This window comes from Dysidea avara, chromosome 3 (assembly GCF_963678975.1).
Source record: "Dysidea avara chromosome 3, odDysAvar1.4, whole genome shotgun sequence".
In the NCBI taxonomy this organism is placed as follows: Eukaryota; Metazoa; Porifera; class Demospongiae; order Dictyoceratida; family Dysideidae; genus Dysidea; species Dysidea avara.
This window is the reverse complement of record NC_089274.1, coordinates 7,366,303-7,437,030: the sequence shown is the minus strand read 5'-3', so window position 1 is coordinate 7,437,030 and position 70,728 is coordinate 7,366,303. Positions and strand designations below refer to the sequence as shown.

The window sequence follows — 70,728 nt, the reverse complement described above, 5'->3', positions numbered from 1 at the left end:
TTGAATGTTACTATACATACTGACAGGATGGATTCTTACATGATATTTTACCACATTCCTTTTGTTGGTAAAAACAGCACATTTTATATTGAACGTGCAAGAATAATTATCTGATGAACTCAACATAAAATATCATTGGTTTTCTGTAAAGTGTCATTGATGAACACTGATGAACTCTACTTATTGGCTTAAGTTTCAGGTGATCGATTGATTGATTGATTGATTGATTGATTGATTGATTGATTGATTGATTGATTGATTGATTGTGTACTAGGATAGGCAGCTTGAGCTGATGTTATCTCAGGGAACTGAAGCATCGGATGCAAAATCTATGTATATATATATATACATGTTTATTAACTGTAGTGTAAAGTAAAACCATGACATAACAATCTGGTAGTGAACATATATTATGACTTCATGGGAAAATGTTATTTTTCCAATCACGGATGGTCTTGGGGAAAAAACTCTTCTGATAGTAGGTTGCTGTACTATATAGTGGAGTGGGTGGTGATAGCAGGTGTAATAAGGGGTGGTATATAGTGTTGTGGCATGTCAATGAATGTGGTTTTGTTTACAAGATTATAAAAAAACTTAGTTAGTCTGCCTTGTAGATGACATTGTTCTAGTGAAGGCCATTTCAGTACTGATATCATTTCAGATACACTTTACTTGTCAATTGATAGTCCTCCATAACCCATCTAGCTACTCTTCATCAAATTTTCATCAATCAAAATATTGTTGGTAAGGATCCCAAATTACTGCAGCATATAAAGTAGGTTCTTTAACTTCCTTGGTGTACTTGTGATAATTGTGTTCTCTACAGAGTAATTAGATTTCCTGAAGACCACCTTACCTTACAACGGGACTTAATACAGAGTTGGCAGATGAAGTTAATGACTACCTTGGTGTCAGGTTCCACAGTTCCATGACATACATGGTCCAATCATATCCAACTCAAAGTGAATAAAGCAACCAAAGTCCTAAACTGTGTATCTCATCTTTAACATACAGTAGAAACATAAGAGGCCCAAGAACAATGCCTTGGGACACTCCTGACAGGACTTAGATTTAGATCCTTCAACAGAAACTCTTTATGTTCTGGAGGTAAGCCATGTGGTAATCCATTTATGGGTGTTAGATATTGTATACCATAATGCATGGGTGAGTTTATGTAGCATTTTATTGTGCGCAACTGTATGAAACACTTAACAGCACTAAATTGACTAGATAATGAGAATCCATTGCTTTTGAAATGTCATCAATAAGAAACATGCCGGGTGTTACAGGAAAAACCATGTTGATTAGGCTTAATAACATTGTGGGTGTTTAAATGGTCCATGATCGAATGAAATATGATGTACTCCATACCTTTACAGCAGACAACAGTTAGTGACGTTGGTCGATAATTGGCAGGATTACTTTTGCTCCTTTTCTTGAATACTGGAATAAAGCCACTCAGATGGTAAGAAACCCAAATTAAGCGACTAAGTGAATATCCCTTGTAATACTGGAGCTACTTTTTCTGCACTATTTTGAGGGTATATCATCTGGGCCAGCGGCTTTTAGTAGGGTTTCAATGCCACTGGTGTTAAGTGTTAGGTTGGGCATACTGGCTGGAAGATATTACAGGAATATTGTTATCTTTTCTGGTGAACACTAAGAAAAACTGTCCTAGCTCCGAGTGCTTCCACTTTAGATGTCGGCATAGTTTTCAAGCTGTTTTAAACTTCAAGTGGTGCGACTGACTGGAAAGTTTTACAAGATCTCTTTACTAGTGACCAAAATTATTTGTAAAGGAATTATCAAACAAGTGTTGACAATAATTTTCATGCCTGATGTGCTTGCCTTAGAGATTTATTGTGTGAAGTCTTGTACTGGATCTAGTCAGAAGGGGATTGTATACATCTAGTAACCTTGTTGTATAATCTCTTTCATTTCCTCATTTGAGCTTTAATGTTTTTGTTCATCCATGACAGGTCTTTGTATGGGCTTATGATTTTATGGGGAACATGTAAATCAACTATGTGCAATAAAATGTTTTTAAAAGTCATTCTCAATTATTTTCAATGGAATATTGATAGGGATCTTCAACTTGAGAGAATAAAAATTATTGATTTCTTCTAAGATTCTATTGATGTTACTGAGTGCTGTGGTATTGATAAACTTTCCTCAGCTGTTTTGCTGTGGAGTACTTTGATTTTGAAGGTGACTGCTTCATGATCAGAACTATACTTGGCACATCATTGATTAGGTCAGGATGTGTAGTGAGAACTAAGTCTATAATATACGATTGTTCCTGGTCACTTGGGTAACAAATTGTTCTAGTCCGGCCAGAGTTATTAACTTCAATAAACATAGGTGGGGTTTGACTGTATACATTAATAGCAGGGAAGTTGAAGTCACCAGCAATGATGATGTCTGGATTATGAATAGATATTTGATCCAGGATATGTCACAATATATAAAAGCCATGTAGGAGTTGCAAACCCCAGAAGTTGACTTGGTGGCATAGCTACAAGTCCAGAATGTAAAGACTGCTTGGTCTTGCATACAGGGTACTATAGTTCCTTTAGCAGGGCCCGGGCACTCTTAGATACATCACTTTGCCAGGCATCATTCCATGTTAGCAACCAGCAGCTTCTCCAAATGGAACTCCTTCTATATCATTTTTGACAACAAGTGAACAAAGGAAAGTAACTGAAATACAATGAAACCTTGCTGAAATCATTATACTGCTCAAAACTGGAATGTTTTGCCCTACAAAAATGGCAGAACGGTTGCTATAGCTAAATGAGAGAATTCAGCAACTCGCAACTAAATAATTGTATCAGTTCTGAATGATTTTACCAGTGATTATCAACAACGACAAAACTTTTACCAGTTATGTATCAATATGAAATCTCTGACATACTCCATCAAATCTTGGCCTTGAAAAATCCAACTGTCAGTTTAACATTAGTTAACACTAGAGTGAATTACATTATCTTTTTCTCTGGAACTACTTTACTTGCTAAAGCTCAGCAATTGAAACACACACTATCTTTGAACAATGCCACAAGACATTCTCAGTCATTTCAATACAACTCCTCACCTATGGAATATGCCCTACCAATTATCAATCTCAATCAATTAGTGTATATTATCAGAAGACAGCTGAAACCTTTTATATTTACTCATTTTCTCACTAATTTTGATCCTAATATTTAGTCATGCAATCTACATTTTCTATGCCAATATTGAAGATGCTAATCCTGACAACTTTGATAACATAAGTAGAAACTTTAGTAGCTATTTGTTAAGTTGTGAGTAGATAGTTGTAATTGATTACAATTTGTAATTATATGTGTGTAGCTATGTACTGTAGTTGCAACTACTGCAAACATTTTGTGATCAAGCATGTCTCACATACCATGCAGCAGTGACTGGCTTAGGCTTTGCTATTCCCCCTCATGAATTTCTTCCCTCAGCTATTCCTTCATATGATGGCAGTACAGGCTGCTATGATGAGTGACAATTGTAACCACAGTCAATATAATTATTTATATTTTGAATGTGGCTACAATTAATATCTTTCATCGTAGGTAGCAGCCTGCTGTTACTGTGTGCTAATGATTAGCTGAACCAAGAGGGGGAGAGGGCAGGAGAGTGTCTAATGCATGTACCGTCATCAGTCACATCTTAGCCATGTTCATTTCAAAACCTATGAAGGTATCAAAGGGTATAAAGGGCTTCTGTCAAATATTGTGGTATTAGATCACTTTACCAGAAGCCATGGAATGCTGATTGGATAATAAATTAGCTATTACATCTCTACTGGAGATAGATCATCTTTTAGAAAAATGCTATTATTTGGCCTATACTTTGCCACAAGTCTGTGAAACCACTTTCATTAATACATTAGGTCACGATCAATCAGAGCCTTGTTCATTACTTGTATGGGTGCGCTCAGTCACATTATTGGCTTGTAACTAAGAGCCTCTTGTGTAATAACTAAGAGCCTCTTGTGTAATAACTAAGAGCCTCTTGTGTAATAATGAGATTGTATGCACTTATTTCTACAGGACAAATTGTCTATATGATCATCATCTGTGGGAATTCTGGGAAACAATTAAAATTATTGAAATTAGCTTGCTGTGTGAGTGAGAACTTTAATGCTGACTATCCATGCAGTGCCTAAATAATCATACCAGCTCATGGCAGCTGGAACAGAACCGGTCCCAGTAGTTATCTATGACTCCATCAATTTTGCAGACAACTCACTGCAATGCAAAGCCATGTTCACATCATTGTGTACTCAGATGTTTTATATCAGCCACTTGATAAGAATGCTTCATATGAAGAAGTTTCCGGATATTTGTTATACTTTGTTCAGAGACAAAAAAAGCCAGCCGGAACACTCAGCAAGCATGTCCAATACATTTCTATTGCTGAAAAAACTATTAAAAATGAAATTAATTATTCAATTATTGTGTACCCTACCCCATGTCTGTTTAGCAACTTTCCAGTTGTGATACATGTAGAGCAACTCACTGCAAGCATAATGATGCTACAAGAAACCCAATTTGTGGAAATTTTTGTGTATCCAAATGGACACAAAAAGTCACAAATTTTAGTCCTGAAACATATGAAATAGCTTTAGTTTTTGGGGGACTGCACCCCCCTAGACTCCCTGCTTCATACCTGGTGTATCCCCATCTTGGATCCACCCCTGTAGCTGTACATCTGCTGTCATTATTTTGATCTGTATATTTAGCCATCGAGTAGCTATCTGTGAGTTCTTCTTAAACTATGACTTTTGAAAAAAATTCAATATATATACAGGGGCGGATCTAGGATTTATAAAGGGGGGGGGCTAACTCAAGGTACTAATCTTTTGGGTAGAGGTGTGCAAAGCATGCTGGAACTAGGGGGTCTGGGGGAATGCCCCCCCCCCCCCCCCCCCCAGGAAAATTTTGAAAAATAGATGTAAAATACTGCAATTTAGAGACATTTCCACATAGAATTCATAATATTTTCTGCCTGTACATATTTTATATACTGCCTTTAGATTATAGGTATGGCTCTCTGAAGCATTTTGCTAATGGAAAAGTTTGGGTAGGTACAGACAACCAAGTACATGATGCACCCCTCTCACAACTGCACAACACTGAATAGGTGCATGTTAGAATAATAATGTTGAAAGTGGAAAATTTTGAAATTTGAACAATACAAGATTGAATCTGAGAGCATTTTCAATGAAAATTGTGCACCTGAATTAAGTATTGCCATACATATTAACTACACAAGTAGATGAATGAAGCCCTTTAAACAGACCAATGCACTTCATTGTATGTATAGGTGTAGGCAGATTTGGAAAAATTCCATAACAGAACCAACTGCATGTTTCCAGTGAATGTTCTATTAGAGTAGTTAGCTGACTGCTCTATTAGAGTATCTCGATCTTGTACACCTCCAATGCTGATCCGGGTCCTTGTTGCATAAACTTTAGCATAAATCCACTGATAATACCTTGGAAAGATGTTTATAAGGTGGTTTTATGAGTATTTGTATTATTAGTGATCATATAATTATGCTAAGACAAAATTTCATTATAACACTCAGCATATTGATCAAGTAAAGCCTAAATATGAGGGGGGGGGGGGGCTTCAGCTCCCAAAGCTCCCCCCCCTGGATCCGCCCCTGATATATGCATATATTGCTAACTTTTCTTACATTATAGCATTGCCACAGACCACACAGGACAGCCAGCTGACCAAGTCAATTGTAACAGTAAATTGCCTTGCCGATATAGGCCCCAGCAATATGAACAGTATAGCACTCAGTGACTACACAGTCATTAAGGCTTGATTTTTGTCAGTAGGACTGGATATTAATGTCTAATAAGTAAGAGGCTTATTCTTCACTCTAACATGTACAACAGTCTTGAAGTCATAATCTTCACCTATGGACTTTCAATTGTCATTCTGTTTGTACTTATTTGTATGATTACAATGTATGATTAGACTTTCAAAATGATATAAATTTGTCACAGTATGGGAACCAATGCGTGGTTTAGCACTCTCAATAATTCCTCAAGGTTTTAAGTGGTATATTACCACTATGCACTTGATGGGTTCATTTTTGATAGAGACGTTCTCTTCTATATCACAGCCAGTGAGCAATAAACTCAACTGCAAGTAGTGCCAGAGGCTAAAAAAGGTTAGTTATGGGCAAACGGCTATAAATTTTGGGTAGTTGAAAATGCTATTTGATCTAGTTATAAAATTCTGGCTGAAGTATATATGTAGCTAGTTACATCACTGAACAGTATTAAAGTCAAAATTAATTTATAGCCATTTTTGTTTATTCAGCATAAAAATGTCCATATGTTCTGTGAGTATAATTATTTCTATCCATAAAACAACCAAGCTGTAAAATAGGGTGTGGCCTTCAAAACACCTGCATCTTTTAAATAGTTGCAAAATTAAAAGTAATACAGAGTAGCTATGTAGTGTGTATAGCCAGCCATGCATGAATAAAAAAGAAAATACATTAAAGAGCATGTACGAGTGTAATACATTTCTCTCCCCCCTCCCCCCTCCCCCAACACACACACACACACACACACACACACACACACACACACACACACACACACACACACACACACACACACACACACACACACACACACACACATTTTTAGGACTAGTTGCAAAACAATTAGCCACACTTCAATTACAAGCCAGTTAAGTGCATGTATCAATTTCTTCTCTACTATTAGATAATACGTAAATACTATTATTGTTTATAGTGTTATTATGTTCTGTAGCTATAGCTCTTAGTAACACCATCCTGTTTACGTATAGCTATGCACTTCCTGCATGGCTTCTGTGAAATGTGAGCTCTTCTCTTACGTATACACAACCCACCAATCACCATCATCTCATTGGCTTCTTACTAACTACCATTACCATAGATATCTATGGTACATATGTATTATAGTCTGGCACTTGAGTTGCTTGTTTTCTTTTATAATTTTATTAAGCCTTAACAGCACATCTGTAGGACACCTGGCCCTACAACCTTATTTCAAATCCAAGTGTTGTTTGCAAGTATGTATATAAGCAATCCTCATAAATATATAAGCAATCCTCATAAATTATGTAGCAAATACACAAGAACAATCAGAAGAGAAAATTAGGGACCATCACAATAGAATGCGGATCATACCTGATTTGCAAATTTAATTCTTATTTTAGCCAGTATAAATGCATATATTCCTAACTCACTAAACCACCAGGGCTAAAGTATAGAGATTAAATTTGCACATCAGGTGTTGTTTCATCTCCTTTTATTGTAATGTTTTCTACTAGACTACAAAATTCCTCTTGGCAGTACTGTACATGACAAAAATCACTTTTGCTGAATATTATCCAGTGTTAAAATTAAGCAAAATGGAGGCTAAATATTGATTTTTTTTAAACTGCCAAAATCTGACTTTTGGTCTATCTGCACTCAAGGTAAACAATAGTGGATGTTATAATTATTATACTCAAAAGTTATCTCAGGGATCAGGAATTTGTCAAATAGAATTTGCAATCCCTACCTCTGCTGCAACAGTCACAAGGCTAGAGGCCAGTGCATGGCAACCATTTCACACCACAATAACAAACTTACTTGCATCATAACTATTGACACTTTACTGTTACATGTAGCTCTCATACCTACTACTTACACACTCAGTCTTGATACTGATAATTGCTGGTGGCATGTACCTTTTCTGAAGTGCAAGTCTGTGCATGCCTTCTGTGCTTTGTCTTTTGTTTATCTGTAACTACATGGTCATCTTCTTCATGAAAGAAAACCATAAACTTTCCGCATCAACAATTTAGATGAGTATATTTAGACACCACAAAACTGCTTTTTGAAACACTTAAGAGAAAGTAGATACCTGTAGCTGTACTTACAAAATAATTGCATGGTGACTATGGCCTTAAAGGATCATAACACGTTGCCAAAGCCTTATTGATCAGAGGTAAACAACCATGTGTGATCCTATAATGATTGAGCTGCAATCAGCTGCAGTTTTACTGTAGAAAACCAGAAAGGCTCAAGGCAACCATTCCCCTTAACCTATTACATAGCTCACTTGCAATAAGCAGTGTGATCAAGATACTCTAATAAAGCATCACAGCCACAAGCTATATATATAAGAGCATAGAGAGAAGGTTTCCTTGGACTCTGAAAGTTCCTATTGAAAGTCGTTTTTAAGCTTCACCTGCTGGCAGCACAAAAATATGAAAAGTAAAATATTACAACTCATTTTCTGAAGTGGATTTCAGAGGTAGAGTGAATGTGCAGATGAATATATTTAATTTGGTCAAACATCTGACCAAGAAGGTTCTTGAATGTTGAATGCAGTAGGAAACAATTGTGTGTATAATATTATGCATTTTATTGTTATGGCATACTTTTCCATGCACACCCAGGCCACTTGTGTGGATGTATTACCCCATCTATGATTATGCATGTCTGAGGACCCACCTCATCACTCACAGTAATGATAAATTTAACAATGATGGTTCTATCACAAAAAGCAATCTAAAGAATAAAGCAGAAAAGTATTATCAGGACACACTTGCAGCCAAGTATATGGTGCGGATGCTGCATGTGTGCATTTAAATGATGAAAATTACATTTTCACATACTCATAGCTCAAATGGAAATTTTCTGTGGAAACTCCTTTGGGATATATAGGACATCTCCTGTTTCAAATTTGATCCAAATCCACCCAACCATCACTGAGATATGTACCTTCAAAATTAAACTTATTTTCATCATATTTTCTTCTTAATGTTCTTTTAATTCTTCTTCTTTTTCAATTAGTTGCCATGTATAGAGAGTTCAGCTACAAAGTAGTCACCATTCAATCATGTAAAACTACTCTGTAGATAGTTCAGCTATACATAACACCCTGTACTGGCAAGGTTCAGTTGTGTACCAAAGAGAGGAGGAGAACAGTACTCAAAGTGGGGGGGAATCATGTGGGGTGGCTGTAAGTTACAAAGTGTTTCAAAGTAATTAACTACACCTTAGTGTACAAAACACACTAGCAAGAATAGGATACTCCTATAATATTATGGCAATGACTATTAGTACAATTAGATGCATCAGTAAATGAAGGCATTGCAGATAGACTCATTATATGTATAGATATTGTGTTAATGAAGACAAATTGAATTAATTGCACAAACTCGATTCCACTGAATGTTCTATTAGAGTAGTTAGGTGACTGCATATCGATCACATGCACTCGCAGCACTGATTCATGCAGTGCTCCATTCTTGCATAACCTTTAGCACAAATCCCAGACCCCTCCACTTCTGAAAGTGATGGGGCAGTTGCCCCCTCTGGTCCCCCCCTCTCATTTCTCCAACCCCTTTCATTTCTCCACCCCTGTTTATGCACACGATTGTGATGGCAACTGTGTAAGTCTCACACTATCACTCTATACCTATAGAAAAAATGGGTGTGCAGAGGAAACATGATATTCGCTGATGATCAGTCATATATATTAAATGGCATAACATTTACACAATGCGTGCACAGATAAGTTTGTTTCATAGTGTTCTCTCATTTTTTCCAGTACTTGTGTATACAGAGTACAAATTTAATCACTACATAACCATGCTAGTTTACTGCTAAGTACTTAAATAATAGTTGTGTGGTATCTTTCTTTGTAAATCAAATACTTGCACTCCTACTTGAGATTTTCACATGACTCATGTGCTCAACCTGTTGATAAAGTAGCAGTTCACATTTGTAGTCTTGTAGAGTATCATCACTATAAGTACCTTGTACTTGAGCCGTGGATTCCATCAATGAATCTTTGGCTTTCTCTCATCATACAAAATACTAGTTAAATCCATGAAAAGACCCTAAGAAGAAAACAATTCCATACTTATAGTTCTTGATGGTCCACACTGCATAAAAGGTTAACCGAAAGCATTAATAACACAAAGTTAATGCCAAAAGATGATTTGGTAGCATAAGCTTACATCCATTTTTTAGGCAAGACTCCAGAGAGCAATATAAGCCCTTGTTGAATTTTTTTAGAGAGATAATACTCCAATAGAACATTCTCCATGTAGCTATGAACAGATTCTTGGTAAAAAGGAACTCTATTTTGTAAAAAGATGATGTAGAATTTTGAATTTAAGAATTTCTACTAGTATGTCTCTGCATCAGTAACTCAGTTGCTACAGTAATAATGTAGGAAAACCCTAATTTAACATTCTGGATGTGCCTCAGGAACGTGCATGATCATGAAATTCATCTGTGAAGTTTCATACATAGGCAATGTCTGTCTACTGTAATTCTACATGGAAAAGCACTAAAAACAATATAAGTAACCATTGTAATCTAATGAAATATACAATGGAACCTGTTAATCATGCAGGACACTTGAAAATGAGGACACCTAGACACTTGGTAGTAGTCCCAAAATATCAGTTACTACAGTTAGCATGTGGAAAATCAGGACACCTTGATAATCAGGACACCGTGTCCTTAATACACAGGTTTCACTGTAAAACAATTTGCCAACTTCTGTGGTCAGAATGTGCTTGTATAAATGTTATAAAATGCTACTGTGAAAATATATAATTGTTCAGTCCTAGATCATTGGTATATAAACACTTTAAAGTCCAATAATTCATGTGTACAACATGCAGACGTATGTACATACATAATACGACTTCGAAAATAAATTATGACAGAGTAATTTTGTATTTATATCACGTGTATTAAAACGTCTTATAGATGTGTTCCTTGGGATGACTTTTAAACTTTTTGTGGTTTATTCAGTAATACTAGTGGATACCATTCATCAATCCATTCCTTGGGATGAGCCATCATCATCTCCCATTGGTTAACTTCACTCCCAACACTGTTCATCCTACTACCAGCCTGTGGTTTGGGTCCAAGTCTAACACCACCTACAAATTCATTAGTGTTACGATGTGGTTCCCATATAGTGATCTCCAGTACTCTATCATATGATAACTCCACATCTGTGATTTTGTCAAACTGGAACTTGGCATTGTAAAGTGAGTTCTCATCATTCTGAATAACTGTTGACTTGAACTTCTCGTATTTGCCCTTAGGCAGTAGAGTGCTGTAAAAAAAACAATACAGTAATGATAGTACAAGTACAGCACTGATGGGTAGCACTGATGGATCCCACATGGGACAAATATTTCCATTCCACATTCATAGTTACAGTTCTTTGAGTGTTGTGTGCATCCATGGTACTGTACAAACTGTGTAAATCTTAAAATTGGTTCATTGATATGTAATACAGTAGGACCTCACTTATCCGAATCCCAATTATCCAAACCCTCAATTATCGAAACAGTATAACTACTAGAGTATTTCGTCATTAGGTGAGTGTTCTATTAGAATATGTGTATGTTCTATTAGAGTAGTTGAACGCAACTCTGAATGGGCTTTTCATTTATCTGAACAAATTCACTTATCTGAACACTTCTATGATTGAACTGGCACACAGGTGTTTGGATAATAGAGGTCCTACTGTAGTTGTAACATGGGCATGAGGGCCTTGCCTGATATGTGTGCCTGTCTGCCTGAGAGCAGCAGCTCGAGGGCTGAGGGCATACATATCAGGCAAAAGCCAGATTGCCTCGTGTTACAGCTAATATGCAACACTCCCAATCCATAGCAGGCCCACATCAATTATCCAAGCCAATATGAATGCAACCACTGGATGTGTGAAAGATTTGATTATGGGTCAGCAGCTGGTACTTTCAGACTACGTTTGGCTATGATCAACAGACAAATCCTAGAGATATCATGGAGAATTTGGTTAAGTGAGTTTAATGCTTTAATCAGTGCTAATAAATCATTTATGGCATAATTATGGAGTTTATTAAAGGCCTATATGGGCAAGCTTGCTTGCAGAGTGGTTATTATGTGTAGAGTAATAATTTTGTGTAGCCAGTAATGGGGTGTGGTCTGTATTCAAAAGTATGCAAAAATGCTTGCTGTAGCACTAATTATTTGTTTAGTCACAACAATAACAAGTAGATTACAAAAAGGCCGTACCTATAGAAGTAACACCTACAGTATACATACAGAACAAAAACAAATACATAATAATTAAAAAACCATCAAAAAAACAGATAGCCCAATGTTTTTCAACTCATAGGATAGCGAGGATAACAAAAATGCTTTATGTCTGAGTGGTTTTCACACACACACACACACACACACACACACACACACACACACACACACACACACACACACACACACACACACACACACACACACACACACACACACACACACACACACACACACACACACACACACACACACACACACACACACACACACACACACACACACACACACACACACACACACACACACACAATAGCTATTAGCTATGCTGTAAAATTGGGTGTACAGGTTTTCTCCCTGACCACCTACACCTTGGACTGGGTATATCCCATCCCAAGCCAGATCCCCTGATTAATAGTGCCTACCTAACTCCCTAAGTGTCACATCATTGACAGTTTTATGAATTTTGTTCTTTATATCATACACTGTCTATAGCTAACAATACACACGAACAGCTACATGCATGCACTTTGCTAAAATCAGGTTCAAAAAGTTTTATACAAGTTTTATACAAGCTGCTAAGAATATGATGAAGGAATAAACTTTGTTATAGACTAACTCTGTTACTATCACAACATAAGAACACACAATTATTACTAACCAGACTACAAATGATCCATTATCATAACGTGTCTTTAACCTGCTAGCCTGCCTGATCCAAACTTTGAGTTTCCCTGACTTGTTAGTGTCAGGTACAAATTGTAACATCACTCTCACTTCTCCAATGTGTACTGGTGTATCAACCTGTAGCAACAGTATAATAGTAATACAGATATATCTGTGCTGCACACTGAGTGCCCAATAACAGGTGGCCGAACAATTCCAGAGTAATAGGACAATTTACAAAAAATAATTACTTAAAACTACTTGCAGCATAATATAAAATTCACCTAAATGGTACTAGCATAAATACCAATCAAGACTGTATTCACCTACCCTAATAAAGCAGTCACCCAAATGTAATGTGACTGCTCTATTGGAGTATTTGGTACACTTGTAGTTCCCATATGATATAGAACAACAACTTACCAGTTGTCTGCTGCTGTTATCAGAATCAGATCCACCACTAGGAAGAGTCTTACTAACAGCCTTGAAGGAGTTTTGTGATGTCACTTCCTGTTGTGATGTCACTCCCATGGGTAGTGGATCCATGTTGTGTCTCAGTGTGTGTAATTGTTCCACACATTTACCAGGGGTGTTGACAACACTCATCCAATGTGATAACTCATTTCCTGAACTATCCATGTAACTTAACTGCTTTTTGTGATTAGGACGTGGTCCCAACCTTAGACCACCAATGAAATCATAGTGTTTGGTGTTGTTTGTTGAATTCCACACTGTCAACTCAATCACTCTATTTTTACAAAGGTCTTCCAGCTTTAGGTGGTCAAACACAAATTGTTCATTCCATTCTGGATCACTACTATCCTTCAACACTTTGGTCTTGAACTTCTTTTTGTAGTCTGGTAGAAGATGACTACAGCAGGAAGATAAGGACAGTATATTTTACTCATTATAATTATAAACTACTCACTATACTAGTCAGTAAACTGTACTCACCATTTCACTACAGGGTTACAGGTCAATTCAGTTTGCAGCAGATTATGACCACTGATAATAGTGACCACAAGATCTCCCATCTGTTTTTTGTCATTGGTAATGTTGAACTGTAGTGACACCTTTAACTGTCCACAATCTGTTAACTGACTGGTATCATGGCTCTATATGGTAAAGCATCAAAGTTGGTATATTGTGATTGGTTAGTGCATGGTGTGTATTTATGTGTACATCTGTGTGTACGCCATCAGTGAATATAAACTTTCTTGCAATCATGCAACTAGGGGATTAGTCAGACATATACTTTATAACAACATTATTTCACTTTAGCAATCTCTTAAGTATATACAAGGTTGTACAGTTCATTGGGTGAGGTTGAAATAAGGACAATTCTGAAGTTGTTAGTGGGCCACACAGAGAAGGAGCATGTTTGTTATTGTTGTTGTCTGGACAACCACTTAAACACAACTTGGGCACAACTGATAAAAGTACAACTGTACAACACAGACGGTTGCTAAGTGATACACAAAATGAAAGTGACTTAAGTGAGGTATGTGCATGAGTTCGATAATGACCTCTGTGATACTGAAAATATCAGTTGGCTTCTGTTCGTATACATTGGGCACAAGATCTTGGGAATGTGTAATATATTCAATATAGTAATTCTTAATTTGGTCATACTGTAATGTTTAGAGCATTATTTTTTTGGCTCAAATTGTTTTGGTTTGTTAATCAAATATTAAGTCTATAAGTGTCTGTTATATTTTTAGTGGTAGAAGAAACAACTACTAACAATGTCACACAGCAACATTGATGCTTTATGGCAACTGAAGCACAAGAATTTGATCTTCCCACATGACTAAAATATCTGCTACATGCTGTGATCACAATTATGCAATTATTATGATATGTGATATGTTTACATTGAGCCATAATGGCACCAGCCTAAATTCCATGCAAATGGCCTGAATCCCATACAATGTAACACTTTGTTCCTGCATATATTTCTGAGAAAATCTTTCATGAGGAGAATTGAAATTATTCATAAAATATGTCTACTCATGTTCACACACTTAATGAATTATCACGAGTTGATGTCAGCATGTGTGTATAGCCATATTAGTGAGCATGTGTGGTCCTACAGTATACAGCATTGAAATTCTTCACCATAACTATGATCGTGATTACACTATGTAACAATCATTCATTATCTGTCATATCACTAGGGAACCGTAAAGTTTGCAAGTATAGCGAGTGAGAAACTTTAGCTAACAAAACATCAAAACTCATTTGAATACACATAGAGACCAGGTGGTGATTTGATACTGAGACAACTTGCATTCTATAGAAATACCAAAGGAATCCTGGATATGGTATTCCCATTCAACCTATATGCATAGCACTCACTAGTTCTTTCAGTCCATACCACTTATCAGAAGGATTGGACCAGTCAACTTTGTCCAATGGTAGCATAACCTCTCCCAAGAACATGTTGTGTCTCCAAAAGTCATTATGCCAAACCCCCACCTTGAGGGTGTGTTTGGACAGCTCCTGACGTTTGATTGGATACTGATAGTGTGACATCAAATAATATCTACTGGTAAACATCACCACATGTTCTACCTTAATAATTTCATTGAAGATGGGGTCAACTCCTTTCTTAACTGAAGTCTTCTTCTTAGTTGTCTTACTCCAATCAGGTAGTAGATAAGTTTTCACATAGCTATAGTAGCATGGGATGTGAGAGCATTACACAAGAGGGTTTTACATGCATTAGTATACATAGACCACCATGGATTACACTCTTTATAAAAGAAACAAGACATCAAACATAATAATACTTCATGACAGTGGAAGATTGTGTTGTGAATGCTGTTTAGTGCCATTAATAACATAGGTAGTAATGTATATTATATCATATATGGATTACTGAAGGCTACAATCTGTTTGTATTAACATGTAATGGCTGGCTCCCACACTGAGTCCTGTTAGAAGGTTATCAAATTATAAAGTGAATGTGTGCTATTATAATATCTGATGGTTTTGTTTAAACCACATGTTTTGTTTCTATGCCCAATTCTAAATGCATGGGATAAGTGGAGATTAGTCATGCATCATCAATCATCTAACTAATTCAACATTGACACCTCAGATCAACACCAATTATTCATTTTAAAGGATAAATTGTATAGCCATGCTAAATTTGTTCCAGTACCCTTTATTATATAGGCCTTCTTAATATATACAACACATTGTTTTATAGCATTTAAGCAACCTTTAACACCTGGCACACTGTAATCTCATGCTATAGGGACCATATGTTTGACACACCTCCTCTGGATGGAATATTTCTAAAGTCCCAAGATGTAAAGCACTTTTTGATAACCAATTCTGGTGGCTAAAGGTTTTCACAGCGCTACTGAATGTTTTGGCAACTGGTGCATGTAATGGAAGTGACAGTGTGCACACAAATACAGAGAATGGATCTGGAAAAACCAGCCTCTTTGTCCATGACAGCAGATTTGATTTTCTAACAATCAAATTGAGTGGTTTGTTTTTGCTGGCTGCTTTTCCCAAGCACAGTGGCAGCCATACGAGTGGTCCGGGTCTTAATGGAGCTCTGGCCAGCCTAGTAATGTCTACATATATGTAGTTGTACAGCTCTGTTGTGTTGAATGAACACCTGTGCTGTATATTCCTTATTTTAACTAGTTTTCAGTTTTGAGACCTGAATGGCCCATAATTTAGCACAATCCATCCATCTCTCATTTTGTAAAAAACAAACTCTCCCACCACTACCTCTTGGAGCTCACCTGATACAAGTGAGCTAAAAACTATCTAGAAACTTAGCTGTTGGAAACTTGTACAGTGAAAGCTCTGGAATGTAAGGAATTGGTGTAAAATGTGTGAAAAATTGGTACACGGACACCAAGCTATGATACACTAACCACATTTCTCAATATTTTAAAATAGGCAATAAGACCAGTTTTCCCAGACTATGTCACATACACTATTTTTATGATAATAGGTAGCATACGGGTTAGTGTGGTTCTCAGCAATCTTGTTGGGTGGAGTGAGTCCTCGGACCTTGTTGATTGACACTTTGAGGGTATTATCTGTGTCAGAATACGACACACCCATCTGGATCTCCCCAGTAACATCATCATGAGTATACATCACTGATCCACTGTAAATGCTTCTCATGTCTGACATGTTTGACTGAATACAGAAGGATAGTCAGTGATAACATTATATGGTGTGGCAGCACAATATCATTATATAAGTCATAGTTATATCCCATTTCAAGGGTGATATCATTCACAAGTCTGAGGCAAAGCTGAGGATGAGTGATATCATCTGAGTATATGGGATATAGCTATTTTATATCCCAGTGCATAGGAGTGCACAGCAGTTTATGGACATTGTGTGAGTTTCGTTGTAGTGGGTTCTAGTATCTGTTAGTGTGCTCAACTGAATTTAACCTCATAGCTACTATATAAACTGATGTTTTTACAGCAGCAGTCTCCAGAGGTAAGATTTGCCTTTGTCTGGGGTTGGTGGAGTGGAATAGTGCAGTGTGCAAGGGCTAAAAAGTGGAAAGACCAAGATAGAACGATGGAGCCAGAGGTTATGCATAGTAAGAAGTTGATTCTTCACCATACACCGATAGGACTGATCATCAGAGTGACTGAAAATAGACACAAACCATTTTTTGGCATTAATATAGCATAGTGCCACTGTGTAAATATAAGATTTAGCAGGTGTAAGTGCTATACTGGTGTGTTCATGGTTGATATGATGTCACAAACTAGTCTGAGTGACTCCACTAAAGGGTGATAAGTGACTTATTGCACAATAGCAGAGCTGCTTTATCCAACTGCATCATCATGGCACTATGACACTCCCATGAACTGGGATTAAATTACACAGATGAAAGTTGCAAAACTGGATGCAGCTACACAACCGGGTAAACCCTTGAATATCTAGGGGTCTAGATGTACAACATGCAGATCTCGGTTGTCTTGATATACTATTTAAGTGAATCACTTTAATATGACACATATCATGATACAAATCAAACCAGGAATGGAGCTAGGTTACCACCCACTATATATGATACTGCCAGCTACTAACATTCTACCTTATAAGGAAGAATCGTATAGCAAAGGAAGAAGGAATCAACCCAAACAAAGATGATCTTGATTGAACTTGAAGTTTGCCTGTCTATATAGTATTATTATAGTCCGCATATAAAGGAAAGTGAGTGGGGTAAGCCCGGCGTGCACACTACAATTGGAAGCTTGGTGTGCACTTGTTTAAAAATCAATAGCATATCAACCAGATCCTTTGGGACATGTGGTTATGCAACTGGACACATAACATGCAGCAGTGTAGAACATACATATTTACATATCTGCTGTATGTACTCACATTGAGACTGTCACTCTTGTACACTCTATCATCATTGTAGTCCTATATTAATCATATAGTATCATGATCATGATTGTATACTCAACATTCTTACAATTAAGCTTCTCAATGAAGCAGTAATATTGGCACGGTTCCTCAAGGTATTTTTCTTAGTTAAAGCTCTGAACTTGTCGTCATCCAATTCAAATGAAGTTTTCTCTTCACATTTTTGAGGAAGCATAAGATTAATAGTTTCTTCTCCATCATGGTTGCTACTGCAGGGGTATACCAGGATTGGTTTAGGTTGATTAGAGGTGTTCTTCTCTTGATCATCATTATCACTGGTCTCACTATCATCCTCAGAACTACTACTTGAGTCTCCATTGTCTGTAGTAATCTCAGTAACACCCTGGAACAATGTACGTATATTATACTGCAAACTAGAAGTACATGTGGTTACTGTATGCTGCTCATCCAGTGCATGTATAGCTAGCTATACTCATTAGACATTCTACACAGTATAGTACAGTTTTCCCACTATTCATGACCACATATAACACAAAGCAGCAAACGTACATCATCATAATCATCCAGGGTGTTAATAGGATTCACAGTAGCTACTGGTATGATTGGTTGTAAGAAAGATTGTGTAATGGCTATTACGTTGGGATTTTCTTTGAATATCAACTTCTTGGGTGATTGTGAAGGTGAATCTATTACAGGTTGCACTCCTATGCTTTGTTGTTTCTGTTGTTGTTGTTCTGCTTCATTTTCTTTTTGATTATGCTGACAATTTTGTTGACCAGTCTCTTGTTTATTACTGCTGTAAAAAGCTACAAATTTTGCAGCAGGTATGTGAATGTTTTGTTGTGGTTGCCGCTGTTCTTCTTCTGTATTACCATTATCTTTTTTTTCTTCACCTGTTTCTTGTTGAAACATTTCTGGGGTCTGGTAGTCCTGATCTGTTTCTTCTTTTGGTAGTAGGTAGTTTTGTTGTTTGTGATGAAATTGTTGTTCCATTTCACCATCTCTTGCATTGAAGGACACACACAATACATTAGAAGGATCAAGGGAGACGTCCAACATCTTCTCATTGATGTGCAACTTCCTATAAATGACAAATTAATGTTGTGGCAGATATTTTGTATTGTGGTATTGAGCTTACATTTATCAAATGCATAAAAAGTGAAACAGGAGACCAGCAACACTTAGTTAACTACACTGACTGAATCAAAATTTAGGAATATATTATGTACAGACTGCATAATAGCTAAGTAATAATTACCTTGGTAAACACTATAATAATAATATGCACATACATGCACATAAACAACATTAAGTTACTTAGCCTCAAGTTAGTAACAAAATACTATACCGGTAATAGTAGCTATAAGTGTATATAGCTTAATACATTTAGCTAGTTTGGTTTCTAGGTGTATAGCTGTGAGTTTTATATATTGAGTGCCTGGCATGCTATACTATATATATAATGCATCCAGACCTGTTGACTAAAACAATATGCAAGCTCTATTTGGAGCATGCCATACAGGCACTACAATTAATAAGTGCCATGCAAACTTCTACTCCAGAGCAGGCTGAGACTACAATATTATGTTATGCACCAGCAGGATAGGCCAAAGAGTGAGGGAGCTAGCCAATTATGGCAATGTAGCTACATAGGCAGTTTGAAAATCAGCATGTTTGCAGACCATTTTTGGGGGGTGGTATGCTATATAGTCCTTGCAAGTAGCTAATTTTTTAGACTGTATTAAATGTGACTGCATGGAGAGCCTGCATGGAGTAGACGACTGCTTTATTAGAGTAACAGGATATTTAATGCTCAGGCTTCAACATCATGGGGTGTAGTTGATCTGTTGATACTATACTGATAATTATAAGTAGCTATAGCTATAATTTCATTTTATTTAGCTTCTTTTTGTCTTGTCAGGGCTCCAATTATTATTACTTTTTTAATAACATTGTAACCCTGGGACTAGACTCCTGTCCCCTTGTAATTATATTGCACATGTAATTGTAAACCATGATGTTATCATCATTAAAGCTCAATCGGCCCGCTTAAGCATTGCTCCCGGCCTCTCCCGTTTCTATTGCCTTATACTGAGGGCTATAGCTATATACCAACATAGTGTCAGAGTGCATGCACACGATTACTGCATGACTTACTTCCGGACATTGCAAAGTTTGCATATCCACTGATAGTCGTCCAAGCAACAGATCCGGTCACGTTTACATATCCACTGGGAACAGGTTGGGCACATCTTCAGGGAGTCGAATATCTGGCCAAACAGGATGACACAGCGAGCGTAGAATGTCCTAACGTGATTTCTGCACGGCTTCAGCGTCAGGCTTGCGATATCATCACGTAGTTTCCTACAGGCAGTGCGAGAGGCATATCATAGCTACTCAGTCGACTGAATAAAATTATCATATTAGCTATACAGGAGGTCAATAAGGTTGACAGGACGGTGTAGTTTACTGAGTCTCGCGTAGCCAGACAGATCTTTTTATCTTTTGTGTGTGGGCGAGAAAAGAAAAAGAAATCGGTCTTGCTATGCGAGACTAACAGGATGGTCCAACACGTACTGGATACGCGTTTCTTCTTCCTTCTGAAGCTTGAGATCTTCTTCGATCACGGAAAGGATCGTTTCTTCCTCTTTTTGAGAGAGGAATGGCAACTGGACTATCCGAGACATGCCTTCTCATAATCATTAAATAGCTCCTCGTTGTTGCAACTAATGGCTACTTTCACCTCGAAGCTAGCCACTACGTGCCCACACGGGTATATATATATCCTAGTGACGGCGCGCGTTAATTAACACGGCATGATTCCTTATTATATTTAATTTCGGTGCTGACTATTGTGGCTTCCTGAGTTCTCTGAAACCATTTTGACTTTCTGCCATAGCTATATATAGCTCAGTACATGCGCTATAATTAATTTTTGACTCTGAGATGAGTCAAAATCAGGGATTTGTGGTTTATAGCTTACCACCCCAGCAATCCCTTCCTGTTTCATGGCTTTTGTCAGCGATCCCTTGAAATTTTCAATTTTTATTGTGTGTTTTTATTAATCCAGTAATGGATTTGTTTTATAAAAATATATATATATATATTTGATTTCTGTAGATACTGAGCATTTCTATTCTACATATATAGACTAATATTATTTATATGCAGTCAATGTTTATGCTGTCAAATTCAAGATACAGTCTAGAGGAATGTGATGACAACACTGGCAATTCTTACAAACTGCTATGATGAGCAATAATTGTAGCTATAACCACAGTCAATATACTGTACTGTGCATGGTTACAATTATCATTCATACATCATGGCAGCCTGTGAACAAGTACTGTATCAGTTAGCTTTGTTAATGGTCAATAGTTAATAATAGGGAAGAGAGTATATATCTAACACAGAGTCCATTAGTAATTGTTCCTGTATGACCACATTCATTTAAAGAAGCCATGCTATAATATGAATGGTGCATGTCCAAGGTGATTAAAAGGGCTTCTGTCAACATTCATTATGTTGATCTTATCATTGTTATTATAGCTTTATTACATACCGGTATCAAAGCTGAAAAGTGGTATGCAGTACCATGGTAACCAATTATGTGGTGGTATAAACTTAGTACATGCACTTAGTGTGGTATGTGGTAATGTGGTAGCTAAATAATGCACTTTAAGGGCTTGTTTTTGATGGACCAATACTGAGTTACACACAGAGTAAAAAATAAGTAGTGAATAGCTACTGTGGCAAATAGTGAAAATGGCCATTTTAGTGACCGTCACTAAGAATTTCCAGTGGTGTTCACTATTTGCCACAGTATTCACTACTTATTTTTTACTGTGCACTCTCTTTATGAACTTCTGGTTGTACTGTTGTTCTCACAATTGTACAACGGTCAAGCTATAATAAGGGTGCAACCTTCAAAACACTTGTGTTTATGAAGTTGCAAAATTAAAAGTAATGCAGAGTAGCTATGTAGCCGTGCAATAGAAACCAAAATAGCTATGTAGCCGTGCAATAGAAAACAAAAAGAGCATGCATGATGACAAGAATAATAATTACTAAGACAAATACATACCATTAAACTGATTTAAAATCATTGCACATTTTTCTACCCCCTACACACATGTGACATGTACACATACACACACTTTTAGCGCTATGGTTGTAAAAAAAAAAATTAGCCAGTGATCATGAGTGGTACATGGAGGTTGCAATTGATAGCTAAAAGTGCATGCATGTACTGTACATGTGTATATCAGTGTCTAGTCTACTATTTGCTAATACTCAATAGCGTTATTATGACTATACATTTCTGTGTAGCTCTTAACAACACTATCCTGTTTATGCATAGCTATGCATTTCCTGCATGCATGGCTTCTATGTGAGCTCATCTCTTATGTATACACAATCCATCACACCATCATCTCTTATAAACAGAATATTTCGTGTTATAGACTGGCACTTGAGTTGCTAAACCTCTCCATTTGGTTGCTTATTTTGTGGTATAAACTCTTTTGGGTATGATGTTTTTACTATTATAGAAAACTAACAAGTTGCTAATTGTGCTGTGTAGTGTAAAATTCTGAATAGTTTGATAAGAGTTGATTAAATTATGTATATTTGCAAGGGGCTGAAGGCAGGCTACAATACTATGCTTACTGTAGCACAACAGTGAAGGCTTCAAACTCCTCAAGCTTGTTTTTGGCCGGTGTCAGGGAGTTCTTAACATAGTGATGTTAATAAACTACATGTATACGTGTACCAATTACAAAGCAGTTACCACATAATGCCATTCTTCTCAACTCCAGCAGCAATGGGTGCTAACAAGCCACTAGAATGTTGTTTAGCCAATACAAGTGTTAACAGTTCACTACATACCTAAACTATGGTTATGACTGTATATACCACTACAATGAGCAATTATACAGGTGATAATTGTGGTATGTTGTTCTGTTTATTCACCCACAAGAAAGCTACTGAAGTCTGAGTGTGTGGTAGTACAATGCAATTATAAGGGTATATTGTTGATGCAGCCAGCTATACTTACAGTCTGGTAGGTTTTTAAGATGAAAAAGTGGACCATGTTGCGTGGTTATGTGTTACATCAGGGTGTATGCATGCTGAAAATTAGGGGTATTCCCCCTCCCAAGGAAAATTTATAAGAGAAAATTGTGTTTTCTTGGTTTCTGTAAAATAAACACTTTTCTGTCGCATGCCTGCTAGCATGACACCATCATGTGTCCTGATATAATTGTCCCATCATTGAATATGTTGCATCAGTTTGGGACCCCACACCTGGAATCTCTTCAGGCTTGAAAGTTCGGAAATAAGGTCTTCTGTAGGTACAATGTCCATTTAAGAGAATGGCATCTGGATTTTGCTGTAATGATTTCTCAAGTGTTACTAACATGTCGTCCTTTCTCTACCCCTATATTACAGTCTAGAAAAACCATAGCCTAATTAATAACATTTTAAATGGACATCAACACATTTTACCCACAGAAAACCTTATTTCCAAACTTTCAAGCATGAAGAGTGGCTAAACTAAATGATACATATAAAATTTTCTTTCCCCCTTTACTATAAAACAATCAACTCCTTAATACTAATTCTCCTAACATCTAGCATCTAAGCACTTGCTCTAACTGCCAACGTATACAATGGACAGTTTTGTGAACCCAGCTCTTAAAAGCACGTGTAAGTTTACTAAATCGAATGGTTTAGCTCAGCTCAGGTGTTTACTTGCAAAAATGTATGGAACTATTTTGACACTGATAGCTACTACACCATATAATTATATTAAATATTATAAATTTAAAAATGAAGTAGGAATCCAAGCGATAAAAAGTAGTGAAACAAGAGATGAACAATGGTAGCTATTACAGCATAGCTCAGTGGGAAATCCCTACTTTGGCATTGAACACAAAATTGTTATACCATGCCAAAGTAGGGATTTCCCACTGAGCTATACTGTAATAGCTACCATTGGTCATTTCTTGTTTCACTTTTTATCGCTTGGATTTCTACTTCATTTTTAAATTTATAATTGATAAAGCATACAACTAGCTATAAACATGTGACTGTCCTATTAGGGTGACTGCTGTATTAGAGTATCTCTAGTCAGCCTGCAAAGATGTGTGCTTTCCCCAAAAAGGGGTGTGATCATCGTGGTTTCGATCGATTCATGGTATTAGACTAGAGAATCTCGAATCCGAGCTCGAATCAACCTACCAACTTGAAGGTGTGTGGTCACAAATACAGCTCGTAAAAGGGGCGTGGTAATCGTGGTCTCGATCGATAATACGTAGAATAAAGAATGGGCGTGATGTCGTGGAGTACCGATACCTCCGTACAGTAGCGTAGTCCAAGCGCCTTAAAATGGTGACCATGCGCTGATTCGTTTGGGCTCTAGGCTTGCGACTGTGGTTAGTGAGACGAAATTTCGAGTTGACGATTTTTAAAAAATTCTATATCCGGCCGCCAGTAAGCATTTTCTTGTTTTTTTAACGCTACATTTGCTAGATGGACTAATATTATTCCGTAAGTGGTTTTGGCGGCGCGCGTCATTTCAGGGGATTCCGTAATTTTACAGTAGAATGCACTTGACGTAATGAGCAAAATGATAATCACTAGAGTACTTCTTAATGTTTTGCATTGAAGGAACCAAGTAAGTACATTATACACTTATTATTCATGCTGCTGTGTGTATATCTTTCTGAAATCTTTGTAGGAAACTATAAACATGAAACAAACGTATAAAACAAATCTGGTCAGTGAATGATCAATTTATTTGATCTATTTCTTTGTCTTCACTTTCCTTTGTTGTTGGTGGGTTAGACTTCTTGCTTCGATTGCACAAAGTAACACCAAAAAATATCCAAGCACAAAAGGCACACACAATAGCTAAAGCTCTGACACCAGTTATCATACTGAATAATCTAAGAGTCAGATTATTATTGTCGTATATGTAACACTTTCCCCTGTCCCCACACTGTTCTTGCCAGTACAAACAAGATGAGTCAAACACTGCACCAACCACGATAGGACCAGGAATGCTTCCTATCACTTTCATTAACAGTGACTGCAGTCCTAATGCTAATGTTCTCTGCTCATCTGAAATACACCTGTAGAAAGATACAATAATATTAAATTGGTACATAATTTAGGCATGGATTTCTATCCTACTCAAGTCATACAACAACAGCGTAGGTAATAAACCTCAGCAGTAAAATTTTAACCCCGAAAGTCTTTTTGACTTTAAGTAAACATCAAGTCATCAATTATTTCTTGTTATAGTCACACACTCCTTATGAACTCGACTGTTTCAAAGTGTGAAATATAATACTACAAACAAGTCACCCTGCAGAGAGTTTAACTATACAATATACAAGTCACCATGTAGAGAGTTCACTACAAACAAGTCGATTGCTGAACTCTCTAGGGTGACTTTTTTTGTGTAGTTAAACTCACTACAGGGTGATTTGTTTGGAACTAAACTATCTACAGGGTAGCTTGTAATGTAACTGAATAAACTCTGGTTGCTTGTAGAGTAGCTGAACTCATTATATGGAGACTTATAACAAGACTAAAATCTCTGCAGAGTTAACTTGTAATGTAACTACATTCCTACAGGGTGACTTTTTAACTAGGCTAAACAGAGTGACTTTTAATGTTGTTGAACATCATTCCTACAGGGTGGATATTTTTTTGTGGCTGAACTCTCTACAAGGGACTTATTTGTTGCTGAACTCTCTACATGGTGACTTACAGTGAACTTCTACATGGTGACTTACAATGTAGCTGAACTCTCTACAGGGTACCCTCTACCCTGTAGAGAGTTCAGCCACAAACAAGTCACCCTGTAGAGATATCAGCTTACTAAATGAAGGCAAAATACAATTTCTATTTTACTAAGGTGAATATGTTACAAACTTTTACAGGTTTTTGCTATTAAATTTGTCACCGTTGCAATTGATTTGTCTCTTTTGCAATAGAATTTGAAAAATTCGTTGCCTTTGCAATAAAACTTGTCACTGTGGTGTGTTTACCATAGAATTAAGTGTTATTGCATCACATTCACAGGAAATTGCATCATGACAAATTGTTCTAAAGGTGACAAGCTTGGATTTATTTATTTAAGGTTACGGTATACCGGAAGAACATGAAACTCGAAAAAAATGCATGCTTTTATATTGGCGTCTCTACCTTGGAATAACTTTGTACCACACCACTTTTCTTATAACTACTTTAAAGAACATTTATTTATCTATGCATGAGTCTAAGTTTCAATTGAATGGTGCATTCTCCTACAGGGTTATAGCACTATGAATTCACGGTTACAAATATGAGATTTGGCGTCAACTCCTGGCAAAGAAGATCGCTATCTGCCCAAACCTACTGCTCTAAAGGATAGAGTAGTTTGTGAAGTATACACCAGCGTTGAACTTACGCCAGAGACTGTTACCATAATGGCGATTTTCATGCAAACAACAAATCCGCTCACCAGAAGGGTCATGGAAAATGTTCGCCATAGACGCCGTTCCACTAGGCAGCCAGCTACTTCTAGTACTGGTTACTGAAGCCTTTCATGCACTACAATTCCGTACCAACTGTTTTGAAATACATGGAATAACGGAGAAGAGAACTGACGCAGAAGTGCTCAGGTAATGCGTTGTGGTTTGAAGACTCCAGTGAAAGCCACAAATCTTAACGTCACTGACCACCACATCCCTTGTTGCGTAACCATTGCGCGTAAATGAATAGCAGCTGCTAGACAGGCTAGATGATCCTCTTGCTCGATCCTCGCTTTCACACAGTTAAATACAGCCATCCTTACTGTGCAAATAAGTTACCATACAAAGCGAAAAGTTGCAACAAACTAATCAAATCTCTTTTGTATGAGATTCGTGGCAGTGCCCATAGAAATGGGTGAATTATTTGCAAAATCTATTGCCACTTGGATCAAACAGTGAATTACATTCATGGCTGAATGCAGCTGATCCTCTGTGTACTATATCATCCGAAATGACAAAATAAATTTAATATAAAAGCAAGGTGTTGAAAACATGGATATATATTATTAGCTATTTGATAACATGGGAAATAAGCAGAATCAACGACATCACCGCAACAATCATCGGCATGTCTTCTACAAAAAGAAGAATAGGTAGATTAGCATTGTTGTGTAACATTACCATTACCAATAGTATTTTACAGGGCACATACACAGACTCCGGTACATAGTGACCAACCTGTGAAGAGAAGCACTCCAGTTCAGCCAGCTGTTCAGCAATCAAATCCCCCAGCGCTGACACCAGCTAACTACGTTGAAGACACAGCACAATGTCGAATAATCAACCTACACTTACTAAATAAACACATTAAAGACATAGCACAACATATTGCAACATGTTCAACTTGCCTGGAAATGGCACAGTCAAAGGAAGATTCTGTTACAATTGGGCGTCTGTATTTAGCAGATCACGGATCAACGGATCACGTGATATGCATGCTCAACTCAATTTTGAGCACTGGGAAATATTTATACCCTAGTGTAACATACAGCATACTGTAGAATTTATATTTTATCCACAGGTAGGAAGCCTGAAGAGATTTCAATCGATACTATATAACCATAGATCCTTTACACAGATATAACTATAATAGTTAGAGCGCGCGCGTATTAAAAATTTAACACACGTACAGAGTAAGATTACTTTAATTTACCTTAAAACTGAATCACTGATGTATTCTTTAGACTAGTTCTGTATTGCAAAAACGAACGACAATAGATACATGCCAACATATTAGAAGCCTATTCACACGTGAGTGTGCTAGAAGCCTAATCACACGTGAGTACGCTATATTTAGAAGTACCACATGGCCCGTGTCAGTGCGCTATACTTAGAAGTACCACATGGCGAGTGATAATGAAAATATTCGTACTACAGCTGTTGATGTGGATTTGACATTATCAACGTGAGTTAATAAACTGCGTATTTCCATTATATCCTTGGATTTTTCATTTCGTTATAGCGATGAGTCGAGCGATGATGATCATCAACCGAAGCGGCCTAAAGTCTTGAAAAACACACTAAGGTACCGAGTTTGTTTCATTTCTTGGAATTGATGGATTAAAATTTTATAGTGATGATTTTAGTGCCTCAGACAGCGATGATGTCCAGGAAGAGCAGAAGCGGCCCAAGGTCTTACAAAGACACATATTAAGGTTCCTGGCTTGTTTGATAATATTTCATGACTTGAAATTGAATTTTCATAGTGATGAATCTAGCAATAGTGATGACGGCCTGGAAGAACAGAAGGATTGTGATGAAGTTAATAGTGTTGGGTAAGCATTGCTATACAACAATGGTGTTTATATGTGTGCATCGTTACAGGAAGAAGAAAGGACGTTTTTATCAGGAAAATAAATCACTTCCGGTGTTTGAGTGGAATGCACACACCTACAATGTGCATAAAATTGTTGATGCACTTCTGAATAATACAGCTTCTCTTGACACTGTTTGCTATTGCACTCCTACTGGTATTGAACACAATTGTACATTCCTGGTGAATCAAGCAAAATTGAAGTGTGCAGCCGATTTGAGAGCAGATGACAGTGGCTCATGGAAGAATAATGGAGTACGGTGTGTGATAGTTGCTGTTAGAGAGGGAAATATCAGTATTCTAGTTCGAGGCAAAGACGTCAAATCAGCCACTATGGTCCAGGGGCAATATCAACTTACTCGTACATATTTCATACATCATGCTTGTCCTGATTTCAGAAAAATCATATTTACGCTTTGTGGTAAGCCTTTTAAGCTGTCAATTTTTCATGTGAAATTTTAAATTTCTTTAGATCACAATGGGAAAACAATCAATTTGGCTATGGTGCAGTACTATTTTACTGGAAATGAACACCCTATATACAAGCCACCCCATGGTAATTCAAAGAGCAGTACACCATATAAGCGCACGCAACCTAGTACCATGGAACGAATGAAGGAATTGTCAGGTAAATTGGGTCCTGTGGCTACTGTTGAAGCAATTGATAAGGAAACTGGTGATATTGTTGGCCAGAAGTCCAGTGGTTCTCGTCTCAGAAACACTTAACAAGTTTGTAACATCAGAAGACAATTAAAAATGAAACAGGGGGGTGATTGTCAATTAGCAGAAGCCATGGAATTGTGCAAGACTGGTATGAGTGGGAGTGGTCAAGATTTTGTAAGATCTGTTCAAGCTGCACCGGAACCCATGTGTATACTAGCTACTGATCAACAATTAGGTGAGATGATGAGAAATTGTACTGATCCGACAGCATTTGTACCAATGGGAGTCGATCCCACATTCAAATTGGGAAAGTTTTTTGTTACCCCAATTGTTTTCCCATTACGGATGCTAGTAGCTAAAAGAACAGGAAAATCTCCCATTTATATGGGAGCAATGCTAGTCCACCAAAGCCAAAAATTTAGTAGTTTCCACTACTTTGTCTCCCAAATTATTGGGTTACGTCCTTCATTGAAGAATGTCAAAGCCATTGGCACTGATGGAGAAGGACCACTTTATGAGGCCTTTTGTGGAAGCTTTCCTAATGCCATTCACCTTTGCTGTTTCACACATTTCCAGCGTAATATTGAAGATAAACTAAAGCAACTTCAGTTTCCTTCACATGTCATAAAAGAAATAATCCATGATGTCATGGGAGTTCAAATAGGCTCAGACAAATATCAAGGGCTAGTTGATGCTGATAATGAGGCAGATTTCCGAGAGAAGCTTTCCTTGTTGAAACAAAGATGGGATACATTTGAAAGTTCACACCGCTGTGTTCCGCGTGGTAAATTATTTCAACCAGAGTTTTACAGTTGGTTTCAATCAGAGAAGGCCGATGTTGTTGTTAAATGTATGCTGCCGGATATTCGTAAAAAGGCTGGTTTGGGTAGAGAACCTGACCATTATTACACAAACATGTCTGAATCCCTGAATAATGTCCTAAAATGTCGCACTGAATATAAAGAGCAGGAATTTCGATCTTTTGTTGAGAAGATGTACGATTTTGTTCAATCTCAGGAAAGTCTTTTGTGAAAAGCAGTAATCAGAACTGATCGATGGCGCTTTCGAGAAGAATACAAGTATTTAGAAGTAGATTCAGACAAGTGGTTTGGAATGAGTGAGAAAGCCCAGAAGATACATCTGAAGAAGGTTTACTCTGAACCCTTAGGAATGAAAGTACATGAGGAGTTGCCAGAAGAGTTGACAGTAGAAGAGCAACCAGAAGAAAATCCACTTTCTGTGGACTACAAATCGCTTATTGACACTGCACGGATTCCTACTGGCAGTTTAAAGGACATCTGGCTAAAAGCAAAGAGACTTGTTGCTGTTCCTGGGTTGGTAGTGCCTGTTCCTGGTCAACCCACCTCTTCTCACAGGATGGTTGCAAGTGAACACAATAAACCGCATCATGTTGTATCCAAGCCTTCTAATCAGTTCACATGTAGTGGAATCTGTCCTCGTTTTTCCACATATAAGATTTGCCAACACATTGTGGCAGCTGCTGAAACAGCTTGCAAATTGGTCAAATTTTGTGAATGGTGGAAAAAGCAGTCAAACTCACCAGATATTGAATCACTGGCCATGTTGGGGTTGCCCAAGGGAGTGGCTGGGCAGAAAGGTAGTGTTCCTAAGCGTAGTCGAAGAGGGAGAACAAGGAGTAGCACAGTTACAGCACCCGTTAGCACTCATGATCGTACAACCTGTGTTACAAACATTCAGACAACAGTGGCAAATGATATGTACATGGGTTCTACTATGAATTTTGGTTTTAGTTCTTATCCATCAGCTTCTGTGTACCCAACTCATCACTACTTTCCTCAGTACTCTCCACATGGTTCTCAGTACCCTCCACATGGTTCTCATGATCAGTACGGTTCTCAGTACTCTCCACATGGCTCTCAGTACAGTTCTCAGTACTCTCCACATGGTTCACAACCCTACCTGTTAAAGTTTTTAACGAAACAAATCCGTATTTGTGCAGGTTGCAGGTTGAGCTATTGCCATGATCCAGATATACCACCCCCTCCCTACAATATCTGCATTGCACATGAAGAAACAAGACAAATTACAAATCCACATACAAATATCCCATTTTCCAAAAAAACAACAGTGCATTATCATGCCAACCCTGAGTGTATATGGATAAAAGATCCTTCGTTTTTCCCCCAATCATTACAGATTCCACCAGATGTGGATGCGAAACTTCAACCAGAACATCGAGATTTTCTGCGTCACTACTTTCAAGTTAACTGATGTTTGACTAGTTATATTTGTCCGGCAAGATTACTTTACAGACAAGTATAGTTATTTGATCAAACTTTTTCAACTTGTTATTATTTAATGACTGTTGAATTAAAATGTAGAATCTAACTGCCTCTATTATTTTGTAATTATTGTTAGCTCGGACAAGTAACTCAGAGAACTGTATGTTTCTGACTCCCTGTATTCGACTCTAGTAGGATTAGTGTGTTCTAAATATAGCACACTCACGTGTGAATAGGCTTCTAATATGTTGGCGTGTATCTATTGTCATTCGTTTTTGCAATACAGAACTAGTCTAAAGAATACATCAGTGATTCAGTTTTAAGGTGAATTAAAATAATCTTACTCTGTACGTGTGTTAAATTTTTAATACGCGCGCGCTCTAACTATTATAGTTATATCTGTGTAAAGGATCTATGGTTATATAGTATCGATTGAAATCTCTTCAGGCTTCCTACCTGTGGATAAAATATAAATTCTACAGTATGCTGTATGTTACACTAGGGTATAAATATTTCCCAGTGCTCAAAATCGAGTTGAGCATGCATATCACGTGATCCGCCGATCCGTGATCCGTTGATCCGTGATCCGCTAAATACAGACGCCCGTTACAATTGTAGGGGAAACACACAACAAAGGCTTGGCTTCAATGTTAGGCTGTCAGTTTGGTTGTGGAAAACAACTTGCATTTGCCACATCAACAAAATCTACTGGTTTGACAGGCAAAAAATACTGGACTAACAATTTAGCCGCAGTATGGGGGCAAATGGCTGTAGGCGGTGGCTTTAATACATTGGAAGAGACCATGTGTATCCTTGGTATCCCAGTAATGACCAAACGATCCTTCATCCACACTGAACGTGCAATTGGCAAGTGGTGGTGGTCCTTGTTAGAGGAGTCAATGGCATCTGCAGGGAGAGAGGAAAAACAAATAGCAATCATAAAAGGGCAATATCATGACAATATACCTGCTATAACTGTCATAGTTGACGGGGGGGTGGTGCAAACGGTCTCATAGGCACTCGTACAATGCATTATCAGGTGTTGGTGTTATTTTTGGGAAAGAGACCAAGAAGTTGCTCTTCATAGGGGTCAGAAATAAATTTTGCTCTGTTTGTGCCAAGGGAACTGACAAGGAACACGACTGTTTTAAAAATTGGGAAGGTGCATCCTCATCAATGGAATGTGACATTATAGTTGAGGGCTTTTGTAAATCTGAGGAACAGCATGGTCTTAGATACACTAATTTCATAGGAGATGGGGACAGTGCTGTTTTTTCCACATTGAAGAGAGAAGTTAAAAAATACGGATTTGCTATCACTAAAGAGGAGTGTGCAAACCATGCAGTGAAATGTTTCCGATCTGCAATGGAAAACTTAGTGAAGGACAAGCCACAATATAAGGGCAGAAACAAGCTAACTGAGGCCCAACGAAAGCGATTAGCTTCAGCAGTTCGATGCGCAATTGCTATGCGTAGTAAACAGGTAGCAAACAATGAAATGGATCGGAAGGAAGCAGCAAAACAACTACAGGAAGACATTTTAAATGCAGCACTGCACTGCTTTGGTAGCCATCATAAATGCAAGGCAGACTATTGCAAAACAGTACGTGCAATGCAGGCTTCAACAAGCACATCACAACCATCACACTTACCAGCAGAAGGTAGCACAAGTACAGCACTGTCTCATGATACATCAGTAGAAGATTCTTGTTCAGACACTTCACAGGACTCCAGTTCCTTTCTTAGCAGTCCTACAAACAGTGACTTTTCATTTCAGGACTCGTCAACATCTTCAACTTCCACAATAGAGCCTCCTACTGCAGTTACAACAGAAGATGACATGTTAAATACAATACTGCTGGACCAACAAACAGCTTGGGAGAACACAACAGCTGTCGAACAAACCGATGATAGTACTGCTGCACACCCTATTAGTTTAGATCCAGAAGTGCCACTTGACCAACAAATGATCTGTGATATTCAAAAGCTTGCTAGCAGGCTTGCAGCAAAGTCAGCCCAATTATTAGGTATGAAAGCATAGTCACACAAACTATGTCAATTATGTGTATTGCATTTCTCTTTACACAGGCAACTTTACTACCAACTTAGCGGAAGGCTATATGCATATTCGTAGCAAATTTGATGGAGGAAAGCAAGTAAACCGTTCCCAGAGTGGATCATGGGAAGGAAGATGTGCCGGGGCAGCATTACGAGTGAATGAAGGTCCAACATGGGGACCAACATGTTGGGAAAAAGCTACTAATACTGAACCTAGTGAGTGTTTCAAATCAACTTATGCTACCAAGGGCAAACAGGTAGCATCAGACTACAAGAGGAAAGCAAGTGATGATGCAAAGCTGAAACGAAAAAGACGTAAATTAGGTGACGATTCCCTCCAATCACACTTGGACTATTCTCGCTACGATAATAAGGGACCAAATGCCACTGAAATTCCATCAGATATATCACCAGCTAACCTAACCAACTTGATGATACAATACTACAGAGCAAATGTTCAGGTGACAGAGGCTTCAGCAGCACAAATCAACATTAACACTATGGGGCAGAGTAGTGGTGATAATGAACTCACATGGCGAGAAGAGAGGAGGAAACGGATCACAGCATCTAGTGTTGGCCAGATAGCTAAGTGCAGAACAACAACAAAAGTTACATCAACCATAAAACAATTGCTGTATTCCACATTTACTGGCAACAAAGCTACAAACTGGGGAATACTTCAGGAAGATGTTAGCCGGACTGAGTACCTCAAGATACAGCAAAAAGACTCACCTACCTTTACAATCACCAGCAGTGGCCTAGTCATTAGCATTGAAAATCCATGGCTGGCAGCAAGCCCTGATGGACTGGTCTTTGATCCCCAAGAAAATCCTCCAGAGGGATTGGTCGAGTTCAAAAACCCGTATTCAGTCAAGGACAAGACCCTAGAAGAAGCTGCCAGCAGCTCCAAGACATTCTGCCTAACCCTAACTAAGAGTGGCAAGCTCGAATTGAAAAGGGGTCATGACTACTATTTCCAAATCCAGTGTGCAATGTATTGCACAAAACGCAATTGGTGTGACCTAGTTGTGCTCACAAAAACAGTGCACATCCAGAGAATTCATGCAGACCCAAACTTTTCATCTAACATCATACCGAAGCTAAAAGACTTTTATTTCACAGCTGTACTACCAGAATTAGCATCACAGCAATCTAAAATACGAGAACCAGAAGAATGGGTAACAGATGACTGGAAGGAAACTTATTTACAATTGGACCCTTAGTAGTTACCACATATTATTTGCAAATTAATTTTTGTATGTTGCTAACATTATTTATCACATTAATTTTAATAATTTTTATGCCCTACATACAAATTGTATTATACCAACTTGACACATTCATTAAAACTTACGTGACAAAAGTTTAGTTTATACGTTTTATATAAGCGTCGATAAACTCCACTGTGTTATCACAGTTTAGCACTCAGGGATTCTTAATAATGCACTCCACAAAGATGGGAAAGACTAGTACCACGACTCTGATCAGTTCCTTGTGTGCCATGACAATAAGAGCCAGTGACACAGTCTTCTCTTGTATCAGCTTCTCTATAAATTCCATCACTCGCGCAATGATTACAAAACTGTAATAACGCGTTACATCACCTCCTACTTAATTAGTGCATATGAATACATTTTATGGTGAAGCACCCTGTGAAGTGAGCGCATTCTTGGCTTAACCAATGTTTCCGATATACCGTAACCTTACCTTACGGTTATGGTATACAGGAAATTCAGCTAATGGAAGCCATATGGGAAAGAAGCCATAATGTTACCACAAGAATTCATTTATTGCATCATGCGATTAGATTTACGCAATAACAATATGGCCACTATGCGTGTTACAGCGCGTGGCTTTGTAGTAAGAAGAAATTCGTTATTGTTTAGAGAGTAATAGTGAAGAAGACATTCACAGAAGTAAGTAGAGTGGCAAAGAATGTTTCTTTAAGACGATTCGCATCTTTCGCGCAAAGTTTTGGCGGCAAGGATAATTTGTGGTTTTAGTATGGTATCCTAAACGGTGAGTAGAGCACTTCTGCGTCAGTTTTCTTTAGTATACTAACGAGTTAGACCTCTGTATTTGTGCTGGCTTATGTAATATACGTAGGAGTAGTGACCTATCGTGTAAAGAAATGGCTTCTGTGGCTGTAGCGAATAGTACGGGCGATGTTTCACAACTCTGCGGGTTACAAGAAATTTATAATTGTTAATAGCTCTGTTGCGTTAATAGCTACGTAGTCTTCTGTGCTATTGGTCACTAACTAGTAGTCTGTGCTAACGTCCAGTGTTGCAATAGTGGCCTAATACTTGTTCTGTTTATTGCAAGTTGACGCCAAATAGTTACTTCGAAGGTGCTGGTAACTTGCGATGTAACTCAGCAAATAAAGAGTTCACTTATCTGAATTTATCGCTTATAGTAGGAGATACCTTGCTCTTTCAATTGCAATCAAACATCAGTGTGTAACATGTAAGGTCTGTGTGCTAGAACTGTAGTTTGTAGAGGATGCGTTTAATTGGATTTTAAATGACTTCCGGTATACCGTAACCTTAAAGGCTTTACAGCACAAGTGTTGAAGGTCTGCAGGACACCTGGTCCTACTACCTGTTTGAAGTTGGTTTTGGTGGTGGTATTCCAACCTGCTGAGCTTCATTTTGGCTCACATAGTAGCCTCCTTTGAGGTGCAACAAGATGATTCTTTGGGCCTTAATTTGTTGCAGTTCATTGATTTCATCAAACTGCATGATCTTGTCAAGTTACAGGATACTTCTTTTGTATCAAACAATAGGTAGTACTAGGGATTGCCCCAAAAGTGACATGTGCCACCTTTAAAATCATCTTTGAGACATCCTATGCAACAAAAATCACCTTTGCAGAATAATATTAGTCTATCTAACATCTACCAGCTTGATCACACTTGCAAGGCTGGAGGCCAATCATTATAACATGCCAATGTAAGGAGCTATGCTGTTGCTGTAATACCTCTAGTTTCAGTACTTTTCATTGCTTACATCCCTATTTCAGTTGGGCATTACTGGACTACTGAACTGGAACACTGGACTAGACTATTCAATGGACTGGACTATTGAACTGGAATACTAGACTGGACTACTGGACTGACATATTTTTGGTTTTTGCACATTCTATGGTTGGATTTATGGAGTTTTACTAGTAAGCGCCCTTAGGGCACCTGAAGCTCACTGAAGACGAGCAGCGGAATATGTGAAAACTGTATTCCGCTACTGTTCATTATGCCACTATACAGCACTTATTCCTTACCCTGGCGTGTGTGTGTAGTAATGCTGCATGCAGTGCAGGGAATGTGACAGCAATAGTTAACCAGTGATTAGAAAATATCCTTCGAGATATCCTTAGAGCAAGCTCGAGGAGCAAGGTAGTCTCGCTGCCAGACTTCTGTTTAAGTGCAGGGATTAAAGATTATAAGCGCCCATGCTCTAATTGGTAAGTCCCTGCACTGAACTAGCTACATGAGACTAGGTTGCTTTTCAAGCTTGCTCTAAGGATAGCAGTGGCGTAGCTAAGGTGGGTACTGGTAGGCACAGGTCCAACTAATCAGTTCCAGTGCCCTACCAACTCAGGCACTCACCATACGTAGCTAGCTATAGCTAAATTGTGTGATACGAGGTGCAATATGAAGCCTCCTACAGATACGTAACTAATAATAATTATTATACAAACAAAACATTCGTACAGCTAGTGTCCTACTAGAGATGACAAATTTTAGTTGCAAAATGCTACCAAATTGAATCCCAGCATGTAATTTTCAAAAAATTTCCTGGGGGGGGGGGGGGGGGGGGGGGCATATCCCCAGACGTCCTTAGCTGCAGCATGCTTTCTTATACACATACAATGGTGCCCAACCAATCCTTCTGGGCTAGCTACGTCACTGAAGGATATCTCAAAGGATATGCCTACTGGCAAGCTGATCACTAGTTAACTATTGATGTCACATTCCCTGCACTGCCTGCAGCATTACTACACACCAGGGTAAAGAATACGTGCTGTATAGTGGCATAATAAACACTATTGAAATTATCAAGAGACAGTTTTTGCATATTCCACTGTTCGTCTTCAGCATTTAGAAGTGGGCTGCAGGTGCCCTAAGGGTGCTAACTGGCATGACTCCATAAATCCAACTATAGAATGTGCAAAAACCAAACATATGTCAGTCCAGTAGTCCAGTTCACTGAATAGTAACAGCCATTTCAGTTTTAAATTAATAATTCTAGATCCTCCGTGCAAAAACTCCATGAAAATAAAAGTAACTGAAAACCAAAAGAGCAGCCAAGAATGTATGTTACTATAATTAAGCAAAGTTTTCAACCCTTATCATTGACTAATGTTCTACACTACATTTCTTTTTTGCGAAGTTAGTTGCACAGTGTAAAGGTAAAAGATGGCCGAAGTACTAGACAATTAAGAATGTAGCAAGACTGAATGTAGAACACGAGTCAATGCTAAGGGTCCAGTATTAAAACTTTGTTAGTTGTTTCAATATTCATTCTTGGTTCAGTTCTTTCAGCTGCCAGTTATTTTTACTTTCATGACAGCCAAGCTGTTTTTGCATGGTGAATTTTATGTGATTGCTTCATGAGTACGTAATCCAGATTCCGTTCCTCAAGATATAACTTGTTAATTGGACGGCAAACATCCCATTATCTTGCTAGTCAAAATAATGCACCAGTAACACTATATGTACAGAACTTGCAATCATTAGATACATTTAACTATAGTGATATGTGTCTATATGTCAGTGATTTAACCACATGTAATACATTCAGCACATATTATGCTAATAATAATTATAGTTTATACCAAAACAGCCAAGTTGTGAAAAAATGGCGTGGCCTCAAAAGCGCCAGGTGAAAAAAGTTGTCAAATCAAGGTGGCAACCAAGAAGTGGCTGATAATGTCAATCATTTTTAATGATGAGAGTAATGATTGGCATTACCATGTCTTTTTTTCTGTGACTGCACTCTTTCACAGCTTGGCTGTTTTTAATTACACATAACATACACCAATATACAAACCTCATAACAATAACTATGATGGGAATTTGAGTGATACTGAGTCCTGTTAGCATCAATGCATACGCAATCAGAAAGGGCAAAACCATCTTGCAGTCTTCATTACAATATCCTTCTTTCGCACGTGCTATGTCACCTGAACTGCATGTGCAATTTTCAAATCTCGGTTCCTATATACATAACATAATTCATATTATAAATGTCAGTATAGTTTAAAGGGACAGCATGGCACTTGTAAAGCTTTGATTATTTCAGGGGCTGATGATATAATGTAAATCTGTGGTAAGTAGACTGTCATGGAATATAACCAGCACCAATGTTATCACTCAGTAGTGACAAAGAGGACTTGAAATCAGCTTATAAATGATTTCTATATTAAAATTTGGTGTCTGAAAATGGCAGCAGTAATTGGCACTCTGCATGAAGAAGCTTGGAGTAGCAAGAAGGACATCTTGTAAGAGAAAACAATGATTACTCACAGTATAGCATTAGCACATCATTTGATTTTAAATGGCTCAGTTAGTGCCACACTGTCTGTTTAAGTCACACAGAGATTGCCAAATAACAAACACACAGAAAATTGGATCAGTAATGCAGCTATGTAGCCAGCTTCAATAACCAGTAAACTGATTGTAAATAATTGCTGATATTGGCACCATACTGTGTAATGGCAAAGTAGGAATTTTTTCCACATATACCGTACAACAACAAATATTGGCAAAACTAATATTTGGCAGTTTACTATAAAATTACAGTTGGCGAAAATTTAATTTGGCGAAATGCTCTCACTGAAAAATTGGCAGTACACGCGAGTGGTGAAAGGACGAAGTGTGTATGCTGTAGTGTACAATCCTTTTTGTGCTGAAATGTTATGGATTCAGTCACTGCATGCATCAGTCTGGCCTAGTCGCTTTCATGATTGAACCGGGTCCAAATCTGATCGGCTTTAAAGAATATCTGGATCCTGCTGCAGCCCAATTTGTTTCGTGGGCAATGTCCACTTATTAGGATCATTTGCTGTCTGTAGGCATACATAGAGCCTCACCCATTTATCATTGGCTGCGCCATTTATCAATGGCTGCATACGAATTCATATCTGTTGCTATCTGCAAGCTTATGCGGAGCCACGCCCACTAATCGAATGCACGGGTTCTAGTCTAGTTCATAAACCACAGCCATTTGCATGTTTGGAACCAATAAGGTGTGTTTATCCACGAAGTCACACTTGGTTTGTCGAAACCTGTTTGAACAACTGCTATCAAAAACTTGGACACAAGGTATGAAAATAATATTGGCAAAATTTAAATTTGGCAATTTAGTGACGAATCGCCAATTCGCCAAATTTACTTCACCGCCAATTTTAATTGATACAAGTACACAGAAAAATTTGTACTGCTGTGTAATGGGTTGAACATAGCCGACAAAGAAGCATAATGGATACTTCACTTATCAGATGATAATTGATATAGACTAACTGGGGCGCACAGCACCATTTCATTCTTTCGGTATGCGTGGATTGCAGAGGTGCTTTCGAACAGTTCTTGATTCGAAATGCTGCGTAACGCGTTGAACATAGTTGACAACGAAGCGTAATGGATACTTCACTTTTCAGGCGATAATTGGGGTGCGCGGCGCCATTTCAGATGTGGTATGCGTGAGTTCACCAGTCATAAAAAAAAGTTAACAAAGAAGTGCGCAGAAAAATTTGGAACTTTCAACTAGAGTAGGGACCGTAGCACATCGATAAAAAGTACTGAAACAAGCTGGAGTAGTGCATGATATTAAATCACAGTAAAACAATAAGAAGTGTTATATCCCTACTGTGCTCAAGATACCATAATGAAAATGCACAGTAGGAATATAACACTTCTTATTGTTTTACTGTGATTTAATATCATGCACTACTCCAGCTTGTTTCAGTACTTTTTATCGATGTGCTATGGTCCCTACTCTAGTTGAAAGTTCCAAATTTTTCTGCGCACTTCTTTGTTAACTTTTTTTTATGACTGGTGAACTCACGCATACCACATCTGAAATGACGCCGCGCACCCCAATTATCGCCTGAAAGGTGAAATATCCATTACGCTTCGTTGTCAACTATGTTCAACGCGTTACGCAGCATTTCGAATCAAGAACTGTTCGAAAGCACCTCTGCAATCCACGCATACCGAAAGAATGAAATGGTGCTGTGCGCCCCAGTTAGTCTATATCAATTATCATCTGATAAGTGAAGTATCCATTATGCTTCTTTGTCGGCTATGTTCAACCCATTACACAGCAGTACAAATCAAGAACTGTTTGAAAAGTACCTCTGCAATCCATGCATACCAAAAGAAAGAAATGGTGCTGCACACCCCAGTTATATCAATTATCATCTGAAAAGTAAAGTATCCATTACACTTCATTGTCAGCTTATGCTTAACCTGTTACACAACAATACGAATCAAAAACTGTTCGAAAAGCACCTCTGCAATTAAAATAGCCACTATGAAAAATACGGACGATTTCTGTTACGAAGGGAAGCCATCACGTGCTACCACCAAATCGACACTTTTCGCTGTCAGCAAAGATAAATCGGACACAAAGGAGGACACTGGTAAGTCCATGAAGAATGCATTGTATGTACTGCGGTATGCCAAAAGCACCTGTCGGGCCGAAGCGACGTTGAATAGTGAGAAAATCAAGCCCGTAGCCTTAGCCATTATCGAGTTACGCTTGTCTGAGGCATCAGTCAGTCAGTTACTCAGTCAGTCAGTAGAAAATTCCGTTAAATAAATATTTTTAAAAATTCTGTAGCAACTTGTTGAAAGCATTTCGGGTCGATCTGAAAACTTGTTTGGGCTTAGTTTTACCTAACCAATACTGCCTCATCATCATCAGGGAAAGCTGAGGCTGGTTTTCGAGTGATGTTATCCCGTGGGCCATGCCTATTCCTTTGTGGTCCCTACTATACAGTACTATCATACTGTATGATACGGTAGCTACCATTATTCATATCACTTCTTCTATTAGTAACTTCATTTTTAAACTAATAAGTTTATATGCACTATGGCATAGCTATGATATATGCAAGACAATGAAGACATGGCATTGAATCACACCCCTTAATCTATTGGATTGTTCAGCAGCGATATTGAGATACTCTAATAGAACAGTCACATTGACACTTGCTTTCTATAGCAAAATTGCAGCTAGTGCTGCTAGATCATTAAGGTGAGTGTTTGCCAAGCTCTGATCAATACGGGTGTAGCAGCGTGTTCTGATCGTTTAAGGGTGTGATCCCATGCGATAGTTTAACAAGTGCAACTACAATTATCTACTGTAATCATATAGTTTGCAACATATTATGCCTTGGTATGGTTTCCTTGAATGAAGAAGACGACCATGTAAAGTGCAGAAGGCAGACACTAGTCAGAACCAGAAAAGACACATGTTACCTGTGAGTTCATTATTGTGGAGTGAAATGGTTGCCAGGCACTGCTATGTTTGATCTCTAGCCTTGTGACTGTGGTCAGGTCAGGTCAGGTCAGGCATGCAGACCAAAAATTGGGTTTTGGTAACTTTAAAAAAATTCTATATCTGGCCATCTGTAGCACCTGTAAAGATCGAGATACTCTAATAGATGAATCGTATAAACTCTAATAAAACATTCAATGCAGCTGAAACAATTTGTTTTATTTTGACATGCCAGGTCACTACTATAGGAGACCATCCATGAAACATATGAAGACCATCCATTATGATTAAGTGCCTTACACTTGTCTATTAACTCTTTGCAATATAATTCATAGAAGAAATAACAAAATCTGCACCCTGATAACAAAGTAGCCATTTTTTTGCTAGCTGCATTATGCCAGTTTATAGCCTCACAAACAAAGAACAGTACACGTATGTAAAGCTCATTCCTGCTAACTTCAAAAGTTGGAGGTGCGGTGCTCGGACAAATTCTTACTGGATTCAAGAAGCCATTGCTGCTTTACTGTGAATCGTCGCTTTGCACTGCAAGTAAAACAAAACGCGAGGACAAAGCTAAGTCTGATAAGTATGTATTGTAGTTGGTGAAAAGGCATATCTCCGCCCGGGCAACATCAAATAGTGAACAACTTGAACATGTAGCATTTTGTTATGCTGTTCTGAAGACATCAGTTAGTAGTAATAATATTTAGTTTTAAAACATGCAGATTAAAATCAAGAAATACAGCAGTGAAGGGTTTAAAAACTAATAAGGTTTAGTATTCGGCTACAGCTAAATCCAGTAGTAGTACAAACAATAATTGTTATAAGATTGTTTGGAACAAAAAGGAGAACTGTATCTTGATAATTTGAAGTCTCCTCCACAGTATGGCAGGCACAATCAGCCAGCAGTGACACCAATGAAGGGAGGGGGTGCCAAAGAATAGTATCACCATATAGCTTGAAAAACAATAAATCAGGTAAGGTAACACTTATGGACTCTTACAGTATTGTATCATCTGGACAGGCTTTTGGCTTATTGAGGATGGCCAGTGTTGTAACATATTGTCAATGGTGGTATACTACGTCTACACATGCATAGTATGTTGCCACACATCTCGTGACACATGCAGCATGGCCCTTGTAACATGGCTACGTAGCATATGCCATATTGTTGCATGGAACCATGCACGGTCACTCATGGTAGTGTGAAGATATAGGTGGACTGTATCATACACCATTAGTCAGCAAATCTACTTGTGGTATTATGGTGCATTAACTCACTAGCTAAGGATTGTTGGCTGATAGTTTGACAGACTTTGACTTTGTAGTTGCATTAACTGTGTAGAGGTTACCATTAAAGAAACCGTGCAGTGTTACAGTATTTCATGTGGTAAGACTGACTGAGCCCCAGAAGATGCTATAGAAGAATGCACGAGTCGTTATAAAACTTTTAGGAAAAAGAGCAGCCTATCACATTATTATTCTTAGTAGTGAGCTTCATCTAGCAAGTGTCCTCTAACCCAAGAGCAGCATGCTGACTTCAGGTACAGCATTGAGATGGCTAATACCTGTTTAGGTCGTCTGCAAAATATAACAGACCAAATCACTGAGAGCAAAATAATTTCAATGAAAATTTTCTGATTCTACCACCTATATCGTTACTTCTATTAGTATACTTACATCTCTGTTGCCATGTAAATAGTACTTATCACAACCAGCTCGGCAGGGAGAGAAATAGGTGATCCCATCAGAACATACTGGTTCAAATATAGTTGATTTACAGTCACAATGACTGTTGCAAGTAGCATTAAGGGTCTGATCATCAAATAGTGTACTATATAGATCACAGAAATTGACATATACCATAATACATTCTACTACCTGTTGGGATAAGGAACTGTCACACCAGCTATGTTGTGTGTTGGACATCTCAGAAACAACGAACCCAAGAAAACAGCTGTTATTAGGTTAATCATTGCAACATACAAAGTCAGTTTTTTGATAGTTGGTTTCTTGAAGTATACCAGCAAAGCACCTACACACATAATCAATAAGCACTATGCATTTTATACAAACAGTTTACTAATCACCTATCATCATTCCAACTACATTGGTCAAAATAATACACACTCCAGTAGCTAAACTCCCTGTTGATGCACTCAGACCAAACAGTGCTTCCAAATACTTTGGAAAAAATGGTAAAAAGCCAACAGCAATGAATACCATAAGAGAATTTGACACTATAACAAGCAAATATGTTACATTGCCCAGTAAAATAAGTATCTGCTGTGGAAGTTCCTTAATGCTAAATTGAATGTTGAAATCTTCTTTCCTTAATCCTTCTTTCTTTGCTTGCTTAAGCCTTTCTTGCTGTATAGAATCGGTGTCAGAAAACTTCTTAGGAAAAAGAAAGAAAGGAATACTTATCAGCAAAGACACAACTCCAAACAGGATCATTGCTATCCACCAAGCACCAACCCAACCTGGGTCTGATTCTACAAGTGTGGTCTTTTTCCATGGGTCAACATAAATTTTCAGTAAAAATCCTCCAATTCCAAATCCCACAAGTGGTCCTAGCACTGCCATTGTGTAGAAGATACCAAGAAAAATGGAGACATATTTAGGATGAGTGATGTCATCGATGAAAGATGTTCCCACTGTAAACACTGGAGAACTTCCAGTTCCAATTAAAAACATTGCAAGAATAAAAATAAAATAGATGTGCTCTGATTTTTTGCCACAATCTGGAGAAAAGTCATTCTTGTCTCTACATGCTTCAAGTGACAGATTGGCATTTTTTCCAATATCATAATTACCAGCAATAAATTGTGGACTAGCAAACAACAGTGCTCCAATTCCTAGACAAAGTGTACCAGCTCCCAACCACCTGGGCTTGTGGCTCTTGGTAGCATAGTAACTGATGAAAATCACTGTCACCACTCCAATAAAATTAGAGGAACTTGATATCATTCCAAGTTGTAAGCTAGAAAACTTATAACGTGTTTCCAGTGATGATAACACAGATGGTATTAATCCTGTAAGTTGTAAACACATGAAGAACAGCATTGTGTATTGTCAGATTAAGCTAACTGATACCAAGAGTTCATAATAATATATACTGAGGAGAGTGTCATACTCTCCTCATATACCCCTGTAGAAGGATGTATCGTGAAGTTATGACGTAACGACAAGATGTTGTGGTTTGTGACGTATGGGCAGCCGTAAAAGTACAAGAATCGTTAGCACTATTTCACACTCGCGACACTCAGGATAGTCGTATTTGCGAATGGCCTAGCAAGAAACGCCTACGAAGCGGTCTTAACCCATGAAGGAACGATTGTAGTTCGGTGAGAAATGTTTAGAGCTGGAGTTAAGTTGGTTGCTAGTGACTTGTTAGGCACGCGTTCAATCGATACTATGTTCAACTAATGACATCATTAATTATACAAAGAAAAACGGGCAAACTCAGAAGTGCTATGTCATAACTTCACGATACGCCCTTCTACAGGGCTATATGAGAGTAGGACACTCTCCTCAGTACGTATATTATGAGCTCTTGCTGATACTAATAAAAATTATAAATTTAAAAATGAAGTAGGGATTTCCCACCGAGCTATGCTGTAATAGCTAGCTACCATCGTTCATCTCTTGTTTCACTACTTTTTTATTGCTTGGATCCCTACTTCATTTTAAAATTTATAATATACTAGTTTGTTTAGTTTTTTGTTAAAGCATACAGCTAGCTAGCTAGTTGTAAACATGACTGTTCTATTAGGGTGACTGCTGTATTAGAGTATCTTGAGTCAGCCTGTAAAGATGTGCACTTACCCAAAAAGGGCGTGGTTATCATGGTTTTGATTGATTATTAGAGTATATCTCGAGTCAGCCTACCAACTTGAAGGGTATGTGGTTACTGACTAGCCATTCTGTTATAAATGCAGCTAGCGTAAAATGGGTGTGGTCATCGTGGTTTCAATTGATAGATCAATAATGCATAGGATAAAGAATAGGCGTGATCTTGTGACCTATCGTGAAGATACAGGCATAGATACAGGTTGCTATCTAGTACTGGTGTCTCTGTACAGTAGCGTAGTCTAAGCGCCTTTGTGGTGTCTATTATGTTGCTTAACGAAAGTGTTGATATGGAAAATTAATGCCTCGATATGGTTTCGTTGGATGAAGAAGACAAGCAGCCTAATTCAGTGAAAATAAAAGAAAAGACAAAGCGCAGAGGGAACACACTCGTCGGAATCCCAAAAGACACATCCCACTGGTGAGTTTGTTATTGTGGCATAAAATGGTGGCTGTGCTGCTTTGTTTGGCCTCTAGGCTTGCGACTGTAGTCAGTCGGTCAGTCAGTCAGTCAGTCAGTGTCAGTCAGTCAGTCAGTCAGTCAGTCAGTCAGTCAGTCAGTCAGTCAGTCAGTCAGTCAGTCAGTCAGTCAGTCAGTCAGTCAGTCAGTCAGTCAGTCAGTCAGTCAGTCAGTCAGTCAGTCAGTCAGTCAGTCAGTCAGTCAGTCAGTCAGTCAGTCAGTCAGTCAGTCAGTCAGTCAGTCAGTCAGGCAGTCAGTCAGTCTAAAATTCAAGTTTTGGCAATTTTAAAAAATTCTATATCTGGCCACCTGTAAGTGTTTTGTTATATTTAATGCTGTATTATATATTATATGGACTAGTAGTACTGTTCCGTAAAGGTGTATTTTGTATTGTAAGATGTCTCTAGGATGATTTTCAAAGGTGGAATTTTGGGCAGCACGTGAAATTTTCACCTGTATCCCTACTTAAACGGTACTACAGTACCATTTGATAAAGATGACACCAAGTAAAATCACAGCTAGAGCTGGGTGTTATGAGATTTGGCAAAGCCGGTATGGTGCTATGTCACAGTATTAATACCTAACTACTAGTGTTGCACCGATAATCGGTTGAAGTATCGGTAACAGCCGATATTAGCTAATTTTACAAGTATCGGTGTCGGCTACGAAGCGGAAATAATTTGCTGATTAACCCAAACCCACAATCAATCGTTAATGACAGTAATGAACAGGTGAAAGTGAAGAAGGTGGTGAATGTAGTAGTAAGTGGTTTGCTGTAACTGTTTTGGCTTGTTTGTTTGCACAAGTATGGTTGCAAGGCTATAGTAGGCTGTGTACATTTATCAGCCGCCCACACAATTAGTTGATCACTCTTTACAAAGGGTCTGGAGTCCCACTAAAAACACTGTTTGATAAGCTGGCTTAGATGTTATATAACTACTTGGCTTCCTTTTCCATAAAAGGGGTTAGTGTAGAAAACAATGTAAAAGTCCACGCTCACGCAATTAATTACATTGATTACATTATCATTACAAATGCAGTTCATACACATAAACTTTAGGTGATTTTCTGCTCCTCCTTCCCTGTTCTGAAGAATTGAAGAATATCGGTAAATATCGGCATATCGGTTATAGGGATAGGCAAATAATCGGTATTGGTAAATGTGAAAAAATGCATATCGGTGCAACACTACTAACTACCACGGAATTCTTAAAAATTAAATAAAACAAAACACAACTTCCTATTGGAAAGTATGGTAGGAGGTTGATGAAGTTTTTAATGGAATTAAAAAGTTTTCTTTTACACTATAAAAGGTAGGATGATCCATTAATCAGCTGTCATCCAACTCTAAACAGCATGGTAGTATTTTTTAAACCTTTGAATCTGGTAAGCCTATATTTTGGCTTTGATGCATGCCTCTATACAAACTAAAATGTTGCAGGTATTGACAATAGACAACCACTACAATACTCTTGATAAAATGGCACCAAGCATCAATGAAGTTGGGTAAAATGCTTTTCATCCAGACTTGGGGTGAAATACATGAGTATTTGTATTTAGCTGTATTTAAATACTGTTTTTGAGTATTTGAAGTTTCAAACAACATGTATTAGTATTTGTACTTAAATACACTGTGTAAGAACTTAAAAATTTATTTGGTTGGAAGATGATCTCTTTGACTTATTGATACCTTAATCTGTAAAAATATATCAATATTAATTATTTTCTTTCAATTTCTTTGAATGGGAAGAGTTATGAAGAACTTACTTTCCTTTGAAGTTGAATAGTATATAAGCACAAGCATTCAAACCCTGTAACATAGCTCCATGTCATCAAAGAAGAGCAAGAAGTCTACTCTAATTGTTTTCAGGCATTATAATGTTAGTTGTTTTTCCATACACTTGAAATTTTATTAGAACAATATTAAAACAGAGGTGTGTACTATTGGGTGGTTGTGTAACGTGTAGTTCAGATCAAAGGATCAAAGTACAGAAGTATTTTAAAAGTATAACGCTTTTAAAAGTATTTGTACCGTATATGACCGTATAGAAGCTCGGGCGTTTATTTCCTATAAATCATTATCGACCCGGTGTTTAAATGAGACCGGCGTTAATTTGGGCCCGGGCATTTATTTCTTACTAGCCACTCGTTGAGAATGACAGGTGCCAGTACAAGTACCTATGAAATACGAAATCCACCCATTTGGACTCCTCTGCTGGGTGAAATATTGGAAGTCGGGCGGAAAGATGACAATGACCACAATAAATACGCTATGGCCATCACCAGAACAGAAGGCGTAGTCGAACAAGACAAGACATCATAAGACTGGTGACGAGACATCACTGTATAGTTAGCAGCTGACACGAGTTTAGAACCCCTTTCAGTGCATATCATTAACACCCCGGCGTTTAAATGAGCCCCGGCGTTTATTATGACAGTCCCTTAGCTGTACCCGGCGTATATTTGAGCCCCTGCGTGTATTTGAGCCCGGCTTTAATACGGTCATATACGGTATTTGAAATACATCCTGGGTATAAGTATTTGTATTTTGTATTTCATACTTTCAGAGTACTTGTATTTAAATACTTTTCAAAGAATTGGACCCCAAGCCTGCTTTCATCACACTACTTAGAAAACAACCTTTTTCATCAAATGTCCACCATGGCTATACACTGCTTCATTAAACAAGGAATATCTTCACCATACTTGGTGCTATGGCCTAAACTAAACACCTCATGCACTAAAAAATCTAGTGGCATACAATATAGATCACATGATCTTGTAATGGATGCCTGTATCATAAAAAAGCCGTCAAGTTTTGGCAAAGATGACGTCTGCTGTTCATCACTTTGTATCAAAAGTACACTTTATTGTTGTATAAAACTGTTTACATGTTATTAATTAGGTTTCATTTCATGTATAAGAATATCCCATTGTATGCTTTTACTAAATACATCTGCCTCCAGGTTAAAATGTTATGAAATCCCATACTGATCAGGCAGACAATTCAGGGCTAAAGCCCAGAGATTTTGAGGGATCAGATCATTCATGAACTATATTGGAGGTCAGCCATACGCACTACTTTTTATTGATCTGATATGATAAGTAAATTAGAAATTGTCGGCTTTCAATGTAATACAGCCAAGGGGTCTGGGGGTTTGTTCCCCAGGCAGCTAAGCCAGGTTCTCAAACAGTGCTTTGTTTGGGATTACAGATCCTTTGCAAAATGCGATCAACTAATTGCGGGGGTGGCCAATAAATATACACAGCCTGCTATAGCCTTGCAACCATACTTTTTGTAGACAAACCTAAACAGTTATAAAATAGTTACAACAAATAAATGTTTTACCACTGACCGTTACATCCGCACTTTCTTTACTGTCACATGTTTATTACCGTCTTTACTCATTGATTGTGGGTTTCAGTTAATCAGTTAATTATTCTGCTTCATTACTGATATATACTGGTATTTGTAAAATTAGCTAATATCATCTGCTACCAATAATTAGTACAACACTACAGGGCATATCTGGGTAGTACTGACACAGCTAAAGTGTCGTGAAGGTATGGTTCTGGTCACTATACTTTTCGTGAGAATGTGAAAATTTTCATGATCCTACAAATACAAGTACAATAAGTTTGATTCGGGATCACAGGCATATAAAGTAACGAAACAAAGAAGGTCGCCTAGATGCCTACATCTGCAGATACACTAGTGGACATTTAATCCCTACTTCACTGACAGTCTATACCCACGACTAAATTAGGGATCAAATGCAGACCTTCCTTATCTCACTACCTTTTATTCTATGAAGCTTAAATATAATTTTTCCTTGCACTTGCTTGTTTATTGTTTGTAACATATATTGACTGGTAAACCATGCAAACAGCATCAAACACGTGAATGGCACCATACTTAATGTTTTCATCTGAATGTGTCTCCCAACTATCAATTATGTGAATTCGCCATTACACTTCATTTTCAGCCATGCTGAGCCTGTTATACAGCACTACAAATGAAGAGCAGTCTCTGAAATCAATCCTGTCACTATGGAAAATGCAGAGGATTTCCATTTACAAATGCAGGGAAGCCATTGCATGCTTCTGCGAATTAACACCTTGGGCTATCAGCAAAGACAAATGGGACACAAAGGAGGACAAGGGTAGGTCCATGATTCGTACGCTGTGTGTACTGTGGTATGCCAAGGTACCTGTTGGGCTGAATCAACATCTAGTAATGAAAATGTCAAGCCCATAGCCTTACGAGTTACGCATCAGTCAGTTCTATCAAATAAAAAAATCAAAGTTTTGTAGCAACCTATTGGAAGTGTTTAGGGTAGTACTGAAGCACTACTGGGTTTGGTTGTACAATACTGTAATAGCACTATGAAGTATTGTGAAGTTTCTGGTCAATATTTTATTGTGCGAAAGTGCAGCCTCTATGATCCCTAATATACAGTACACTATTTTTGAGAATCATAAGAATTGCACGGAAAATTGGGCCTGACCAGTACTCACTGATTGAATAATCAAACTAAACAGACGCTTATAGGTCCACTGAAATAGAAAATTCACTTTTCATTTATAAATACATAGGTTGTTTGTATCATGTAATGTACAAAAACACCTTTTTACTAATTCATTTATGTTGCTATACTGAGATATTAAACCACAAGCCTAGTTATGTCACATAACCAGAAATACTGTTATTACACACTTTACAATAGGAAAGATAGACAAAGAGGTGAAAGTATAGTCTGCGTCCCTGGTAGTCTGATGTGCAAGTGGCAATAACTTAGTAGTATTCGAAGATTACTGGAATGTTCTGCTGGAAAACAATAGTGGAGTAGTTGCCTGTAGCTTGGCTTGTAGTACTTTGTGCTATCAAAGCTCATGCTTCATTATGCTCTCTGAAGTAAGATTAATTGGCTGGGTTAGGTTACAAAGCTGGGTTAACAATACCATGAAACAAACAATGGTATCACTGTTACACTTTCCTGAGTCGTTTCTCCGCCTGGCAGGAATAATATCTAGTAGCGCCATTGCAATTGTTTTTCCTCACATTTCTCTATCTCCATCCACTGTATTGGACCCTTAAATGTATTCACTAGAACATTCAAGAAATAAACTTAGACTTGTTTTGACCACTGTACTGTTGATTTACAGTCCCATGATCTTGAGCATTCTTCACAAAATCAGTATAAATTTACTAACTATCTTCTGTAGGCTTATTAATGGTTGTAGATTCATGCTTAAAGTCATTATGGTAGATACAACGTGAGACTAAATCGAATTTAGCTGTAGATGGACACTTATGTCGCTTTATGGCACCTCACATGTACTATGTTTCTTTGTCTGATGTGTTATGATGCAATATAATTGACTAACCACAATGTACTAAATCTGACTAAATCCCTATCCCACTGGTAGCAAGGATTGGTAATAACCAAAGTGTGTATATTTTAGGCCACTCCAGTAAAATTCATTGTTCCCATTTCCCGCCCGCATGCAAATTCTCTTCTCGCATGGTCATTCATTATTGCTGTCAACATTTTATTCATTATTTATCCTGTGATTACATATATAGCAATAACTAGTTATAGCATTCAGAAAGCCCATTTAGCTAGGTTTTCATTGTTCAGGTTCTTAGTTTAAATATATTTCTACTGTATTCTTACCTGTTAGTTATGAATTTCGAAAATTAGTGGAAATATCTATAATGAACAATGGATAATGAATGAACCGCTTGCCCACATGTTTTTTGAGGTTAATGAACTGGGAAACAAGTTTGGAGTGGCCTTACCATTTCAGTGGACCTTTATTATCCAGGGGGGCACAGCACAAATAGTATGTTCCACATGACACTGTAGGATACACAATGTATTCACATACCAGTTAAGATGCTTCCTTGTAGCAAGCAGTAGATACTTAGCATAATCATAACGCAGATCGGTTTTGCAAAGATCTGCAAACATCGTGGTCGAAATCCAAAAAATCCACAGCTTGTCTCAGCATCTTTGGTAGTCCTGATGGAAGATAAAAGGGGTAACACTTCGCTGTCCTCTCTTTGCTCGTTTTCCATAGCAGTAGAGTCCACTAGGATCCGTTAGAAGCGAGTAACTTATTCCAAGCGATCAGTAACAGTACTTAGGTTAAGGAGGAAATTCGACCTTAGGTAAACGTTCGGCCTTAAGTCGTGATCTCACCTCAATATTCATTCTTTTTAATGCCCGGTGGTTAGCACGTGTTCAATGATAGCTGGCTGCATGAAGGAGCACGTGGTCTGTATAGTAGGGTATACGTAGCTTAGCAAAGAAATTGTTACGAGGCGGATAAAAGCACCAATTTTTTTCTGAAGGTTTGTTGAAGCATTTTGACCATTTTCAGAAGGGGTGCCACGCCCCCATTATTTATTGATCACTACTTACAATTAAATACTCTAATAGAGCAGTCAACCACTAACAGATACATAGCTCCTTTTAAAAGCCGTAGCTAATAATTTATCTTACAAACACAGCTAAACTGCTATAACAGACCTTCAAATATTCCAGGGGAGTATGGCCCCAGACCCCAGAATGGCATCCACACCTGTTTATTATTCAAACATCACTGTGCAGTTTCATTTCCAAAGTTACCCTATCCCTGGCTTAAGAGTATGGGGATAAGGAAAGCAGTGCTTCCTTTGGTTTCTCTAAGTTGCTTATGCAGTGTACAGAAAGTTTAATCTTGACTTGTTTGTCCTTAAACTTGCAAGGACCATGACAATTTCAGCATAATAAGTGTACTGTACTATAATTATGTGAGATAATGATTTAGAAACCTATCATACTGGAAAGTAAGCATTTTAAAAGTACATGGATTAATAGTACTGCATGTTGCATGGTGAATCATAAGCTTTGACTCAACCACATGCCAGGACACTTCAGTCTGTTTTCTGCGCTGCTTTACAAGTAGCTCCTGTAGATTTGTTTGCTGAGCATACATCTTTCTTGAACCCTGAGTTGCCTTGCACGCTGTCTATTCATGTGGCACTCTATCAGTTCATCTAAAGTTATATGGTGGTAAAATAGCATTCTATGTTGTCATAACAGGGTGGACCAACTCCAGCAGGTTGTAATCAAATTACAGCACTATCCATGAGTCCATAAGAGGTCTCTTATTATGGACTCTTGATGACATGCAGTAGCTGAATGTACTAGAATGCTATTTTACCACCATATAACTTTAGATGAACTGATAGAGTGCCACATGAATAGACAGCGTGCAAGGCAACTCAGAGTTCAAGAAAGATGTATGCTCAGCAAACAAATCTACAGGAGCTACTTGTAAATCAGCGCAGAAAACAGACTGAAGTGTCCTGGCATGTGGTTGAGTCAAAGCTTATGATTCACCATGCAACATGCAGTACTATTAAACACTATGACCTATTCTAAAGTGACAGTGGCTCTGTGGTTTAATATGTCACAGTCATGCAGATATGTATACCCAATTATTTAAAATATGTTACAACAAGGTTTGCAGACCGATGCAAAGCAAATGCATGAAATGTGTGGTGAATCTCTCGCCTATAGCAAGCTTTGCTTTATCCAGGTACTTTCTGCACTAGCATTTTAAATGTTATTGTCCAGAGAAGCCAAGTTACAGGGCATGCTTCTTCTGACTCTTGACTTCAAGAGCTAGAATTACAACTTGACTGCAGCTTGGGACACTGCTTGAAGGTTCTTAGTTTACTAATTTGTTAAGCTGCTTTACTGTAGTTGTGCCCAGTTATACTGATAGTAAAATGTCAGTAACTTTAAGTATATGGAACATAATTGTTTTACTAAGTTTTAAACTCTCAGTAAACATCAGTGAATGCAGGTTTACTGAAAAGCTACTAAAATTCCAAACAATTAACTGTTCCATATACTGGGGATATACCACTCTAGTAAACTAAGAAACTTCAAGCAGTGGGAGTATTCCTTTACAAATACAGAATTCCTATTACTCCCTTATATGATTGGTCATGAGCAATTACTTTCTGATTATTTTCAAAGCACGGTATGCCATTGTTTCAGACCATTTGCTGCTCTACCATCAGATGTACCTCAGCAGTAAGTACACTTGGCCTTTCTGCACCCTCTCTTGCCTTGTAATTGTTCCAGTTGATAGGTGGTATATTTCTTCATAAATTTCCGTATTCCCACACAAGTAACCTTCATCTAACAGTAACTTTGCGATATAGTGGCAAGATTGTTTCCTGCAAAGAAGTGCTCCAAGATTCTCTGATGGGCATGCAATCATGAGAAAGTTCAACTCCTAGATGCTACAGCTTTCATTTTTGAATACAATTTGTCAGTTTAAAAACTGTAGTACATACAAGAACAACGCTGCATGTGAGCAGGTCAACTTAATGCTTACAAATGGTTATAACTCTAGAACAGTGTAAGCTATGGACCTTATGAATGCATCACTGTAGCATGTTGTTATCCAACAGTGTCTTAGAACCCTAACTATTAAAGCAGCCAGTAGCTATATAGGTTTTTGGAGCAAACATTTGAAGTAATTATGAGATCAAAAAGCTGAAGTTACTTTTGTGTTGGTGTATTTATGGCTACCAAGTAAGTATAGAGTGATATACAGTATAGTAGTACTGTATATTAGGGATCATGGAGGTTCTAAAATATCATCCAAAACCAATACCTTCCCAGTGCTTTGACAGTATTAGTTAGGTATAACCATGCCTTCAGTACAATCCTAAATGTTTCCAATAGATTGCTGTAATTTTTTTATTCAATAGAATTTTTCACTGAGTAACTGGATACCTACTTGATGCCTTCAGACAAGCGCAACTCAACGGCTAAGGCCATGGGCTTGTTTCATTGTTTAACGTTACTTTAGCCCAACAGGTGCCTTTTGGCATACCACAGTATGTACAATACACGCATCATGGACTTCCCATTTCACTTTCAAGTCAGCAATTGATAGTTGTGGCATTAATGCTGGCACCATTTTATCTTTTGATGTGGTATACATGGGTTCACCAGTCATAATAATGTAGTATTAGGAAAAATTAGAAATTTTAAGTTCACATAGAAAAAAGTGAGGAAACAAGGGAGGCTGCCTACACCTGCAGATATACTAGTGGACATGTAATCCCCTAATTCACTCATATATAGGCATAGACCTAAGTAGGGATTAAATGTCTACTAGTATATCTGCAAGTGTAGGCGACATACTTTGTTTCCCTATTTTTTCTATGATCCCTAATTGACTTTAAAAATTCCTAATTTTCCTTGTTGTATACATATCAATTTGTGCTACTGTATTATATATCTTTCTGAGGAAACCATAAATTGAAACAAATAATCTGATTAGTAAATGTTTAATTTATCTGTTCTACACTTTCCTCTTCTTCATCTTGCTTTAGTGGTACTGGGTCAGACTTCTTCTTGCTTCGATTGCACAAGGTAACACCAAAAAATATCCAAGCACAGAAGGAAAACACAATAGATGAAACTCTGACACCAGTTGTCATACTGAATAACCTAAGAGTCAGATTATGATTGTCGTATACATAACACTTTCCCCTGTCCCCACACTGTTCTTGCCAGTACATACAAGATGAGTCAAACACTGCACCAACCACAATAGGACCAGGAATGTTTCCTATAACTCTCATTAACACTGACTGCAGTCCTAATGCTAATGTTCTCTGCTCATCTGAAATACACCTGCAGAAAGATACAAAAATATTAAATTGGTACACATTTAAGGCTTGACTTAAGTCAGCAAAAAACAGAAAGTAGGCAATTATAGCTGTGAAAGTTAAACTTTAGAGGTGTTTTAGAGTTAACATCAAGTCATTAACTAGTTTCATGTTAGCTTTATTTTCCCTATGATAACTGTTTCAAAGAGCGGAACAGAAGTCAATAAAAACTTGGCCTTAGGACAGTATCTTACTCATGGTGGGACATACAACAAATTAAACAATATTAAACAGTGATGCACCATTATCATGCAATTTATATGTACTTCAATTTTTAATTTTTTTAAAAAAAATTGAAGTAGTGATCCAAGTGATTAAAAGTAGTTGTAACATGGAAATATGGGAAAATCCTTACATTGGCATGGGAGAATCTTTTATAATGTTTACAGTTTCAAGAGAATAACTTTCAGTGTTGATGACTAAGCACTTAATCTACGCCAGCTATGATAGTTTATCAATTCACAGGCTTTCAATGTAAACCATTGTTGACTGCTCTATTAGAGTATTTTAATATCACTACTTTATCAGGGGTATTTTGAATGACAGGATGACTTTTATCCAGCGCAGGTCTTTTTTTCTGTTTCTGCTTCCCATATTTCTATAATTCTACTTACCCCAATGGTTTTGTACTGGAACAAGCATGTTTTCATGCTGTAAACATGTTTGAGTGGCTAAATTGTCCATACTGAATATATGGGATATTTTAAAAGCACCATAACTGTCAATGTTGTAAAGTGTCATAACTGTCATACGTCACTTGCCCTCGGTCAAATCAAAGAACTTTTTGATAAAATGTTAATTTAAAGAGTTAGCTTTGCAGCACTACTAAATGTTTGGGCAGTTGACCCATAAAACAAGAATTATGAACTAAAAACAAGGCGCAAACTGACTAAAGTGTGATTATATTGCTACTCTACATTTCAACAAGCATACTGAAAATAAAGGTACACAAATACAAACTAAACCAAATCAGCCAAGCTGCAAAAAAGTGTAGTCATAAAAAAGCAGCCTAGTTATTAAAGGGTGATGGCTAAGAATGGCTGTGCATGTGTATTAACTTCTAAAACCTGTTGACTTTAACATATACCACTGCTTCAGTTGGTTGCTATCCTTTATTGTATCTTAGTCAGTTCTTCAACTCCATTTTTTGCAGCTTGGCTGTTCTATTATTTCAATTAGACAGCGACACAAACCTTATAACAATAACAGTAGTAGGAATTTGAATTATAGTGACTGCTGTTAGCATTAATCCAAAAGTGATCAGAAAGGGGAAAAGCATCTTACAGTGTTCATTACAATATCCTTCTTTTGCACGAGCTATGGCACCTGAACTGCATGTGCAATTTTCAAATCTCGGTTCCTATATATATACATATATTACAAATAAACACATGATTCATGTTATATGTAAATGTCAGTATGGTTTAAACGGACAATGTAAATCTGTGATTATTTCAGGGGCTGATGACATAATGTACATAAATCACAGTAATAATTGTAATCCTAGGAAAATCAATTATCATACAAAAATGGTGTCTCTATATAGAAGTCAGCACAAATATCGTCACTCTAATAAAAAGAGGAGTTGAAATCTGAACACATGTGAGCCTCACCAAGCTAGTGTCTACAAATTCAAGAACAGCATGCTGAGTGTTCAGATACAGCATCAAGATAACTGGTATGTATTTGCTGCAAACAAAATTCACTGGTTTCAAAGCTTATGTTGTCCACAAAAATATAACAGATAAAATTTATTGAGAACACAATTTTTGAACAAAAATTTCCTGATTTACAGTACGTATATTAGTAGTCATATTTCTATTTACTTACATCTCTGTTGCCATGTAAATAGTACTTATCACAACCAGCTCGGCAGGGAGAGAAATAGGTGATCCCATCAGAACACACTGGTTCAAATATAGTTGATTTACAGTCACAGTGACTGTTGCAAGTAGCATTAAGGGTCTGATCATCAAATAGTGTACTATATAGATCACAGAAATTGAAGTACGTACACAATACATTCTATTACCTGTTGGGATAAGGAACTGTCACACCAGCTATGTTGTGTGTTGGACATCTCAGAAAGAACGAACCCAAGAAAACAGCCGATATTAGGTTAATCATTGCAAAGTTCAAAGTCAGTTTCCTGATAGTTGGTTTCTTGAAGTGTACTAGCAGAGCACCTACACATTTATACATCTATAAAACTTATACATCCTTACACAAACAGTTTACCAATCATTATTCCAGCTACAGTAGTTGTGATACCAGTTGCTCCAGCAGCTAAACTCCCTGACGATGCACTCAGCTCAAACAGTGCTTCCATATACTTGGCAAAAAATGCTAAAAATCCAGTAGCTATGAATATCATAAGAGCATGTGATATTATGACAAATAAATACGTTATATTGCTCAGTAAAATAAGTATCTGCTGTGGAAGTTCCTTAATGCTAAATTGAACACTGAAATCTCCTTTCCTTAATCCTTCTTTCTTTGCTTGCTTTAGTCTTTCTTGCTGTATAAAATCAGTGTCAGAAAACTTCTTAGGAAAAAGAAAGAAAGGAATACTTATCAGCAAAGACACAACTCCAAACAGGATCATTGCTATCCACCAAGCACCAACCCAACCTGGGTCTGATTCTACAAGTGTAGTCTTTTTCCATGGGTCAACATAAACCTTTAGTAGAATTCCTCCAATTATAAATCCCACAGGTGGTCCTAGCACTGCCATTGTGAAGAAGACACCAAGAAAGATGGAGACATATTTAGGATGAGTGATGTCATCGATGAAAGATGTTCCCACTGTAAACACTGGAGCACCTCCAATTCCGATCAAAATCATTGCAAAAACAAACATAAAATAGATGTGGTCTGATTTATTATCACAATCTGGAGAAAAGTCATTCTTGTCTCTACATGCTTCAAGTGACAGATTGGCGTTTTTTCCAATATCATAAGTATCAGTAATAAATTGTGGACTAGCAAACAATAGTGTTCCAATTCCTAGGAAAAGTGCACCAGCTCCCAACCACCTGGGCTTGTGGCTCTCTGTAGCAAAGTAACTGATGAAAATCACTGTCACCACTCCAGTAAATTCGAAGGTACTTGATATCATTCCAAGTTGTATGCTAGAAAATTTATAACGTGTTTCCAGTGATGATAACACAGATGGTACCAATCCTGTAAAACATGAAGAACAGCATTGAAACTACATCAAGCAAAATCACAGCTACAGTGAATTAGATGACAGTTACAAGCATTTAAAAATTAAAGTAATACATTTATAATGTTATTGTGGACTCTTGGCTTTACTGAATACATTTACCTGCAGGTAAAAATCCCTGGAAAACAATTTGATGTTGTGCTACTTCTAAAATCCAGGGGCCATAATCAACAAACAAACCTAGCTGGAATTGATTAACAGTGTACTAAACTAATATGCTTTGCTTTGTTGCCACATGATCATTGTAATTTGTATTTTGTAATTGTTGTAATTCTGTAATTATGTTGCTAAGCACTGCTAAGGAGGCATAACTCGAACAAACCACCTTAACCCACTAATAGTGCATAGAAATATGTTTATAGTTTGTCTATAACATTTTCTTACACAAAGGCAAAGCCTTAATTTATTTTTGTCAGGTATGTATGGGTACACCCCTTTTTCAATTTGCTATACCTGGTAGCCTAGGAGGCCAGCTGCGTTGTTTTTTGGCTGTTTGACATCAGTAGAGCCCATTGGGTAAAGCCTTTACCGTGTCCTTATAAACTCACTTCACCTATATTTCAGACTGGCACGTATTAACCAAGTTTACCTGCCTGGAAGTTTAATACAGGCTCTATATGGCCTGTTTTTAGTGAACAAGAATAAGAATAAATTATGGAAAAAGATCATTACAATATCGGGGAAATTTGATATGGAATTGCCTGTATGCTACAGTATATGATACTATGACTGTTAGACAATTTAAATCCTTATTTTGTGCTTTGCAATTGCTTTGTTTTGTTGTAACTTGTAATGCGTATTCTTGTGTGTGTGTGTGTGTGCGTGTGTGTGTATGTGTGTGTGTGTGTGTGTATGTGTGTGTGTGTGTGTGCATGCATGTGTGTGTGAATTGTATGATAATGTCACAGGGCACAGCTGAAGAACAGTTGATGCTGTTTTCCCTGTATAAATAATTTTATTAAAAAGTTTTTCTCATGTGGGTGCAGAAAGACAAACAAATGTACATACATATATACACATACATACGCACATACAAACACACACTTTCAGGAAACAATTTTAGTAAACCAGGTGACCAGTTGTGGGCACGTGTCATCCTTTGTGTCCCATTCATCTTTGCTGATAGCGAAAAGTGTTGATTTGGCGATAGCATGTGATGGCTTCCCTTTGTAACAGAAAATGTCACTATTTTTCTTAGTAGCTACTCAGAGGTGCTTTGAACAGTTCTTGATTCATAATGCTGTGTAATGGGTTGAACATAGCTGACAATGAAGCATAATGGATACTTCACTTTTCAGATGTTTTCAGATGATAATTGAATTTCTTTCTTTTGATGCAGTGTGCATGGGTCACCAGTCAGTCAGTCACAATAATCTATTTTACAAAAAAGTTAAAAAACAAGTACACAAGGAATTCTTAACTAGAGTAAGGACCATAGCACATCAATAAAAAGTACTGAAACAAGGTGGAGTAGTGCATGATATTAAATTACAGTAAAACAATAAGAAGTGTTATACCCCTACTGTGCATGGTATCTTGAGCACAACAGGAACACAGCACTTCTTATTGTTTTACTGTGATTTAATACCGTGCACTACTCCACCTTGTTTCAGTACTATTTATCGATGTGCTATGGTCCCTACTCTAGTTGAAAATTCTGTGATGCACCAATGCAGATACTTTTTTTTTATCAGGATTGATCTTTTTTGGTGGTATTGTACTTCCATTAGCTATACTTTGATTGACTGATACCAAACTGACGCTACGTATGTATGACATCATTTGATTGCTTTTTAAGATACATCTTGTGTAATGAGTTGAATGGGACCATTGCAGATCACAGAAGAGCTTATATATATATATATATATCAAGACACACGGTAGTGTGTTGTGCGGCCCAAGAAGCTGGCGTGTAACACCCGTGAATATACTGACAGGAAGAAAGAAAATGCAATTTTCGCACCTCCGTAGCTCTGTGCTTCCTTGATGAAACAAGACGATTGTTGCTGTGGACATGCCCTCCAACTGCAGCACTCCACATTCCAAATTTGAGCAAAATCGCTTCACGCGTTCCCGAGATATGCGACTTCAAAAATTGGCTCAGTTTCTTCATTTTTTGTTGTTGTTTTTTTCTTCTTATTTTTCTTTTTCTTGTTGCACACTTACAAAAACTGCTATAAAACGCGAACACCACATCCGATTGCCTTGAAATTTGGCACACAGAAGGGGGATATAAAGGCGCATCTCGGTACCAACTTTGGCTGGAATACGATAAACAGGCAAAGAGTTATGAGCGATTATTCACGAAAAATAACACCAATATGTTGTCACGCCTACAGGGCAAACCGCGTATGGGAAGAAGCTGAAAATCGGTGGGTGAATAGGTTAACTATTGAACCTCAAACCTTTTGTGGTTTGAAAGAAATCGAGCTAAAAAACAGGAAGATACAACGAAAAAACCAACAGTGTGTAACAATTATGCAATCGAGATTAGCTAATAAAAAAAACGACTGCTTGCCATGCCTACCAGATAAACCGCTTGGGGTAATGCTTTGAAAATCGTTGTACAGATGGAGTAATCATCTTAGAAAGGCTCATCAATGGTGTAGAAGGTCAGACTTAAAGCCACAGAGTTATAACACGAAATCCAACTTGGTGCAGCAAGTGCGAGATCGAGATACTCTAATAGAGCAGTCATCCTAATAGAGCAGTCACCCTGAAGAGAATTCAAGAGATCAGCTAGAAACAAGAAACCTGTATAGAGATCAGCTACACACAAGTCACCCTGTAGAGAGATTAGCTAGAAGAAATTACCTTGTAGGGAGTTCATGCAACTATGGAAAGAGATAGTTCAGCTAGAAGAAATCACCTTGTAGAGTTCAGCTACAAAGAAACCACCATGTAGAGAGTTCAGCTACAAACAAATCGCCCTGTGGAGAGATCAATAGAAGAAGTTACCTTGCAGAGAGTTCAGCTACAAAGAAACCATCATTTAGAGAGTTCAGCTACAAACAAATCTCCCTGTAGAGAGCTTAGCTAGAAGAAGTTACCTTGTAGAGAGTTCAGCTACAAAGAAACCATCATGTAGAGAGTTCAGCTACAAACAAATCTCCCTGTAGAGAGATCAACTAGAAGAAGTTACCATGTAGAGAGTTCAGCTTCAAACAAATCACCCTGTAGAAAGATCAGCTAGAAGAAGTCACCTTGTAGAGAGTTCAGTTACAAAGAAACCATCATGTAGAGAGTTTAGCTACAAACAAATCTCCCTGTAGAGAGATCAGCTAGAAGAAGTTACCTTGTAGAGAGTTCAGCTTCAAACAAATCACCCTGTAGAAAGATCAGCTAGAAGAGGTCACCTTGTAGAGAGTTCAGTTACAAAGAAACCACTATGTAGAGAGCTCAGCTACAAACTAGTGACCTTGTGGAGACATCAGCTAGAAGAAGTTACCTTGTAGAGAATTCAGCTACAAAGAAACCATTCTTTAAAGAGCTCAGCTGCAAACAAATCACCTGTACAGAATTCAGCTACAAACAAATCACCCTGTAGAAAGATCAGCTAGAAAAAGTTACCTTGTAGAGAGTTCAGTTACAAAGAAACCACCATGTAGAGAATTCAGCTACAAACTAGTGACCCTGTTAAGACATCAGCTGGAAGAAGTTACCTTGTAGAGAGTTCAGCTACAAAGAAACCGTTATTTAAAGAGCTCAGCTGCAAACAAATCACCTATACAGAATTCAGCTACAAATAAATCACCATGTAGAGAGATCAGCTAGAAGAAGTTAACTTGTAGAGAGTTCAGCTACAAAGAAACCATCATTTAGAGAGTTCAGCTTCAAACAAATCACCTGTAGAGAGTTCAGCTACAAACAAATCTCCCTGTAGAGAGATCAGCCAGAAGAAGTTACCTTGTAGAGAGTTCAGCTACAAACATGCAAATCACCCTGTAGAAAGATCAGCTAGAAGAAGTCACCTTGTAGAAAGTTCAGTTACAAAGAAACCACTATGTAGAGAGTTCAGCTACAAACTAGTGACCTTGTAGAGACATCAGCTAGAAAAGTTACCTTGTAGAGAGTTCAGCTACAAAGAAACCAATCTGTAAAGAGCTCAGCTGAAAACAAATCACCTGTACAGAATTCAGCTACAAACAAATCACCCTGTAGAGAGGTCAGCTAGAAGAAATTACCTTGTAGATAGTTCAGCTACAAACAAATCACCCTGTAGAAAGATCAGTTAGAAGAAGTTACCTTGTAGAAAGTTCAGCTACAAAGAAACCATTTTGTAAAGAGCTCAGCTGCAAACAAATCACCTGAACAGAAGTCAGCTACGAACAAATCACCATGTAGAGAGATCAGCTAGAAGAAGTTACCTTGTAGATAGCTCAGCTACAAACAGATCTCCCTGTAGAGAGATCAGCTAGAAGAAATTACCTTGTAGAGAGTTCAGCTACAAACAAATCACCCTGTAGAAAGATCAGTTAGAAGAAGTTACCTTGTAGAGAGTTCAGCTACAAAGAAACCATTTTGTAAAGAGCTCAGCTACAAACAAATCACCTGTACAGAAGTCAGCTACGAACAAATCACCCTGTAGAGAGATCAGCTAGAAGAAGTTACCTTGTAGATAGTTCAGCTACAAACAGATCTCCCTGTAGAGAGATCAGCTAGAAGAAATTACCTTGTAGAGAGTTCAGCTACAAAGAAATCACCATGTAGAGAGTTCAGCTACAAACAAATCACCCTGTAGAGAGATCAGTTAGAAGAAGTTACCTTGTAGATAGTTCAGCTACAAACAGATCTCCCTGTAGAGAGATCAGCTAGAAGAGATTACCTTGTAGAGAGTTCAGCTACAAAGAAATTACCTTGTAGAGAGTTCAGCTACAAACAAATCACCCTGTAGAAAGATCAGTTAGAAGAAGTTACCTTGGAGAGAGTTCAGCTACAAAGAAACCATTCTGTAAAGAGCTCAGCTGCAAACAAATCACCTGTACAGAATTCAGCTACAAACAAACCACCCTGTAGAGAGATCAGCTAGAAGAAGTTACCTTGTAGATCGTTCAGCTACAAACAAATCACTCTGTAGAGAGATCAGCTAGAAGAAGTTACCTTGTAGAGAGTTCAGCTACAAAGAAACCACCATGTAGAGAGTTCAGCTGCAAAGAAATCACCCTGTATAAAATTCTGCCACAAACAAATTGCCCTGTAGAAAGATCAGTTAGAAGAAGTTACCTTGTAGAGAGTTCAGCTACAAAGAAACCATTCTGTAAAGAGCTCAGCTGCAAACAAATCGCCTGTACAGAATTCAGCTACAAACAAATCACCTTGTAGAGAGATCAGCTAGAAGAAGTTACCTTGTAGATCGTTCAGCTACAAACAATTCACCCTGTAGAGAGAATATCTAGAAGAAGTCACCTTGTAGAGTATTCAGTTACAAAGAAACCACCATGGAGATTTCTGTAATCAATATATGTATTATATATTATATAATTTGTACATTTATTGATAAAATATTTAAAGTACATCTACTTCATCTTTTCTTCTTCCTGTGGTAAAAAAAAAGATAGGTTAAAAAAGTCCCAAAGCCGGCTATAGGCCGGCTTTGGGGTATACAAATACAAAAAGAAATGAAATCTAATCCAAAACAGCCAAGCTGTAAAAAAAGTGTGCGGCCCTCAAAAAGGCTATATGGTGAAAAAAGATGTGAAATCCAAGGTGGCGGCCAAGAAATGGCTGTGATGGTAGGTTAATGGTAAAAATTTTAATAATGACAATTCAGGTGAATTTTGTGCCAAGACCAAGCGGCACAAAAATTCATCTGAATTGTCGTTATTAAAATTTTTACCATTAACCTACCATCACAGCCATTTCTTGGCCGCCACCTTGGATTTCACATCTTTTTTCACCATATAGCCTTTTTGAGGGCCGCACACTTTTTTTACAGCTTGGCTGTTTTGGATTAGATATATATACAGTGGAACCTGTCTATAATGGTCACCTTGGGACCAGATATATCTGGCCTTTATATACAGGTGGCTGTTATAGAGAAAACCTGTACAAGGTGGTCAGCAGCATTTTAGTGGCTATGGCGGTTATAAATGAGTGATTATTATTAAGAGGCTCACGCCCGCAACCACAATGCAGTAATATTTTAGTACAGAAAGGACAAGGTGCAGGTGAGCTTGTTATGAATGTTGGTTATAGCTATTGAATACGTTTAAGCAATGAAGCCTGATAAATTATATAGTATTCATTGAAAGGCAGGAAGCGTGATAATTGTGCATTAATTGAAACGGTGCCGTGGTGCCAGACAGTTGGCTTAACAAGCCACCATAAAAGGTAGCGACCGCTATATGAAGGAGAAAGTTATGTATACAGTGATTCATAGGCGAATTCTTGGTTGGCGGTTATACACGTTAGACAGGTGACCGCTTAATGCAGACAACAATGCATACATTTGTATGGGAAAATATTTGGGACCTCGACATGGCCGTTATGCAGAGGTGACCGCTTAATCCAGGTGACCGTAACACAGGTTCCACTGTATATTTAACCATAAACATGATTACAGCAATAAAGTCATATATAAGTGATGGTTGATTCTCATGATGGATGGCATCAAAACCAACAAGTATTATAGTAACACACAGTTAAAACTATTTAGGAATTATTGGGTGTTTTTGTAAATATGTAAGACTGGGTGTCTTTTTTAAACCTTGGATATAGTCCACTGTACATATTTTAGTGGAATAGTACAGTACCCCCCAGAGGTAATGTTACAATCCCTCGTGAGTGCTCAAATCCACGCTACAACTCGACATGATGCACGACTGGAATATATCATGTGCGAAGGCATGTGGTTACTGGAGTAGCCACCTGAGAGAGCTTGCGTATCATGGCTACACGTGGTGAGCTAGTTAGCACACACATGCCAAAGAAATCGCGGGTCGAAAATTGGCTACATGAGTGTCAACTGCTCGCGAGTATAACATTACCTCTGGGTGCCATGTATGTGATGCTCTGCCTGAGGGGTGTGACTATTGTTCTAGGATATCATGAAAGAAGGCATGTTTGTATGAACAATGTTGGTAGGCATGAGCAATTCAGACTACAAATCAATGCAGATTGAAGCCACTGATTGAAGAAAGAAACTTAACAAGATACCAAGGTAGCTACCCACTACTGTACGTTGCATGCAGTATTCTGCCTTTGAAATGCAAAAAGGCACTTCTCAAAAGCAAATGATGATTCTTGGAAAAAGAATTTGGCACATAGCTCCAGTTATTTAGACTGTAGTGCTGACATTGAGTAAGTCAGATATTCAAAAGAAAAATCTGTACTTTTGCAGATAAACAGTCATTCTTAAAATATGTATAGGTATTCAGTTTTTGTAAATAGTATCCTTTATGGAATCCCTTGTAACATTTTGTCTATATCCCGCCATGCCTCTTTTACTGTTGTATAGTTTTCCCTTTGTTCTAATTTAAGTATTATATAGTTTATGCGTTGTGTATTTGTTTTTGTATTGTAGCTATGTACTTCATTTGTGTCCCTTGTTTTTTGTACTTGTGTGTTTGTAGGTTGTACCCCTATAGTCTCATGTGCCAGACAGGGTGGCAAATAAACCGTCTGGTCACTGTTGCACACATTCCATGACCATTGCTGGAATGTTGGCAGAGCCGATCGGGACTCTATTATTTATTTATAACTATGATAAAACAAACACCAATTATTCAAATTCTTACTGTACTAAAGGACTAAGTCTAGATTACCAAATATTTTTACAAAAGTTTAACAACACCATGGGCTTGGGATCTTTGTTCCCCTAGTCACTTAAAAGCATTGGGTAAGAAAGGAATATGGTTCACTACAGATTTGTGAAATGGCAGAATTGTTGAGGAAGACCTTCAACAATTCAAATACATCACCAAGACATTACCAGTACAATGTTCACCTCAGTCTGCTCACAGAGGTGACTGGCATGATTATTACATAATCCTTGGCACAAAAGAATACTGTCATGTAATCTAAAAGCATTCCAGTGTGCTCACGGAAAGTGTGAAATAGTGACCTTGCTGCCCCCACACAAACTGTCTGGAATACGAGACTAGTATCCCTGTAGACGTTGTTGCCTTCTGTGCTTACCTTACCCTTTGGTAAAAATTAAAATTAGTATAATTACCAATCTTTGTCAATTTCAAGGGCTCAGAGTTGCACAGAAAACTGGACCTGTAACCATTGTACTAACTACTAACTGATCTAAAGTCGATCATGAACAATTAGTCACTGATTGAGTTACATAGATTAATTCAAATACTTTGCATCCAGGGGGCAGAGCATAGATTATTACAAATATTCCACATGGTAGGATATGTGCTGCACAATCAATGTATGTATTATGCACCTATCAACGTTCAGCCCCTAGCCCCCAGTACGGGCTAAGGGATTTGACAATCTACAAGAGCAAAAGCCCCACTACTGGGGCATAGCCAGTTGTCTAATCCCATAATGATCCCCCACTAATCCCCACCACAATTTACTATAGTCTCGAACCCAGACTACAAAATTTACTAGTGATTCACCACACAGGTGCAAGCACGTGTGGGTTGTACCCTGTACTCATATAAAGCTGGGAGTCAAAAGCCTCACTACTGGGAGCAAATTTGTTTGTAAATCCCCTATAATCTCCTGTACTGGGGGTACACCCAGTGTAGGTAGATCTGTGACCGTGGTCAAGACTTTGACCGCGGTTGCAGATCTCCCTACAGCACGTATCTACGTGACACCCCCTTGGTCTGCCTACAGTAAGTGCCTGTGTGTCACCCCCTTGGGTAGTCTGGCGCCGCCCGCCCCTTCACAAAAAGTAAGGGTCTGGGAAATACAAATACCTAATCATTTCAAAAGGAATTCAATTAGACAGCGCATGTAATGCTTGTTACGTCAGATGATTGCACTTCAATTCGAACAAAAGCATTGTGTTGCCAAGGCGATTTCTGTGTGAACGTCATTGGCATGCACTAATTGGCTAGCGCCGAATCTGGGCGCCAGAAATGATTTAGTATCTGTATTTCACCAGACCCTTACTTTATGCGAAGGGGCGGGCGGCGCCAGACTACCCCTTGGGGTGGTATTGGCGGTTGATAGGTGCATTAGTCACATGTACACACACACAATACATTACCAGTTACGATGCTTGCTTCTACCAAGCAGTAGATATTTAGCATAACCATAATGCAGATCGGTTTTGCAAACATCTGCAAACATCGTGGTCGATAGCCAAAAATTCCACAGCTTGTCTCAGCGTCTTTGGTAGATAAGAAGGGTACCACTTCGCTATCCTCTCTTTCTTCGTCCTCCATAGCAGTAGAGTCCACTAGCAGATAACTTCTTCTTAGGAAGCACACTAGAAAGTTCCCGAGCGTTCCCGAGAGCGTTCCCTCAAATGTTCCAATTAAAGCATACGTACGTAGTGATTCCGGAATTCCGTAAATTTTGTATTTAAGAATTTAGTAAGCCCACGTGAATTTATAATTTTATTTATTTATAAAAAATAAAATAGAAGGGAACTGGAGTCATTAGATGTATTATACCAGTGAAGACTGAACACATTGGTAGCTAACCCATGTTCCGCTTCAAATAACAAGTCACTTGAGTAAAACAAAAAAACTAATTCACATCACTCATGCCGCTGATGTATAGCCATGTTAACAGAAAGATTTTATTGATGTGATTGGGTGTGGTGATATTGGCAAGCAAGCAAAAAGACTGGTATGCATGTACTTGGGGTGTAGCTGCATAATTATACAGCCAGCTGTTGAGTTACATTAAATCTATTTACTCACACATCTTCAGTTTTGGCAACTGACTTTTGTTTACTAAGCTATTTATTTTTCCAATAGTATAAGCAAACAATTATCGACACACTTATTTCTGTGGAACGTAGCTACATCTTCCTTCAAACATTCCTCAGACATAGACACATATGGGTGAACTAATCACTGGACTGGACATGGACTGGAACACTGCATGGACTGGACTACTGCTAGGCTAAGGGCTTTCAGGGAAACTTCAGCCCACTACTAAATGATGAATAGCTAGCTATAGAGCAATGCCAAGAGTTAATAATAGTAAGGAGGACTCTTGGCAATACAATAAGCAGAAACCAACTTCTATCAATTTCATAACTAAAAACAAAAAAAATGTCATGTAGTCCAGAGTTCCAGTCCAGTAGTCCAGTCCAGTGATTAGTTATACCTGTCATGCAGGAACTTTTTTTGGCAAGGATATTCCAAGTCATTAGCTGCCTCCTTTGACCAGTAACAGCTAAAAAAGTATGAAGTAGAAGTAACCAATTACTGTAACTAAATTACCAGAACTCACAGATGCTTGCATGTTTCAGTTACCAGAACAGCATTTAACCACTGACCAAAATGTTACTCCTATAGCCATCAAAAAATTTGATTAAAATCCTATGAAATTATGAGTACCTATAACCAACATCCATGTAAATTTCACTTGCAAAATATAAGAGATATGATATCAGTTTTTGAAAAATGTACACATAAATTGTTTGCTAACTAAGCACACAACAGTTTTTTAAAAGTTTTTGCTTCCCTAGCATTTGAGATGTTTCTGAGAAGTCAAGCTGAATCTACTTATCCTGTGTCGGTAGTGCATGTTCCTTCCACGACTTCAAGAGCTAGAAATACAGCTTGGCTTTACAAATACAGAATGCCTATTACTCCATTCTCCATTATGATTGGTCTTCCCTTCTAACTGATTGATTTTCAAAGTGAATTAAGCAATTATTTTCTAACAATGTCAAGTATAAATGTGAGCTCCATTTACAGACTAATAGTTCAGTCTAAATTTGGAGGTTCTATTAAATTAGAAAGACCTGCAACAGACTGATGGCAAGATTCTATCCTGGGCAGCTGTCCTTTATTCTGAGAGCTGTTTATGTCACATTACCAACTGAAATTATTAAGATGATACTTTAGTCTTATATACGATGTACTTTATGTTTACCATATAACTACATGACTATGCATCTTAAGTGGCTGCCTGTGACATTAACACAACATTGTTATGCATACTGGAATGACTAGGTTCTCTTCTGGCCTTGTGCATGAATTTGCTTCTCAGCTATTCATTTATCCACATGTATACAGTGCTGACCATCCAAACTCCAAGAAATATGACCACACTGATGTTATAATGTCATTTGTCATGTTACAGTAATTGACATCATAGCATCGCTATATTGCATCTGGATTTTCATTTTGTGTTAATTTTGTATATATATATGCAAGCACCAAAGTCTTTTGGGCTGACAGTTGTCTATATATACATTTTTTTTCTGCAGGTAGCTAAACAAAAAAAAAACTA

The 70,728-nt window shown here is 37.8% G+C and overlaps 5 protein-coding genes across 5 annotated transcripts; 2 read left to right on the top strand and 3 right to left on the bottom strand.

Annotated features, from left to right (window-relative positions):
• Positions 1-10,614: 10,614 nt before the first annotated feature.
• Positions 10,615-20,963, bottom strand: LOC136249173 (synaptotagmin-like protein 5). Its single transcript, XM_066041123.1, has 12 exons — positions 20,761-20,963; positions 20,341-20,547; positions 18,733-19,264; positions 18,272-18,565; positions 18,178-18,219; positions 16,784-16,965; positions 15,370-15,469; positions 15,154-15,315; positions 13,750-13,910; positions 13,219-13,666; positions 12,791-12,933; positions 10,615-11,161 (listed from the first exon to the last, which is right to left on the bottom strand). Exons 1-12 carry the CDS (start codon positions 20,868-20,870, stop codon positions 10,828-10,830), a joined length of 2,715 nt encoding a protein of 904 aa, XP_065897195.1. The 5' UTR covers positions 20,871-20,963; the 3' UTR covers positions 10,615-10,827.
• Positions 20,964-24,800: 3,837 nt separating this feature from the next.
• Positions 24,801-52,618, bottom strand: LOC136249171 (solute carrier organic anion transporter family member 4C1-like). The gene is made up of 6 exons (XM_066041121.1): positions 52,268-52,618; positions 44,154-45,098; positions 43,945-44,098; positions 43,744-43,897; positions 38,611-38,777; positions 24,801-25,316 (listed from the first exon to the last, which is right to left on the bottom strand). Exons 1-6 carry the CDS (start codon positions 52,455-52,457, stop codon positions 24,974-24,976), a joined length of 1,953 nt encoding a protein of 650 aa, XP_065897193.1. The 5' UTR covers positions 52,458-52,618; the 3' UTR covers positions 24,801-24,973.
• On the top strand, positions 27,938-29,367 carry LOC136249172 (uncharacterized). The gene is made up of 6 exons (XM_066041122.1): positions 27,938-28,170; positions 28,228-28,290; positions 28,340-28,420; positions 28,472-28,540; positions 28,590-28,999; positions 29,051-29,367. The coding sequence occupies exons 1-6, from the start codon at positions 28,109-28,111 to the stop codon at positions 29,302-29,304; spliced, it is 939 nt and encodes a 312-aa protein (XP_065897194.1). The 5' UTR covers positions 27,938-28,108; the 3' UTR covers positions 29,305-29,367.
• On the top strand, positions 32,665-34,915 carry LOC136249169 (serine-rich adhesin for platelets-like). The gene is made up of 2 exons (XM_066041120.1): positions 32,665-33,531; positions 33,593-34,915. Exons 1-2 carry the CDS (start codon positions 32,682-32,684, stop codon positions 34,783-34,785), a joined length of 2,043 nt encoding a protein of 680 aa, XP_065897192.1. The 5' UTR covers positions 32,665-32,681; the 3' UTR covers positions 34,786-34,915.
• A 3,046-nt stretch (positions 52,619-55,664) lies between the features above and the next one.
• Positions 55,665-68,813, bottom strand: LOC136249168 (solute carrier organic anion transporter family member 4C1-like). The gene is made up of 6 exons (XM_066041119.1): positions 68,522-68,813; positions 58,362-59,306; positions 58,156-58,309; positions 57,954-58,107; positions 57,317-57,483; positions 55,665-56,088 (listed from the first exon to the last, which is right to left on the bottom strand). Exons 1-6 carry the CDS (start codon positions 68,697-68,699, stop codon positions 55,740-55,742), a joined length of 1,947 nt encoding a protein of 648 aa, XP_065897191.1. The 5' UTR covers positions 68,700-68,813; the 3' UTR covers positions 55,665-55,739.
• Positions 68,814-70,728: the final 1,915 nt, after the last annotated feature.

Bases quoted from the DNA above. Each gene is read 5' to 3' on its own strand.
- LOC136249173 (XM_066041123.1), bottom strand. From the start codon at position 20,870: ATGTCTCGGATAGTCCAGTTGCCATTCCTCTCTCAAAAAGAGGAAGAA. The intron at 19,265-20,340 runs GTAAGTCATGCA...TGTCATTTATAG, and splicing joins AAACTTTGCAATGTCCGGAA to GAAGTTGCACATCAATGAGA. The intron at 16,966-18,177 runs GTGAGTACATAC...TTCTGTATTCAG, and splicing joins ACAAGAGTGACAGTCTCAAT to TCAAACATGTCAGACATGAG.
- LOC136249172 (XM_066041122.1), top strand. From the start codon at position 28,109: ATGGCGAGTGATAATGAAAATATTCGTACTACAGCTGTTGATGTGGAT. The intron at 28,171-28,227 runs GTGAGTTAATAA...ATTTCGTTATAG, and splicing joins GTGGATTTGACATTATCAAC to CGATGAGTCGAGCGATGATG. The intron at 28,421-28,471 runs GTTCCTGGCTTG...GAATTTTCATAG, and splicing joins TTACAAAGACACATATTAAG to TGATGAATCTAGCAATAGTG.
- LOC136249169 (XM_066041120.1), top strand. From the start codon at position 32,682: ATGGAATGTGACATTATAGTTGAGGGCTTTTGTAAATCTGAGGAACAG. The intron at 33,532-33,592 runs GTATGAAAGCAT...CTCTTTACACAG, and splicing joins AAAGTCAGCCCAATTATTAG to GCAACTTTACTACCAACTTA.
- LOC136249171 (XM_066041121.1), bottom strand. From the start codon at position 52,457: ATGGAAAACGAGCAAAGAGAGGACAGCGAAGTGTTACCCCTTTTATCT. The intron at 43,898-43,944 runs GTAGTAGAATGT...TGATCTATATAG, and splicing joins ACAGTTCCTTATCCCAACAG to TACACTATTTGATGATCAGA. The intron at 38,778-43,743 runs GTAAGTATACTA...TTATGTATATAG, and splicing joins ATTTACATGGCAACAGAGAT to GAACCGAGATTTGAAAATTG.
- LOC136249168 (XM_066041119.1), bottom strand. From the start codon at position 68,699: ATGGAGGACGAAGAAAGAGAGGATAGCGAAGTGGTACCCTTCTTATCT. The intron at 59,307-68,521 runs GTAATGTATTGT...CATGTTTTACAG, and splicing joins AGAAGCAAGCATCGTAACTG to GATTGGTACCATCTGTGTTA. The intron at 56,089-57,316 runs GTTTGTGTCGCT...ATCTTTCTGCAG, and splicing joins ACTACTGTTATTGTTATAAG to GTGTATTTCAGATGAGCAGA.